The sequence below is a fragment of the Filicampus tigris genome, chromosome 1 (genome assembly GCF_054856515.1).
Source record: "Filicampus tigris isolate MCC_2025a chromosome 1, RoL_Ftig_1.0, whole genome shotgun sequence".
Lineage (NCBI taxonomy): Eukaryota > Metazoa > Chordata > Actinopteri > Syngnathiformes > Syngnathidae > Filicampus > Filicampus tigris.
In genome coordinates, this window is record NC_141217.1 from 29,237,563 (window position 1) to 29,309,651 (window position 72,089).

The 72,089-nt window shown below is 40.8% G+C and overlaps 2 protein-coding genes across 5 annotated transcripts in view; both read left to right on the plus strand.

Annotated features, from left to right (window-relative positions):
• Nucleotides 1–524: 524 nt before the first annotated feature.
• On the plus strand, nucleotides 525–56,654 carry samd10b (sterile alpha motif domain containing 10b). Its single transcript, XM_086030888.1, has 5 exons — nucleotides 525–763; nucleotides 27,860–28,044; nucleotides 38,885–39,053; nucleotides 49,341–49,481; nucleotides 55,160–56,654. The coding sequence occupies exons 1-5, from the start codon at nucleotides 751–753 to the stop codon at nucleotides 55,180–55,182; spliced, it is 531 nt and encodes a 176-aa protein (XP_085887014.1). The 5' UTR covers nucleotides 525–750; the 3' UTR covers nucleotides 55,183–56,654.
• A 3,829-nt stretch (nucleotides 56,655–60,483) lies between these two features.
• znf512b (zinc finger protein 512B) overlaps nucleotides 60,484–72,089 on the plus strand; it is a 30,415-nt gene continuing 18,809 nt past the window's right edge. The window contains exons 1-2 of one of the 4 annotated variants that reach the window (XM_086030698.1): nucleotides 60,484–61,821; nucleotides 64,862–64,996. In XM_086030698.1, coding sequence (XP_085886824.1) covers nucleotides 64,864–64,996 — 133 coding nt within the window. In that variant the 5' untranslated portion in view covers nucleotides 60,484–61,821; nucleotides 64,862–64,863. The remainder of the gene's footprint in view (nucleotides 61,822–64,861; nucleotides 64,997–72,089) is intronic. The other 3 variants (XM_086030682.1, XM_086030674.1, XM_086030690.1) reach the window with 3 other exon arrangements.

A 72,089-nucleotide genomic window follows, 5' to 3' on the forward strand; every position in this document is an offset into this window, starting at 1 on the left:
TACACACATACACAACTTGTTTTGAAAATGTTATATATTGCACACCTGTAGTTGTTTCACAGTACTGAGTGATGATGTGATATTGCATTTTATCAAGAAGAAAGTTTAAGATTGCTAAAATGTTTCACTTTCTTGTCAGATCTGTGATGCTAACATCCCAATGTCTGTTAGTGACCACCGGCTATGAGAAGATTTGCTTTGGTAGGCCATGTAAAATGATGTGGTGGGTCAGATCTCGCCGCCATTCTTTGAGTTTTGACACCTGCGCTACAAGTTGTTTCAAACTCTTGTTCAAAGTGACCCACTGAAAAAAATAAAATAAAAATACAGGCACGTGACCAACGGTCTTTCGCGCTGCCAAGTTCCGCTGTATTAAAACAGAGAAGAATTATTTCGTATTAGACATCATTTTAAAATATGGCAACTCAGCAGCCTCCCACATTTAGCAGTAATACTGAGTGATGGAGAGAGAAAGAGCAGCACAGTGTACGGTCGTGACCTTTCAATCTCCGGGCGGTCAGGTGCAGAGAGGGGGCGGAGCTTCCGCGCTCGCCGCTTCATGAGTGCAAGCTGACGGCGTCTGTGACAACAAATGGTCACAGGAAGCGAGAGTGTCGTCCGGCTGTCCGATAGAGTTCTTCTCCTCCTCCTCATTTAACGGCCACACGCTCCGAACATTCCGTCGCACCGACAGCAGAATGGCAGAACCCTGGTGACAGCACCACGGACAGACCCACGCTGAGACCGAGCATGGCTGTGGACGGTAGGCGCGTTTTGTCTTGACGTAACCGGGTCAGCGGCGACACGGTTGGCAGGGTTTCAGTGTTTAGTCGAAAAAAATGGAAAGAGCCTGGCTTTAACCAAAAATTAGTGAGAGGCTCATATACTTGCCTGTGTTAATTAGTACACTTTTTTTTCTTGAAATACAACAACTATCCACTTGCAACTGTGTGGCATAATCACTTAATCACCAAGCGAGTTTGTCGATGTTTTCCACATTTTGCCTGAACATTGTTGTTTGTTTTTACATGGTTTTGGTGACGATTTGTAAGGCAGAATTTAAACAAAGTATTAACAGAATTCTGCACCTCCCTCACCTTAATGGGTGGCAGTAGGGTAGAGGTATTAGAGTATTAGAGGGATGCAATATGAGCTAGCTTTTATCCTCCATTCTTTTATTTGGCTATAAATAGAGATAATACAGTGTAAACACACGTGTACTTTTGTATGGATGAGCTCATAGCAGGGAGGGCTTTCTTTTGTGTATTTTTTTTGTTTTCTTTTATGTATGTAGTTTAATGTGAAGTATTAATTTGAATTCACTCGAAATTGGAAAAAAGTAGTGTGATTTTTTTTTTTTTTCCTTTTTTTCGCCATTGAATATTTCAGAAAGCAAGTCACTGATGGTTTTGTGTTGTATTCGCCTGACTGGGGTGCAGGCAGTGTGAGTTCAGATCCTACACAGACAGTGAATGTCTGTCTTGTAGAGGCAGACACTCATTCAGTGTGATATAAGTGATTGGTGACCAGTCCAGGTTGTTGTCTGCCTCCCGCCCAAAATCAGCTGGGATAGGCTCCATTTTTCCACAACTCTGAACAGAATAAGCAGTATAGATAATGGATGAATGGGTATTTCAGAAAGCCTTGACTCCTGGACTCCTAAATTTAGCCACATGATGTCCTGTTTTGGTATTAAGATGACCCCCTACAAGCTAACCAAAAACCAAAAAGGTGTAGGACCCCTTCGAACACTACTCATGTATTGTCGACAGTAATGGTATGAAGCCAATACCATTGTCTACTCTATACCGCACTGTAAAAAATGTTTGTAAAATTAACATTAATATGCTGTAAAATCATAACATCAAAAATCTGTAATATGCTTAACAATGAATCAGTATGTATTTTAAGGCAATACATTGTAAAAAAAAGAACAGATATTAATTGTTAATTTCACAGTTAATATATGTGGAAAGGATCATATTTCCTTGTAGAATTGATATATTCCTGTATTTTCAACATTGAAATATTGTTATACTTGAACCAATGCAACACAGTTAAAAATACAATATTGCTTGGTTAAAAGAACGGAAATAAATTGTTTACCAAATGTGTATATCTCATGCACTGATTTGCCTTTCTTGGCTGGCAGCCAATCAGAGTGATTGTCACTGACACAACTTTACAGACTGACATTGGTAGTTTATTCATCCATCCATCCATTATCCTCACAAGGGTCACGGGGCATGCTGGAGCCTATCCCAGCTGTCTTCGGGCAGTAGGCGGGGGACACCCCAAATTGGTTGCCAGCCAATCGCAGGGCACACAGAGACAAACATCCGCACTCACAATCACACCTCGGGGCAATTTAGAGAGTCCATTCAACTTACCATGCATGTTTTTTGAATGTGGGAGGAAACCGGAGTACTGGAAAACCCACACAAACTCCACACAGGAAGGCCGGAGCCGGGATCGAACCCACGACCTCTGAACTGTGAGGCGGACGTGCTAACCAGTTGACCGCCGTGGCTTATTCATTCAATTCATATCTAAAAAACACCATGACACAAAAATATATGAATTTTCCACAATTCTAAACACTACTTTTTAATTTAGGTTTGTTCCCACTTCCACCATGAATGTGCTGAGCAAAATTCTGGACACGTATACATTCTACTTTATGAAACCATGACTGAGGACCGCACAACAAACAATGACCTCCCTGCCATGTTTACATAACCTTTTTGTTGTAAAGGCAAAGCAACGCTGTTGTCATCCTCTGAAGAAGATTTAAGGAGGAAGCAGCATTTTACGTCATTAGTAATTGGAAAGGCTTAAGCGACATCCCCGTTAATCTAAAGTCAACGTTGTGAGTTAACGCCGTTATACCTAAATGCTGTAAATGCCGACATGGTTAAGAGGGTTATATTATGTAATACCTTTCATCTGATGTTATTCAGTGAAATTGAATGGGATTTAATCTAAAGCAAGCAACTGCTGTATGTACATTAAAGGAAGAAAATGGTTTAATAACGGCATAGTTGTGCTTTGACTGAATATTGATGGTGAATTTACAATTTTAGCATATATTTTTTGTAAATGATTACAGTTTTAAACAGTAAAATTTACAGGTTGTTTTGTAATGTGTTTTACACTCTGCTGTATTGTTTACAATATTATTCTGGCAACCAAAGCTGCTGTTTTTTTCCTGTAAAAACAACAGTGTTTTTCTTACAGTGCAGTGTTTGAACGCCTTATTGAAGCAAGGCACATATTCTAAATTCCACGGCGCACCACCAAACTAAAATGTCACAAACAGGATGCACAGTAAACTGAAATAAATTATGATGTGGTGCTACTGGAAGAGCATTTAAGTGTTCTGCCTCACTGTGGGGATACACTGATACTTACTCTTGATACTGATATGTCTTTATAGTATTCATACTCATAAAATGCACAGATACTACACACTGAGTGGAGATGGTTTCAGGTAAACACAAATGGCAACGCTTTTCGCCAAGGGATTCTCAGGAAGTAGTCTTTTTGCTCACTTTATTTTGTGCTTAGTCCTCCTTTATTGTAGTATACCCTACTGTTCAGACTGAAAAACTACATGAGTGAAATACCTTGCTACATGCTACATTTAAAGGGACACACGAGTGGGCTGAACATTGGCACTTATATGTGTGTATGTAATAATGACAGCGCTAAAATTCACTCCCCTAAAAGAATCTGTAATGATTTAAAGGGGAAGTCAACCCAAACATAAAACAATATGTTCTGACTAATTGGAACACGGCATTTTGATAAATATTGCGTTTGTGGAATAAGAGTTAATCCACCCGTTTTTAGACATCTCTGGGGACGGCCATTTTGTCACTTCTGATGACCGAAAATGACATCACAACTGCCCAGGGTTCAGGTAACGACCAATCAGCTGAGCCGTGATTGTTTGTTCAAGTAGACACGCTTGCGCCAAACATTATTGCATACTGCGTTTGCGAATGGCTGCAGCACCACAAGCGTGGTAGCGATTAAAAAAAAAAATAAAATAAAATAAAAATAATCGAAAATCGTGAACTGAAAATCGAATCGGGGCTTGAGTGAATTGTTACATCCCTACAACTTAACCAATTTTTCACTCTTGGCCAAGCTCACAGTGGCAGCCATTTCCACATTGAATTTGGAGTCAATTTGTTTTAAGCCTTGGTGGAGGCACAGTATGTGTTTCCTGAGTGCTGTTGTTTGTGATGTTGTCATGCTTGTGCTTGGCTAGCTATCTAGCTGGTGTTTGCTTCAGGCGAGCCAACAGGAGTGAGGCCGAATCAGAGCCCCCCTCAGCTCGGGAACATTAATATTTGTGAGCATGATTGTTTTTCAGTGTGTCTCTTATCAGATGAAGGTTCATTAGTACTACAGATAGCACAGATATTCAAGTATGCTCACTTAGTCAAACACGGTTATTTTTTAATTAATCCATAGTTTACTTTCGCATCATTAATTGAGTGCTCTGGGCATTGATGAAACCATCACAGCGTGTTCTTCTATTTAACTCATTCACTGCCATTGATTAATTTACTTGTCTTTTCACTGTCCAGCCTTTCAATCCCAGGAACTCATTTATATTTTGTTCAATTTTTTTCAAATGTTAGGGTAAAAGAGGGTCTGAAAATGTATGGCAGTGAATGCGATAAAGATGAATGGGGGTTGTCCAAAAAGAATGAAGAAGCTTATTTACTAGTGGCCGTCGACAAGCATCCATACTCATGTGTAGTCTCTTTAGTTGATGCATTGAATAACAACATTGTTCACAGTTTTGACACACTGTGTATATTTAAAACTAGGTCCCTTCATTTTCATATTGATACACAATGGATATTTTGCACCAAGTTTCCGCTCCTATTATGTGTTGATTTTCATTTGTGGATGCACATTCTTCATTAGATGGGGCTTATACAATATACAGCATAGGGATGAATTCACAGTTTACATGCACTTTACTTATCAATTAATGAGAGACATTGCTGCCTGCTGCACATCCAGTCCCTTTTGGTTGATTCATAGTTATACACCAGAGATGGTGTCATTCATCATGCCTTTTTTTTTTTAATTGCTCAGGATAACTGGCATGCATTGCCAATACAGTATGTACAATGCCAGCGGATGCATGGTGGTCAATGCCTAGTTTGTGCACTGTACCGAGTCTTTTGTTTCAGAGGAGAGCTCCATCCCTCATTTCCAGCAGGATTATACATGTGTGAATGTGTAGTTGTGTTGTTGTTGTTGTGTCTTCACTTACAATACGTGGGTTTAGCCAAGCTCAGCATATAGACTTTTCAAGATCTGTTGGCTTGATTCCATACATATGCAGAAGACATATGTAAGCACGCACATGCACACATACACCCATCAACCTGACAGGCTAGCATGGAGCCAAGCACACAGCTGGATCTCAAGCACAAAAGCAAACCATCTATTTATCTCCAGTACCGTTTATACCGCCAACCAAGCCTCCGCGTTAATGAGACTAAAACTAGGGCTGGGCGATGACTGAAAAGAAATATACAGAAATATACAGTAAGTGTTTCATATTGGCGGCACGGTGGTCGACTGGTTAGCACGTCCGCCTCACAGTTCAGCGGTCGTGGGTTCGATCCCGGCTCCGGCCTCCCTGTGTGGAGTTTGCATGTTCTCCCCGTGCCTGCGTGGGTTTTCTCCGGGCACTCCGGTTTCCTCCCACATTCCAAAAACATGCATGGTAAGTTGATTGGATACTCTAAATTGCCCCTAGGTGTGATTGTGAGTGCGGATGTTTGTCTCTGTGTGCCCTGCGATTGGCTGGCAACCAGTTCAGGGTGTCCCCCGCCTACTGCCCAAAGACAGCTGGGATAGGCTCCAGCACGCCCCGCGACCCTTGTAAGGAGAAGCGGTACAGATAATGGATGGATGGATGTTTCATATTGGTCGTTATCGATATATATTGATTTCCCCCCCCTTTTTTTAACTATTGAAAATAATGACCTGGAGAAAAAAACCATTTTATTTTAACGTAATACTTAACCTTTAATAAGACGTTGATGTAACTCTGAAAAAGTGAAATAAACTGGTGACTATAAAGTTTAAATAAACTGTTTTAATCATAATGTGCCTAGTAGGGCTGGACGATATGTCTAAAAAACTGTCACAATCTAAGTATTTCATATCAGTCAATATTGATAATTATTGATTTTGTCTTAAACCTATTTTAGATAAAACAGTTAACTGTTTTTGCGTACATATTTATGAATCACAATGTGCAGTTTCTCCTCCATCAGTGCATTGTACATACTTATATGCATTAGGTGCTACCCCAAAGCAGTATTGTTGATATCCATACATTAGCCTTCATTTAATGTTCATGCAATGGAAGTGAACTACGCTCGCTCGCTCGACGCGAGTACGGCGCACAGCCGCCGAGCCCGCAGGCATACTCCGTTGGCTTAGCTACTTCTTAGTTGGTCGCTTCTTCTTCGGTGGTTTAACTACTTCTTCGTGTTTGGAGGTGGATGCATGCTGCCTACATCACGCACCATGCCATAATTGGGTTTGTTTTCAAATTTTTCTCTCTCGAACATTTTATTGAAGGCATTTTCTAATGATATCGATCACGTGCCAATTGCGATACATATTGATAGTGAATTATCCGTGCAGCCCTAACTTAAACATATACTGTCTAAAACAGGGGTGTCGAACTCCGCTGTCCTGCCTGTTTTCCATCGCTCACTGCTGCAACACACCTGTTTCAAATGATCAGCTCATCGTCAAGTTCTGCAGGAGCCTGATCCTGATCCCGATCGTTTGAAGGTGTGTTGGACGAGGAAACCTCTAAGACATGCTAGAGGGCGGCCCCTGAGGACTGGAGTTTGACACCCCTGGTCTAAAAGAAGTGGACATTATCTTGTCACCATGACAACACCTGTTGATTAATGCACTGCAGTTTGTGATGCTTCAACTTTGGCATTTTGAACTTTGTCAGCCTTGTCTTATGGTAGTACATGCCGGTTCTGTGTTATTATGGACCATCTGTGACCTTTAAGCGTAATAGGTTTAATGCATTTATGATACGTTTTTTCAACATTATATTAGATAGATGACATGTTTAACCTTCAGAAACTTGTATTGGTAGTGCTCAAGCACTTAAAAAAAGCGATTACTGTTTTTTTCCCAGACTTGGCTTGTGAGAGTGGTGCGCCCTGTTAAACTCCTATCTCACTGAGGGGCGAACATTTTCGACTGTTGACGAAGGTAAAAAATAAATAAATAAATAAATAAAATAAATATATATACATATAAAAACAGACTTATGCACAAAAATCTGGATTCATTGGAACTATTTTTTCTTCATTAGAGGGCAAACCTACAATTGAATACACAGGGTGGAATGCGGTATTAGGGTCAGGCAATAAATTATACATATGTATATATATATATATATGTATATATATGTGTGTAGATATATGTATATATATATATATGTATATGTATATATGTATGATTTTTGCTGATTCTTGTTGTTTTTAACACATTATAACATAATACAAAGATAATGACATTCAAACATTGTGTCATACAGCCTTTTGTTCATTCAGCTTGCGTAATATCGTGCCTCCCCCAGTGAGACTTTCTCTATATGCCACAGCTCTTGGATCTGCATGTCATGCGGTTGTGTGCATTGCAGCCCGTGTGTGTTTGTGTGAACATGCAAATGAAGCAGAAGGGCAGCTAGCACCCCCAGTGGGTGGGAAAATGGGGGTAGGCGTTGTTGTGGGGCTGTTAGTTTAATAGACAAACACACCTTCTCGGTGCGCGTTACGCCTGCTGGGAACAACGTCCATTTGGCCAATCCAGCGCTGATGGCAAACCACCTTTTGGCCTCTGTCGTCAATCGTAGTATGGTGAAAATCTGTCAAGAACCCCACTTGCGGCATCTCGTGTGTGCTTTTTAAAGAGAATGCAAGCTAACAGAGCTAGGCATTTTACTAGAAATTTGCGTTCTCTTCATCGCCTACCTCCTACAGCCGGGTACCCTTCTGCCATCCGTCTACCCGCCTTTCTGTCCGGCCGGGAAAAAATAGTAATCGCCTATAAGCCGGTCTGCCTATGATTTTAAACGGGCTTCCATTACCGTTTCTGACTACTAACTTAGACAAACTACCACTTGAGCACGTTGTAAGCAGTAGTGGTGCAAGCAGTATTGGATCATCTTTGTTCCATGATGCGTATGGATCATGCACCATGATTCGAGCCATGTACGATCTGCGGAATTTGCACATTCACATTAAGGCAATATGATTAGTCCGCCATTGCTATAATAACAGCAGAGGAAGTTGAAATCCCTCATGTATCACTTGAGTCATATGTATGGGAGCATTTTGGCAACAATTTACTGCTGTTTCTCCATCAAAAAAGTCATCTTATCTGTTGTGTAATGGAAGGAATACATTTATCAGGAGTGTCTCTGACCTGTGGCAAGACAGATGAATGAATGAGTTGGTGGATAAACATCTACATGCTTCGGCCTTTCACGGAGTGATGAGGTGGAGGAGAGCAGCGTTCAATAAAAATCAGCAGCAGATTAGCACAAGTGAACACGCTGGATTTTGGATTCCGTTGGTCACGCTTCAACTGTCTCATCCAGTCTGACCTCACCGCTAACCTTGGCATCCTCCAATATTTCCTCAAGTGACAGGGCCTCACCGCTCGTATCCAGTGCCAGCTTCTGCGGGTCCAACAATTCACACCCGATCCCCCCGGCCCCTTCCCTCAAAATTAGAGTGCTCGTAGGTCCGTATCCAATTTCTCGCATTTAATTAGGGAGACAAGAGAAAAGGTCTGAATAGGTGTCGGTACAATGGTAAAATGAATATGATGGTAAAAAGAGGTGCCATATTTTTGAAGGGATTACTAATTGGGTAACAATACATGTGAGGTTTATAATCTTGATGAACCACACTATTGATACTGACTTTACCTTCAGCAACTACAGTGGTGATTTGAGATGAATTTAATTGGTTCTGTGAGCACCCTCAGAACTCAAAACGCTCACATCCCTAATTATTTTCAATACTTCCACTTCATCATTGAAATGAATTGAAATGCCATTAATCCGTTTCGGCCACCCCATATTAGAAAAGTTGCACTCTATAATGTACTTTATAAAAAATAATACCATAAAAACATAATGAAATAGAATGTAAATAAGCTTTTTTCCCCACGTTTTGCTTCAATTTACTGGAAATTGTACTGCTGCTTTTTGTGTGCGCGCCTTGGCCACTTAGTGGCAGTATAATAGAGACATGTAAAAACGTCCAGGGTCTCCTGTCATATTTTATGCTTCATAACGTGCCACAAATTTTCAGTGGGAGACAGGTTTGGACTGCAGGCAGGCCAGTCTAGTACCTGCATTCTTTTACTACGAAGCCACGCTGTTGTAACACGTGCACAATGTGGTTTGGCATCGTCTTGGCGAAATAAGCAGGGGTGTCCATGAAAAAGCCGTTGCTTGGATGGCACCCTATGTTTCTTCAAAACCACTATGTACCTCTCAGCATTAACCCATTAAGGCCTAAAGCGCCTGGCTCGACATCTCCCCAAAACCTAAGGGCGACTATAGAATCACCCTCTTCAACCTGAGGTTCTCCCAGAAGTTAAACACCTACAAAATAATTGATATTTCATCCCCTGTAGGAGATAGAAACATAATACCCCCCCAAAATTGAGAGCTTAGACATGTGGCTTTCACACAGGCCTGAGTTTATTATTATTCACTGTTTCAATTGAAGATATAAAAATAAAGTGTCATTGCAAGACACGCACTATTTTTGATAAAAAAAATAACTTGATGTCCTTGTACGGTTCTTCATTTTCTCTGGTGGTTAATCATAATGCACGCACAATGTATCGCCATGCTTTTCGTCCACCGAATGAAAGGAGCACAAGTACAGTGTTGAGGTTGTCTTTTCAAATTAAGATTCTCAGACGGATTCTTTGTACCTCATCCCCGGGTATTATCACAACACAATTCTTTACTTGTCCGGGGTGCAGTTCAAAACATTGCCCTTATAGTCACAGATTGAACTTCTTATGGTTGTCTGTACAACCATCAGCGCAACGAGTTCCCAAGCTGTGCAAGACATTTTGAAATGCTACGGGGCCTTATGATCGTTTAGAAAAAGGGGGTGAAAAAGAAAACATTCTAATAAACGGCTCCGTGAAACGAAAGCTGCTGTAACAAATGGCTCCCTGCTACTTCCAGTGTCTTACAAGAAGTCACGCACATAATTGTCTATACATCAGAGCCCTCAGGAATAATGTGGTTAAAAACATGCCTAGTAAGTATTTAAATAGGGTATTTCTATATCATGGATTTCACTTGTTGCAGTGGTGGTCTGGAAAGTAACCAGAGAATGGAGGAGGAGGTAAAGAGAATCAGATTGGCAACCTCCATCCATTTGTGAAGTTTTCATTCAGCCTCCAGGAACCACAAAATACTGTAGCTTAGTTTAAGAATTGACAAACAAACGCCACACATTTTGACTCGGTTTTCCTCATCACCATCACCATCTGTCCTGAGAACATCAAAGCACCAAACACAATATGTCAGAAGACTTTCTTCCTTGGCGAAATGACTTTGAGCTGACAAGTTTCAAGGAGAGCAGTGGGCATCGGCAGCTCCCCCCCCATTTGCAATCTTTCCATTTGAGTCTGCTAAACAAACAGTCTAATTAAGTGTTGCCTTGTGTGATAGGGCGGGCCTGGAGCTTCCCGCTCTTTGTTAATAGGTTGGCCTTCTCCTCCTACTAAGTGCTTGGGGTCACTGCAGTCTGTGCTGCAGATTGCCCATTAAACCAAATGGCTATTGGCTTCAGCTTCAGTTCTCATGACTCAGGGAGCACAAGTCACATTCATGCACTTGAAAAGCAATCTCAATTGCCTCCCACAAGCTTTACAGCATGATATGCGGTGCCTGTGATGGGTGCGTGAGGCAGTTTAGGCAAGGCAATGCAAGGCAGTTTTATTTATATAACACATTTTATACACAAGGCAACTCACCTACACCTACAAGCATTTACAAACTTCAGCAGTATGTTTTGATCAATTGTATCAACTGCTGCACTGAGATCCAATAAGACTAGCACCGACACCTTCCCTGCATCAGTGTTCAATCTTATGTCGTTTAGTACTTTGATAAGAGCTGTTTCTGTACTATGGTGGGGTTTACAACTATCATTCTCTCTGCTCCTCTTGTGGATGCCTACCGCTAAACTTTTTCAAGTTGTCCTGTCTCTATGCTACAGGCTGTCAGTTGCCTTTCTCACCTTAGGCTACCCAGCAGCCTGCTGAGCGTGGCAGTGATGAATGGCCAAAATGCTGCTTTGACTGTCCCAGCGCCACTCAAATTGGCCGTCAATTATGTCAACAGACTACGAAGTGTCTGCATGTCAGCTTTGCATATGAGGTCGGAAGAGCGTTTGAATGTAGATCAAATGTGACTTCCTGTAACCTCCAGAGCAAACTGCTCACACACACACACAAAGACACACACACACACACACACACACACACATCTTGTCGCTGCATTTTTTTTGACATCTCAATTTTAAGAACAGGGCCACATGAAATTCCTGAAGCTATTTTGGGCTTATCTTCTTCTGCTTTGTTTTACTGAGATTTCAGGGCGTAAACAATATTTCACAATGATAATATTCCTTTCCCCCAATGGTTATTGTCACTTACAAGCTTTTTTATAAGCACTGTAGTTAGAAGAGCGCAATGTTGGTGTGTGGGAATCAAAAATTATGAAAAATGAACACTTTTAGAGACCTAGCATTATACTGCTATGTGTGCAAATGTTTGTCCATTTTACAGTATAATAAAACCTTAGTCCCTCCTTTGATTTCAATTGTCTTTATTTTGCATTGTTTTAAAGCCTTTACATGGTCTATGAGTGGAATGTCCGTGACTCAATGTACCCTGCGTACTCTGTGAACAATAATGCTCTTTTGCTTGTCTGCACCCTTTTGACCTGATTTTGTAGAAAGCCATTGCGATATGTGGCTGCTGTCCTTTATCCTTAGATTAGTAGGGATTTGTTCCATAAAAGTGGGAGATAAAGGCATGTGTCTAAGTGCTGCAATGGGATGAAAAGCAAGAAAAATCCTTACTTATGAAATCAGAGAAGTAAAGTCACCGGAGGGCCTTGTGAGACTTTTCATATTCGCGTTAAAAATAAGCAACAGATTTTATTTTAAAATCAATCACTCGTCATCAGTTTCTCTCTTTTCCTTCATTCTGTCTCAGATTAATTGTATTTTGTTATGTTTAGTAGATGTTGTTAGACATAGCCCGAAATGACAGCTGTTAACGCGACTGCATGACCAAAATGTTGTTGCGGGAGGTTGCCGAGGTCACAGCGCTGTCAGTCAGAGTTACAGGGAGCGACTGTCAACTCAGCGTTGCGGTCTCGCCCTACATTTCAGGTCACTGGTGCGCTGCAAGAGAATACATACGCACCCATGCATACGCATACTCACACACATACGCAAAGTATAACTCTATTTTATAAACACATTCACACTGCAGGCCTGCCTGTGGCAAAGAGAATGATTTTCAGTTTGGAAAAAGTGACACAAATTACATTTCGTGTCTATAGATTCATTAGAGGATTATCTTTTCAAAATGCATGCACGTACAGCAGATGGGTTCAATATTAAATTTGTCAAAGAGTTTAGGTGGTTCTATTAAAAAAAAATAAGTCAAAAGGGAAGAGGTGTAATTAATTTGGCTCAAAGATAAGTATTTTAAAGCACAACATAGAACTAACACATCATTAAAACATAAAATGAAAAAGTCTCGGGTGAAATACAACACTAATTTGCGGTGTTGAAATGTTTGAGCTGGGTCATATTGAATTTGTGATGAAGATGAGAGCTGACACTTTCCTGAAATTCGGAATACAAGCAAAGGGCGCACCTGACTGTGCCTTGTCTAATGGCAACCGTATGGGCAATAATAAAGTGACAAAAGCACACTTTCAGCGAGGGCTACACGATATTGGAAAAACATGCGATATGCAGTATGGATGTCGACTATAGCAATATCGATATTATTGCGATATTTAACATGTACCTGAAGAAATGACATTTTTTGTTATCTAATGAAAGGAGTACGTTTTTGTGCGGCAAAATAAGGAAACTCAATGTGTTCTTAGCAAATAAATTGTAATTCCCCTAGATAATGTTCAACTATTGGGTGGCCATGCACATTTAAGTCTGCGTTTGTTTTTCCGTAAGAAAATTATTGTATGTCTTTGCATAGGCCATTATCGCAATCTCAAGAGTTTTCCGATATATTTTGCAGCCCTACTTTCAGCGTATTAATTTAAAAGCAACTTTTTTATTAGCCTCCAAATCACTGGTATTGTGATTCATGGTAGGAATCAAACTGAATATTGACAAGTCGATTTTATTACTCTGCGTCGTTTAAAGCTTGAGGTTGACCAAACATGTTTATTAAACAGCTTTTCAGATTTTCAACATGTTAAAGATTTTTTTCTTTTTTATCTTAGACAATAGGAGAGCAGTGTTCAGGGAGATTCCAGGCACAGCAGCATGTCTTAGAAAGTTCAATAAAAACTTCAACAAATAACCTAAAGTAAATGAATGAAATGTTAATGTTTACTTTGTTTAAAGATCAAACAAAAGTTCCCAGGCTCAGCAGCATCCCTTTCAAAGTTAACTGAAAATTTAAATACATAATTTCCTGAGGTTTACCCAATTTTAAGATGATCTCATTGGCTAGCAAATTTAAAAAAAATGGACGATGCGTCAAAATGCCAAATATCGGCGCCGATAATCGGCCGGGCTGATGATACAGTCAATCCTTAGTGTCTATACCAGTTATTGTTGAAATATGTCCTGATGGGAAACCGGCCCATGTTACAAAAAAGGTTGGGGGCTGCTGTACTGTGCTGAAAAATATCAATGACATCATCGATTAATCAACGTTGACTTAACTATCATCACATTACAGTCAACTACACAAAAATATTTTGTCATTTAACTCGAGCTGGCACCACTGCAATCCGTTGACTGGTCAAAAGAAAAAAAATATCACTTCCATTTGATAACAGGATTGAAACAGAAGAACAACAAAAAATTCCAAACCATTTTACTGTATCTTTCATTTTTTAATAATGTCCCTTGTTTGAATGGTACAGTTGTTTTAGTATGCCTGACAGCATTTCCTGGTGTGCATTAGACTTTAGGTTACGATTACCCTACGTAGTTTATTTATCTTGTGGGTAATAGGCTCTTCTGCCTATTACCCCACAAGATGAACATATCATCTTCTGTCAATACCAAGCACTGTAAGATGGTGTCACTTAGGCAGTTTACTATTCCAAACTGTACTGATTAGTGGAAATTACACAGAAGTTACACTGTGTAGTACCGGTGTGAACACACTCCACACTCACTTGACTGCAATGTAAATAGAAAATCCATCCGAAAAAAATGCATAAATCACCTATAAAGTAATTTCATTTTTATTTTTCAATATCCACTTTTAATGAAGTGGATGTTTGCCAGGTGATTTCATTGAAATGTACTGCACCCAAATTCACACGCAGACTTAATTAGACGATACCTGATCTGAAGATGTCTCCCTCGTGTCTATGTGAGTGTGCCTGTGTTTGTGTGCCTGTGCGTGGGGAACAGGCGTTCCCTCTGGATCGTTTGGCCTTGAAAAAGAAGCTCCTTTCAGCACTTTACATGTATTGATGTGTGTATTTGTCAGTGCGTGTGCAGAAACACTACAAACGAGGTTGAATTGCTTTATCTATTTCTTCTTAAACTGTCCTTTTTTTTTTCAAGCAGCTGTCTCTTTTTCAACCTGACAGTGCAGCCTCAGGATGTGAGTGGATGAGGGAGTGCTCTTCTCTCTGATAGAACTGGCTGGATGAGGAGGCAAAACAGGTGTACAGCTGACAACATGGCAATTAAGTCAAGAGAGACCGAACCACTTAAGTAAATCTCCCACTACCCTTCATCAACATTCAAATCGTCATGCATTTTCAGTCTGTCATGTTGTGGTGCTATAATCCCTCACCACAAAGCTGTTTTGGTCACTTCAGAAGAAGAACTGGTCAAAAGAAGAATCATAGTGAAGTATGTATCACTTGAATATGAAGTGGACACAATAAACATAACATTGGCTCAAGGAAGGAAAAGCATTTTTTAAAATTTAGAAGCTTAATGTTTTTTGGAGGAAAAAAAGCTCAGCTCAGTCCTAAACCGTATACCAGTACGTAAGAACACTGGAAGTGAATCCCAAAGCAAATACATACAACAAATCATTTTTTTCAGCATTTACACAAAACTGAGCTAGGCAAGAATGAGCGATAAAATTATACTAGTACTTGCAAGCAAAAGGTCTGACAAAAATAAGCACTGGCGGAAGTAGTGAGGAGCAAGCATGAAAGTAACAAAATGCAAAGAACAATAACGCAGCATCTTCCTCTGTCATCTATTTCCATTTCGTGCTGGTGACAATCGCCAGCAGGATTGGATTACTTGATGTTATTGATATTTTGTCAATAAAAAAAATAAAAAAAAGGGAGGGGAAAAATGTAGAGTGGCAACAAAACAGGATAGTGACAGTGCAGTGTTTTTTTTGTAAATGTCCCAATGTGATTTTTTTTTATTTTTTTTATAGCAGTGGCCATGCTGCATTTCTCCATTCAACTGTGTCAGCAGTATTGCCTCACATTTGCTGTGTGGCCCAGTGCGCCAATATCTGCATCTCTTCCTCTTTCTTCTTTCGGTCTGTCTGTTGCCTCCCCTCTGGGAAAGATTAGAGCCACTTGCATCAAATCACTCAGGAGCAGCACAGCAAACTCAATCCAACTTCAAAAGCTTCAAATTATATTCTGCACCCTTATTGGAGAACAAACACTATTGCCACCAAAACTGCTGTTTCCTATCATCCGTGTGACTTATATGAATGAAATGATGAACTCAGTTTGCTAGTTTCACTGGGCCAGTCTAGCTCAACTTCACACGAATTGGCACATTTTTCATTTCTCCCTGCAGTGATCCTTCAGCTCGCTTTTGTTGGGCAACGGTAAAGTAACAAGTAATAAATAATGAAGATTTTGTTAATACAAAGTGAAACCCAACATATGGCATTTACAGGCTAAATATGAATTAAGGTTCTGGTTGTATCATAACACACCTTAAAATGTTGACATTTTGTGTTGCGCGAGCTACGGTCAATCTGGATCTGTGAAGTTTGCACTTGGATAACGCCTTTCAACACACGCACACACACACACACACATTGATAGCTGTGCCGCTGCCATTGTGATAATCTTAAAAAATATATAACATTATGATATAATAATAATGCATTGAATGAATTGATTCCCACAATGATTCAAGAAGGATTGATGCACACAATTACATAAGGCTTACACAGGTACGAAAATTAAGGTGTGCTAGATTTTACGCTCGAGCGCAATTGCGCCGTCTACAAAAATAGAGCCCAGTGTGTCAACTACGTTGCAATCATAAAATCATGAGAGGTTTATAGACTGCATTTCCAGCATAATGAATCATTAAAGTACACGTTCAGATGATTAACATTTGTTCTTGTTTTAAAAATTAAAATGAAACTCAAAATAATACTAAGCTATTTCAATTGTCATCTTTTTATATTCCTTTTACGTGTCTGTGTGGATGTTTGTGAGACGCTGAGCAGTTCATCAACAAATGCCATTTATTCACGTCTTTGTTTGCCAACTCCTTGATGATCAATAGCCATTGTGTTTGTGCGCTGTTACATTTGGCATTATTGAGTGGGTGTTATTTTAGCCACACTACATCACTCAGACATTTTTTTCTCACTTGTCACCGAGGTGTGTGACACATAGGCATCAATGGCGTGGCGTGCTTGTGTGATAGGCATTGGCTAAGGACACTCAATATATTATCGATCGGTGCACCCCACTGCATGCCACTCACTAAGCTGGCCACAGCATCAGTGCTCCCAATTGATTTATAGACCACATGTGACAAATCCCTTGGAAGAGAAGTCCATGAAAGTGGAATGTTTGAAAGCAGTCACTTCTTTCTGAAGTTTAAGCTGCGCGCATGACGATCAACTGCTTTGGGCTCTAAGACTCTAACACTAAATCGCTTGACCGTTTAAATGATTGGTTTCTCAATGGTGACCGGGCTGAGTGTGTTGGATACCTGGCGGGCTCTAGCTGAAGGTATTTGTACTCTTAACTACTAACTTGTTGTATTTTGGTAAAATAGTTCATATCTTGAAGACTTATTGATCAGCACGTGTGGTGAATAATGGTGTACTCCCCAAATGCTGTCTATAACTTTCCTAAATGTTGAAATACAGATTTTAATTTACACAGAGAATACATTTGGGGTCGCTAATGGTGTGGCGGTACACTCGCCTGACTTGTGTGCAGGCAATGTGGGTTCACTTCCCACTCAGTGACGGTGTAAATGATTGTCTATATATGTGCCCTTTTCCTACAAAATGTAATGCTATCTCATTGTTGTTATTTGAAAGGTGGAAAATAATAACCTCTTTTTAATTGGCATTGATAATGACTGCAATCTGTCACAATAACAAATGAAAAGAGATTATCCTTGTTGTCAATGGTGCACGTCAGAACTATTCAACCAACTGCACTGATTATAAGTTAGCCTGACCTTTACAATGTCCTTGTTAACAGTTCTGCTCTGTCTGATTCAACCTTATAATGTAATTTTCCTCATTACATGCACCACCATGGCTAATTTGTAAGGATTTGACAAATGAGAAGATTTAACATGGCTTGTGGGTCATACATGCATAGTGGTCGCATATAGAAACGGGTCATTTGATTAGCTCGAAATCAGGTTGATCAAATCTCAAAATTGAATCGGACAAATTGAGAGCCATAGGTTATACATTACTTTATGCAAGTTCACTTAAGGCAGAATTGACCTTGAGTGCATGGACAAGAACATGGTGGTTTAGAATAATTGAATTACATCATGTGAGTGGAATAGTTTATGGCATTAATAACCTACAGTACGCTTTTTTCAGATTTGAGTCAGGCTTGAATAAAAATCTGATCTAAATCAGTAATCAGGGATCTAAATCGGTAATCAGCCAATGTCACTGCAGTCTAAGATGGACAGATTTCATGCCAGACATCATCAACATGTATCGATTAGCGCAAGGACACACAGGGCTGCAGCTAATGAATATTTTTACAATCCAGTTTTTGACTGATCGTCCCATGGGTGAATCGAGTAATTGGATGAAAACTGATGGGGCATTAATAAACAAAACAACGTGCATGTGTGGTCCACTTGGGGTCCATCCTCACTTTCAACTGTAGTACTGTATCGTCAACTTTGAGCGTGGATGACTTTAAAAGGTGGGGTCTGACCAGGTGAGTGACATGGGTGTCGAGAGATGAAGGTGTAAAGTTGATTGACTGATAGTCTGCATGTTGATTACACGGCTTGAGTTATGGCCATGGACAGCTCGTGAATTCATGTGCTTATTACGTGTTTGTTTTCTTCCGATTTGTTTGATAAAGTGCTTGAAAGTAAACTGGGGGTTGTGTCTATGCTTGACCACAAGTGGGGGCATTAGAATATGCTCTAACTAGCGATGGTAGACTATAATTTAGTAAACATCGATTCATTACCTTGAGTTGGTGATTGTAGACATGCCGCTGTGGAGCGCAGCGCACTTTATCTTCATTGTTACGTCTGAAATGATCCCAAACTTTGGACATTGTCTTTTTATAGATGCTCTTTCCTCCTGGCTTGGCACCAGAGCGGCAAGTTATTTCTACGCAGAGTGGTGCGCGCAACTGCAGTGACATTAGTGCCTGTGGAATAATGAACATAATGAAGCTTTGAGGCAGAGATTTTGCTTCAGCATTTCTTTGCAATTGAATTATTTGAGTTATTTGGTTCATTGTGTCAGCTCTGTTGCAGAATTAACTCAAACCACTCCAAAGGTAATTAGATTGTTTACTATTTAGTGGCACAAGTGGGTTTGTCGCAAATTCAGAATAACAGAGAATGTAATGGTAGATACTGTAATATTTGACTGGAAGGTTGGACGTACACTGTTACACTTCCCGTTCGATCCCCAGCTCAGCCGGGCAACTTCTGGCATTCTGAGGCTGAATTCTCTCAGGGTGTCGATGTCTCTAAGAATCATAACAGAAAAGCCAAATCCACCTGAGTTCTGAACCTCGCAGTGTATTGTGAGCCACAAATGCCTGCAGTGTGAATACAGAATCCCTCTTTCGTCCACACACTTGCTTGTGGGGTCCAAGCAACAAACTTCATTCAGGCCCTGTGGTCCAAACCAACGCAGAAGAGAATTATACAGATGTATGGCTGTCTGAGTCTCCATGCTGTCAATGTGAGTCATATTCACATATGCATGAGCCTGCCAGCTTTGACTAACACGCGCATTCATACACAGATTTAGTTGGCATTTCCTCGCCTCTGTCCTGATGAGAGTTGGTGTGTTGTTATCTTCTATCAGCCTGCATTGTGGATGCCCATACATGCCTGGCCAAGTGACAGTGATAGCTTGTGAAAAGTAAACCACAGACCCAGCCTCCGCAACATTGTCTCGTGTCAGAGTGGATAATGGACTGCAATGCTTCATGGGTAAAAGCCTGGGTTCTGGGTTTTATATTTATCCCGAAGCACGTTCTCAAAATTGAGTAATTTCACGGCTCATTCCTGGGCTCGGCACCAGGTATTGAAGAGTGCAGGCATCACAAATAACCCTTTGCTTCACCTACAACGTATTAGAGCACAAACAAATGCTAATCATTTGCAGATGTACTGCACCATCAACTTGTTGGGAGTTGACAGAATTTCTCTGCTGGTACTGTACTTTATGAATCAGCTTTAACGTTTTCTGTAGGCATGAAATCACCCCGTGATGAAGTTTTACCCACTTTCGGGTCACAGTGCAATGACGATAACAGTGATTGCTACAAAACTCGGGCAGTGAATAGAAATTAGATTTTTGAGTTGAATAAGAGGTGCTTGGTTGGGGATGAAGACGATGCTAACATGAAATATACCATTGCACTCTTCTACCGATGCCTGCAATAATATGCATTATCCAACTCTATCCTTTAAGCTGACACCAAGGTTATGCAGAAATCCAACAAAATCCGGACCGACAAAGGTAAACGTTCCCTTTTGGAGTCAAATGAGTAATGTTAATCGAGTGTGGGATTTGGCTCGGAACGACCTTCCACAACACTGTGATAAATTGCTTAATTACCTTTTGTGAAGAAATACCTTTGAGATTTAGCTGCCGCTCCATACAGTAGATGCTGTGCTGCCATGAAGAGTTGATATGAGGTTACACTTCAGTGGGCGACGGTGCTTTGACCTCTCTACCGTCTGTCTGCACGCACATCCAGACATACACACACACACACACAAATACCTGTCTATGACTTTGCACTTGAATTTTAGGGCTCTTTACCTTTAACTTGGCCTCTCAACTGCGTTTCTCGCTATGTTGTCCTGTTTTTGCAGGGCTTTCAAAAAATACATCCATAGACAAAGACTTGATATTATGCTTAATCAGTTAATTTAACATGGATTCAGCTAGTGCCCCTTTGGACTGCCCCACACCGGGTTAAACAGATTGAAGTGGACCTTTATGAATGTATTACAGTTGGCAATTCTTCACCACACACCAAGCGATTGACCACCTCACATTTATCAAAGCGCTGCAATGGAAAAACTGTATCAGGTTTTAAAACTCCACATACAACTTATTGTACTATATTATTTTTATTGAACAATACGAGCCACGATTGTTAAGGAAGAAGCGCAAGGCCACGAAGAGGAGGAAACAAGCGTAAATAAGGACAGAAGGGTTAGGTTTAGGGTTAGGTTGGTTCACAAATGTTCTTCCGGTTGGACAAGTATTGTAAAAAGTCTTACCAGATGCACGGAAGCCGTTACAGCTCCCAACAGTTGTTGTTTATTCTTTTACACAGAACAGGCTTCCACATGATTCTTCCTGCCTCCTTTGGCCCATCAACCATTTTTTATTCTACGACATCTCCCTTCTGGAAATGGTTAAGGGCTTGTTGTCAAGGGCAGGTGGAGATAATTCAACATCAGTTAGTGACAAATAGGACAAAGTTTGTTTGGCAGTTGTCCAAGCTAATCAAGTACTGAGTGTTGAGACAGAAAGGTGACGGATGACTCATGATGCTGCCCAGTGAAGATGCTAATCACCTCTGAGACATGACTGGCTGCTACTTACTTCCATTGTAGTCCTAGTCAAGCAACAGGACCAGGTGCAGGATTTGGCCCTGGTCCACTGTGCCCGCTGTGTTTCTTGAAGTTTCTTGCAGCTCAATGTTTCCAACCACTTTTCTTCCAAACTTTAGGGATTTTTGTTCTACATCAAAGCAAGAGACTCCATGATTTGAGAGGTTTGAAGTAGTCAAGATCAAATGTCAGATCAGTATGTCCATTTTACTTGGCAGTGCTTGTCACGCTGCATGTTCTAACCAACTTTTGTTAGTTTTTGCTCAATATAAGAGCAAAAGGCATATAGATTGTGATTGAAATCAATCTGAAATGCTTTTGGCAGAGGAGGGAGTGGGTCACCTATGTGAAAGTCACAAGTAAGTCTCATGTCGTAACTTTCAAGTCTCAAGCAAGTCCCAAGTCAATGTGGAAAAAATAAATTGAGCAAGTCCAGTTGAGTTGCCACCAAATTTAAAGCAGGTCTAGTTATTACCTGGCTCAATAAAGCCGTAAGTCAAGTCATAAAATCTTATTCAGTCACAACATATATTGGAGTGATAATGAAATATTTGTTTTCACTTATACACCTGTACACATCATACTACAAAAACGACATCTCTAAAAATAAAAAATTCTCTCTCTAAAAACATAAACATTTCCATCTCTAAAAATAAAACAGCTTAACATAAAATGAATCTTTACATAAATGATATAGAAGCATGCATATTATTTCTTCATACGTTTATCCATACTAACGTAGAGAGCAAAAACCTGTTCCTCAAAAAATCCATAAAACGTCTTAAAAAGTGGTGTGGGAATTCGATCTAAAAGGCAGTTTCTTAGATTTACCTGGGAGAAAACCCGACCAAGTCTCCTTGCATCAATCAGGGCAAAACTTTCAGGTTTAGTAAAACTTAACATTTTGATGAGCTAAAAGACTGGATCGATTACATAGATGGGAAAAATGGGCTTCTAACTATGCTTAGTCCGACTATTTTATTGTCTATCGTTTATCGCCTACTAAATGGGCGTCACTCATAGGTGGATAGGCGCACCGGGCTGTCACATAGGCGGAATGCCCAGCTCTGGTATTTTGTATGAATGAATGTGAGGTTGGTTGTTGCTGGGGGGTTTTGCGTGCTCTTTTGTGTATTTTGCATGTATAAATGTGAGGGCGGTTTTTACTGTTTTTTTTTTTTACATACCTGTCTGCACTGGAGAAGGAGATGCAAGAACATTCGTCATCCCGTCGGTCGCAGACTTGCTCATACGCGGGCTCTTCTCGAGTTTAGTTTGGCAAAGAGCTTTGCACTGGCTCGCTACATTAGCGTCTTCATTGTTATCATTAGCAGTAGCTTTAATCGCGACTGGTTGCTTTGCATTTATGTGGTAGGCTTGAACTGCTTCTTTGTTCAACTGTCACTGCTCCTCCGTTTTCACGTCTTCTCTCTGCTCCTGAACTTGCCCTCCCACATATAATAGGAGTTTATCAGGTTATGACAAACGCACTGACAGCCAATCAGTGTCCACTTGAGGGTGTGACACTGACCATTGTTTTTTGCACCCCAAACAACTCAAGCACAAGCCCCACACATCAAAACAAATCTCATCATCAGACAGAGACAGTAAAGTTAGACTTAAAAATTAGATTGTGATTAAAAAAAAAAAACGCTTTAACTGTGACTGTAAATAATTCATCACAATTAATGCACTATTTTGACACCCCTAGGCCAAATACATCCATCCATCCATTATCTGAACCACTTATCCGCATTGCTAGTTGCAATTTATTTTGCACGGCACCATTTAGGTGACTGTCCCGTTTTTCAGAATGTCGCCAGTTTGTCTTGAAACGATTAACCTAACTCCAGCATATCCCTGCGCTGGTTCACAACAGCAGGAGGCAGACTGTCGCTGGATTCGGTGGTCTGCGTCGAACGCTCCACGGTGGCAGATGGACTGGAAGAGGAATTTCCCAGTTCCCCCGTCTCGATGCCCGTGTCAATGGAATGCGTGGCAGGCGACCCCCCATAATGTTCTCACACAGTTCAAAATAGAGAAGCACCATGTGTCCTTGCCCACTCCGACGGCCAATGTCCACCGCCTGTCTGTATTTTCGGTGGATGTTTTTTACTTTTGCAGTCACCTGGGCTCTGGTAATCGCATCAGTGTCATGTGGAAAGTCCTTGTCCTTCCGATGCCTCGGATACTGGGCCTGAAATGCAGTTGTAAAATTGTTGTATTTTGACTGACAAGACTCCCAGTCAATGCCTTCTTGGAGATTTTTGGCTTTTAGGTCAAGTATGACCTGAAGCATATGTTCCACTTTGGCATCAGTCCAGACAAATATTTCCTCATGTGATGTTACTGAATTGAAATCACCCGCCATAACTATTATTATTGCTGCTGCTCATCTTCTTCTACTACTTTTCCACTTCTTTTTTTTTTTCCTCCTCTTCTATGGTCGGGCTTCTTCTTCTCTGTTTTCTGGTGACTACCCATGGCTGTGCTACAGCGCCACTTCCGACTTGGCATATGTATTACAGCCTAAAAGCGTCTTTAACGTCTTTCCTTTGGATGCACACATTTCTTGAAGCGGTTCTGAGTTTCCAGGATTACTTTAGGGAACGAAGCCAGGTCAGTTTCCGTGTGAACATACCCTGAGTAAGCCAATTTGTGAGTAAATTGAGACCACAATCAATGTAAAATGGGGGCTTTGGCTCAAAGGTTGGGACATATTGGTGTATTGTAAACTGCATGCATAACTACTGATTAATTGATTGAGCATATTTTAACAATCAGATTTTTTTTCTGATTACTCAGTGGGCAGTTGGAAGGTATAGATTTTTCTTTAAGTTGTCTGTAACCGCTTCTATGAGGTTAAGTCAAAAAAGTCTATGATAGCTTGTGCTTTATCTTCTTTTTATGACTTCTGGAGCTTACAAGGTCAGGTGAAAGGGCAGTGAGTGAGACATCAGTCGAACCGAGATGAAATGATGCTTCACTTCTTCATCTTAAAAAGTGTGATGTTTCTGTGGGATAAATGAACACTCTGTCTTTAACACTCAGTGAAATGAACTTGTTTCATTGTTTATTTATGCATCTCTCTATGAGGTTGTCACCTCAATATTGTCTATTGTCAGATCACATAAATGTGAAAATTATAACCATCATCTCACATTCTTTCTTGTCTGTCTAGCTTTGGCTCTTTCTGTAATCTCTTTCTCTTCGATTGGCAGGTCTTTAGGCTTGCAAGGCGCCTTAGCTCCCCACGTTCCCTCTCCTGTCTCCTTCGTCGCAGTCTGGCGGTAATTACACCGGTTTGTCCCGACGACCCAAAAGACCTGCCAGCTACAAAAAGACAGAGAGAAATTCAGCAGGGAAACAAGGAAAAAGTAGATAAAGTTCCAAAAGCAGTAGTATATAGATAATAGCTAGAATGAGGCAATCACATCAGTAATTCCTGCAGGCTGTTACTCTTGTTTTCATCTCCGCTTTATTCATTTTTGCCGCCATCATGGAAACGGAAGCTCTGTCTTCTTGCGTCTGCTGACTGAAGAAACATCTGAGTTGTGATAACACAGGTCTGGTATCAATGGTGTGTAGAGAAATACTCCGAAAAGACAGGTGCTCCTTTGTCGTTCGATGGAATGGCTGATTTACCCATTTTTCTTTCATATATCTTTTTGACAACTTGCATCTAGGTTGTCATCCTTTTTTGCAAAGATGAATGAAGAGATGAATGGATCGTAGGGAACAAAATTACTTGCGTAAAACAATATAAAACAAAGGAAAATGTCCTTGTATAGCAGGGCAGATCTGTTCAAGTGTATACAGTGTGATTCTGTTTCTGAATGTGATCCTCGAGGCGTTTGAGGAGTGAATGAAAGGAGCTTCTGTTAGGGCTTGACCGATAATTCAATATCAATATGTATCGCGATTGATACGTGATCGATATCAATAGAAAATGCCTTCAATAAAACGTTAGCTAGGAAAAAAAAGAGAAAAAAAAATCGATCTGCCTCCAAACACAAAGTTAAATCAGAAGAAGAAGCCGCTAGACCGACGAAGAAGCAGCTAACCCAAAGGAGCATGTGTGCGGTCCTGGCAGCCGTGTGCCATACTCGCGCCGAGCGAGCTAGCGGCGTAACTTATTTCAAATAAATGACCAGTCAACTCAGTAAAACTTTTACAATAAAATGATATTATGCATGATAGCTAAATTAAACACTTCCGGATGGAAACGTGGTGTACAAGTAAAGTAGTTCCCTGTCTTTGATATGCTAGCGCCAGTTAGCCATATCGGACCCTGGCATCGCACTCAAGGTAAAATATAAATGAACTATGGCAATAATGAGTCCGCTAAAAAGTAGTCCCAAGACGGTTGGTCAATGCTAATGTATGCACTGTAAGAGAGTATTAGTTCACTTACATTGTATGAACATTGAATGAAGGCTAATGTAGGTGTATCAACAATACTGCTTTGGGGTAGCACTTAATGCAAATACGCATTTAGAATGCACTGGTGGAGGAGAAACTGCACATTATGCTACATACCGATGTACTTAAAAACAGTTAACTCAAAAACTGTTTTTTTGTTGTTGTTTTTTTTAAATAGCTGTCATGTGTCAGCCTATCCCAGCTGACTATGGGCGAAAAGCCGACTACACCCTGAACTGGTCGCCAGCCAGTCGCAGGGCACAGACACAGATACATTCACTGAGTGGGAACCGATCCCACGCTGCCCGCACACAACTGAGGCAAGTGTACCTCGACACCATCCGCAACTTTTTAAAATAGGTTTAAAACAAGATCAATAATTATCAATATTGACTGATGTGAAATTGTGGCGGTTTTTTAGACATATCGCCCAGCCCTACTAAGCACATTAAGTTTAAAACCAAGTTTATTTCATCTTTAAATTCACCATTATTTCACTCTTTCATAGTTACGTTGACCTCCTATTAAAGGTTAAGCATTATATTAAAATAAAATAACCTACATTTGTTTTTCTACGGGTCATTATTTTCAATAGATAAAAAAAAAGAAAAAAAAAATCAATATATATATAGATATCGACCAATATGAAACACTTATATGCTGATATACTTTTCAGTCATATCGCCCGGCCCTACAAAATAAATACATTCATTCTGTGAGTGTGAGTTGCAATTTATTTATTTAGCATTCATTTATCAAGGTAAGGAATTCAAGAATTCATCCCTGCTGAAGCTGCTGCCTCCGCGACCCGACTTCGGATAAGCGGGAGATAATGGATGGATGGAATTCAAGAGCAGATTGTAATTTACAATGCCGACCTTGCCGCAGACAGTAGAGTTAAACAAATCGCAATAAACGGACCGCAAATTTTTAGTAAAATGCCCACCTCTGGTGACAAAGCGAATGGCATTACATGGTGTCCACATTGTGGAGGAGGCTTTCAAAGTGCTTCTGTATAGTAGCCCTACATCTCCGTTATCTAAGATTGTGTCATTTTAGTGAGATGCAGTTTTACTCGAGTGTATTAATGAGGATTTCTTCCAGTAGAGAAATCCTACTCTGGTATTAAAGGGACACTTGGGTGAGCTTAACATTGACACTTATATAATACCGTAATTTTTTTTTTTTTTTTTTCAGCAAAGAAGCAGTGTGTGCTCGTCCCAGCATAAATCTATGTAGCTCTGCTCACTTCCACATTTCCTCATTCTCATATAAATCGGCCACGGAGAGGTTAATCCTTTTGATATGTTAAAGTGGTCATTAGTAAGGATGTCCACATAAATTTTGGTGCCAATTGATCACCGTTTTTGGACGTTATAAGCAATGAAAGTACAATGATTTCCAATGGAGAGTTTGTAATCGGTTCCTCCAGTGACTCCGACCGAACAAGGATAGAACGGAAGGGGGCGCGGCCATTATCCTCATTAACAAGAAGCGTTATTCATGGAGTAACTTATTTCCTAATTTCTCCCAAATTTATTGATAAAATAGAAAATGACAACTCTTTTCATTTATATAAAAAATATATAAAATGAACTTGTTAGTGAAAACGTGGCCATCCCCACCGTCCCTTTAACCAGAGATGGTTGGGATTTGAAAGATTTCACTTGAACAAACTGGGTGCGGCCGGAGAACCACTGGAATGGTGTTTGTGTGTAATGCCAATGTTTTGGAGCCTGTTCAGGAGGATAGTGTATGCAGAAATCTTCCTTCAAACCAGAAAATTGTCCACAATGTATGTCAAATTAAATAACTGTGATTCAAGAGGAATTTTGTGGCGTAGCTAAGCACTGATTGCTTGATGTGTCGCCCACATTCTCAGCCTTCAATCTTCAAAGTATAATCAAGAGTGAATCCAGCCCTTTATGCTTCAGGAGATAATCACTTCTCATTTTGCTGCCCTTGTTGCTCATTTGGAAAATAGGTATTCATGAAGGTCATTGTAGAGTGACCATGTATCGTTTCCCTCTACTTATGTCTCCTCTCAGCGGCGTCCAGCTTCAGCTTTTGCCGCGCTTCCCTGGAGCACACGCTGTCAGCTGAAGAGCTGAGCTACCAGCTGCCACGTCGCTCCGGAGGCAGCAACCTGACCTGGCATGATGGCCGTGGCCAGAAGACAGCACACACACGCACTGTCAAACTGCTGCAGCAACCCGGCACAGAGGGTATCCAGGTACGAAGGCGGGGAGATGATTTGTTTTGGGAGCTTTGACTAACTAGAATCAATACCATTTTGTAACTCATTCAAAATATTGAAAAAGGTAAAGCTGTCTTTTGAAATGTATCTGGCTTGGTCTGAGTGTGCGTATGTTCACGAGTAACAAGAAAGACAACGTTTCAGAGAAGATTAGGGGGCACAGCCACTCTTTTGTAAATAATTGATTTAAAGGTTCAACTCACTACTTTTGTCCATACTTATTTCCTGCTGATGATGTTTGATGTTACATCAAACGCATGCAGCGGATCCATTCAGACCTAAGCTTTATGTTTTTAGAGTCCCAAGTGACAACATATAATCTCTCTTTCCTGCTGGGGGTGCAAGTAGAAATTTCCGTTTGCAAAGGCTGGTTGCAATGTTGTTTCTTCCTGGCTGGAGGCAGAAATACTGCTCCAGTACACTTCCTGCGCTTCGCACCACACACTATAAAAGAAGGAGAAATCAAAAACACTCTCTATTGTCATGTTTTATCCATCCACCCATCCCTTTTTTAGCCCTTATCCTGCTCAGGGTCATAGATGGGCTCCATCCTATACCAAATGACTTTGGGCGAGAAGCGATGCACCCACTGGAATGATCACCAGTGATCACCGGGGCATGCGCTACCTCCTACCAAATTGCTCAAAATGACTGATCCAGTGTTTGTCTTTCTATACACTTCAAAATTTATGTGCAAAAACACTATTTAAGAGATTATAATTCACAAACAAATATCACTCAGACTGCCTTTACTCTTTTGAGTACTAACAAGTAGGCTTCCGTATCTATCCTTAAATGGGAAGTCAACCTTAACATATTTTTTTCAAGTATATGTTCTATGTCGACGGTGGTCGACTGGTTAGCACGTCCGCCTCACAGTTCAGAGGTCGTGGGTTCGATCCCGGCTCCGGCCTCCCTGTGTGGAGTTTGCATGTTCTCCCCGTGCCTGCGTGGGTTTTCTCCGGGTACTCCGGTTTCCTCCCACATTCCAAAAACATGCATGTTAAGTTTATTGGATACTCTAAATTGCCCCTAGGTGTGATTGTGAGTGCGGATGTTTGTCTCTGTGTGCCCTGCGATTGGCTGGCAATCAGTTCAGGGTGTCCCCCGCCTACTGCCCAAAGACAGCTGGGATAGGCTCCAGCTCACCCCGCGACCCTTGTGAGGATAAGCGGTACAGATAATGGATGGATGGATGTTATGCAAGCCCACTAGTTGAAACAAAGCATTATGATAAATATTGCGTTTGTGGAATAAGAGTTACGTTTTTAGCCATTTTGTCTCTTCTGTCGACTGAAAAAGTCATCACAACTGCTCGGGGCTCAGGTAACGACAAATCACGGCTGACCTGTTTTCTGGAGCTGAGCCATGATTGGTCGTTACCTGAGCCCTGAGCAGTTGAGATGTCATTTTCATTTGACACAAGTCACAGAATGGCCGCCCCCTGAGATGGTTAAAAAGGGGTGAATTTTGCTGGTTAACTCGTATTCCACAAACGCAATATTAATATTATGTTATATTGTTTCAACTAGTGGGCCTGAATCCAACATATTCTTGAAAATAATACGTTTGAGTTGACGTCATCTTTAGAATTATATTGGATTACCCAACACACACAAAGTCCTTGTCTGAATGGGTTTTTAGTTATGGAAATTGTTTCTCTTGTGCAAACCATCAGGATTAACCCCTAACTCACTGATAGCTCATAAATGGTGCGTCCATAGTAGCTGTGTGAGAACTTTATATGAAGCTGTTCCAACATAGTGGTTGGATTCCATATGTCCAGCGTCTGTTAGTGTCACACACGCAGTAGAGGACGTTCGTTCCTCGGGGTTAAGTGATGTATTGAATTTCATAAGTGGCAGAAGTGTTAACTGTTTCTCTGCTCTCACCTGAGAGAAACCTGTTATGTAAGAGAGGAGAGCCTCACTACTTGCGATGTAACAATGCTCAGTTATACAGACCTTGTTCTCTCTAATAGTCCTACAATTATTTGGTTTATGCTATCATCCTCAAGATGTGATTTATTAAATCCTCAGCGGCAACGATCAGAAGTCACTGGCGATGCGGTCGGAATCTGCTTGATGACTCGAGGTATAACATAAGCACTGCTGCCTGAGCACCACTAACGTCCACACGTCTCTTGTGCGGAATTGATTCCCATCGGCGCAGTCCAAGGAGGGACAAAACAAAGTATAAAAAGAAAAAAATTAAAGCATCCCACCCCGTTTGCCCCAAACAGTCGACATTACACAGCCGACTCCTTTTCTGGGTCCAGCTGCTCACATGAAATAGAGCCCGTGGCCTAAATGAAGTATTCCCACCGGCCTTAAGAAAACTTGCAAGTGGGGAGGCTGTGAGATGTAACATTCTCTGCAAGTTTGTTTAATAATTCATAAGAGTGCCCCCTCAGCTTTAACTAGAAAAGGTTTAATAAAAGACGAGTGGGAAGCTGTTTCCATATGATTACACGGCAGACAGATAATTAAACCTCTATACCATGAGGCTTATCGTTTCCTCGTGGCGACACAGCACCTCATACATTATTAAAAATAGCTCTCTCTTTCACTCTGAAGTGTGTATGTTTGTGTATTCACACTTTGTACACTCGTTGCCTGTGCCTGCATTTTGGAGAGTCTTTTGGCATGCACATACGGTGTGCAGACTTGTGCTTGCGTCCACGTCTGGCGGGAGTGATGATTAGATTATTCTCCATTACACTGTTTATTCACACATCAGCCCTAATGAGGGAGCAGTTATCTGAAGCAAACTCATTCTTGGATTTAAGGTGAAACCTTGGGATTCCTCCCACTCCGTTTAACAGTGTTAATAGAACAAATCTATATACATGTACACTGTGCAAACTCCTACACAAACAAAAGACATCAATGACAGTCAATACATGTGTACTCCGTGTGGGAGGAGTGTCATGGCCAAAAAGCTTAGGGGCCGAGTTCAAGTTGTTTTACCAGAGTGTAGATGGGAAGAGAAATGGATAGGGGTTATTTTAATGGAAGAGTTAGTTAGAGTTAGATTGTCCTGAAATTGCAAAGCGTCAGATGGAGTGATGAAGCTGAAACCTGAAATTGAGGGTGTTATGTTTAATATAATTAGTGGTGATGCCCCACAGGTAGGGTGTTAACTTGAAGAGAAAGGGAAATTCTCAAAGGAGCTGGACATAGTAGTTTTGAGCATCCGAAGCCGGGAGGGATTCTGGATTGGTGCAGATTGTAATGGCCAAGATTGTGAAGGAAATGGGTGATGAAGGAGTGATGGGTAAATTTGGTATCCAGAATATCCGGAATATGGAAGGGCAGATGGTGGTGGACTTTGCCAAAAGGATGGAAATTGTTGTAGTGAACTTTTTTTTCCAGAAGAGGCCAAAACATAGAGTCACCTACAAGAGCGGGGATAGAAGCACGCAGTTGGATTACATCTTGGGCAGACGACGTCATCTGAAGAACGTTTCCGGCTGTAAAGTAGTGGTTGGGGAGAGTGTAGGCTAGACAGCATAGGATGGTGGTGTCAAAGATAACTCTGTTGGGGATGAGAAAGACGAAGAAGGAAAAGACAGAGCAGAGAACTCTGTGGTGGAAGTTGCGAAAGGAAGAGTGTTGTGCTGCCTTACAAGAAGAGGTGAGACAGGCTATCGGTGCAGGCGGAAGGAGCGTCCGGAAGACTGGACCGCTAATGCCACGGTGATCCGATAGATGGGCAGGTGAGTACTTGGAATGTATCCTGATAGGATAGGAAAGGGAAAAAGGACTTGGTGGTGGAACCAGAATGTGCAGGAAAACATACAAGGAAAGAGCTTAGCTAAGAATAAGTGGGACACTGAGAAGACTCAGGAAAGGAGACAAGAAAGAAAGTGATGAGACAGAGCAAAGGCAGTGGCGGCAAACGCCAGAAAAGAGGCATATGATGATGTGTATGCCAGGTTGGACAGTAAAGAAGGTGAGGAACCTCTTTACCGGTTTGCCATACAAAGAGATTGAGATCTAAAGGATATGCAGCATGTTTGGGTGATTAAGGACAGTGGCCCACTTTGTCATTGTCATAAATTATTGACTAGGTCAGTGGTTCCCGACCTTTTTGGCTCGTGTACCCCCAAACCTTTGTCAACCTATGAGTATCCCCTCACTCATAAGTCTTGATGATACCCTGAAAATAAGACATAAGTGATTATTAAATGAAAATCATTTTACTTTGTTTTCTTAATTTGAACATCTAATACTTTGGCATTGTCTTCTTTTTAACTCAAATGAAACATAATAAGTAATTATATGTTGCCTTCAAAATAAGTAATATAAATTGGAAATATGAATACAAAAACGAATAAATCTGCCCTTGATAAACAACTCTTACAACATTTACCCCAAAAAGATGGAAGCTCTTTTAAATATGTCCCCTTAAACAGGCTGTTCTGCCTTTCAGGTGAGTTTTGGTTCATTTGTTCATTTGTTCTGAGTCTTATTTTGGAAAGAATGCTTTTATTTTGGCGCAAGCAATGTAAAGCAGGAAGTGTCGGGGGCTTGGATGATATATGCACAAAAAGTCGTTACACAGTTGAGGAAAAAAGAAAAAGATTGCTTTGAATTCATACGGGCAGTTTTCACTCTGCCAAACACTGATGTAAAGATTTTATATTAAAAGCTACAAACAACTATCAGGACATCTTTCATCATATCTCAAGAGTTTTGCTCACTGTTTTACTCAGACTAAGCCCATGTGTCTTAACGAGGACAGTATACAGACATCCATCCATCCATCCATTATCGATACCGCTTATCCTCACAAGGGTCGCGGGGCATGCTGGAGCCTATCCCAGCTGTCTTCGGGCAGTAGGCGGGGTACACCCTGAATTGGTTGCCAGCCAATCGCAGGGCACACAGAGACAAACAACCGCACTCACAATCACACCTAGGGGCTATTTAGAGAGTCCAATCAACCTACCAAGCATGTTTTTGGAATGTGGGAGGAAACCGGAGTACCCGGAGAAAACCCACGCTGGCACAGGGAGAACATGCAAACTCCACACAGGGAGGCCGGAGCCGGGATTGAACCCATGACCTCTGAATTGTGAGACGGACGTGTTAACCAGTCGCCCACCGTGCCGCCCACACAGACATTTAAACTTTAAATATCAGGAATGAAACCCTGAACATGAAGAATATTTAGACCCACTATAGCAGTTGAACTTTGCTTTCATCAGTCATTTGAGCCATGAGACACTTTAAACACGGCTGTTGTGATTTTGGCATGGCTGTGCCACAGTTTTTTAAATGTGTCCCTGATAGTGTAGTGGTACACACGCCTGAGTTGTGTGCGGGCAGCGTGGGATCAATTCCCGCTCAGTGACAGTGTCTATGTGTGCCCTGCGACTGGCTGGCGACCAGTTCGGGGTGTAGTCTGCCTTCGCCCATTGACGGCTGGGATAGGCTCCAGCAACTCCCCGCAACCCTGTATAGGATAAGCGGTTTGGAAGATGACATGACAATTATTAAATGTTTCCACGTACCCCCTGCAATATGCTCACGTCCCCCTTTGAGGTACACGTACCCCTAATTGGGAAACACTGGTGTAGGTTATGAAGTGGTATTTTAAACTGTATATCTTGGAGATTTTATTTATTTTCAGAACTTTAACGATGCATCTTTTACTGTATAAACCAGGTGTTTAAAAGAAACAATGAATTCAACCAGTTTTCGAAAATGGTTGTGTATTTTTTTTTTTGTATAATCCTGGGGGAGACTCAAAGACATGAAACAAAAAAGAGACTGAACAAAAGCAGCTGCTCTGCTAAATTTACTTTGTGGTTTTTTTTTTCACATAGTGGCAGGAGACTGAAAATAGAAAAAAAAAACCTCCATTAGTCGTCATTGTCCAAATGCCACTTGAGTGATGTGTTCTATGTACACGGAATGTCTTTGTTAGACTCATGCTTAATAGATATTTTGTGAAAATCCCATCTGGTCTTTTTCCCCCTCTACGTCTCTCTTACCAGACATTCTTATTTGTGTCCCCAGAGTGACCAAACAGCACATACACAAAAACATTTATTTTTTGAAAGTATGCTTGACAAGGGGCGGCACGGTGGTCGACTGGTTAGCACGTCCGCCTCACAGTTCAGAGGTCGTGGGTTCGATCCCGGCTCTGGCCTCCCTGTGTGGAGTTTGCATGTTCTGCCCGTGCTTGCGTGGGTTTTCTCCGGGCACTCCGGTTTCCTCCCACATTCCAAAAACATGCATGGTAAGTTGATTGGACACTCCAAATTGGCCCTAGGTGTGATTGTGAGTGCGGATGTTTGTCTCTGTGTGCCCTGCGATTGGCTGGCAACCAGTTCAGGGTGTCCCCCGCCTACTGCCCAAAGACAGCTGGGATAGGCTCCAGCACGCCCCGCGACCCTTGTGAGGAGAAGCGGTACAGATAATGGATGGATGGATGGATGCTTGACAAGACTGAGCTCGTTGAACATCTAAATCAGCCAGAGACAGAGAGGGTTTTGGTGTCAACAGCGGATGAAAATGAAGGATGGAAAGTGTGTGCGATATGCATGATCGTGTATCAAATTGTCTGTCACAGTGAGATTGAAGAGACAAAAGCCAGAACTGAACAGCGATCAACCGTCAGCTGAATCAGAGCAGGAACAGACAATTATTGTTGTTGTTCACACAAAATGTAGACATACTCAGAGTTGGGCATTTTATTAAAAATTGAGCATCCGTTATTTGTCACCCGTCTGCAGCATGAGTACCCTTCCGTAGTCCGTCATTCGCCTTTTTGTCCGGGAGGAAAAAAATAGTACCCGTCTATAGGCCGTTCTGCCTCTAATTTTAAACGGCCGCCCGTCGCCGAGTCTGACTAAACTTTCACTCGCACCCTCCGACGATACTTGAACAGAAATCGTGACTCACTGCGCTTTGGTAGCCTTTTCACAGCTTGGTCCCACTCAAATCTGTCGCGCTCGCCCCGGCCATCGAAGCCCCGCCGCAAAAAATAAACTAATGACAGACTGCAGACGGATGGCAGACTAAATAAGGGGGTTTTCGTCTATGCTTAATCCATCTATTTTAAAATTGTTCCCGTCAAACCTTCAGCAAAACGGGTGTCCGTCAGTGACGCGTTCCGTCATATAGACGTAATACCCAGCTCTGGACATACTTACTATATGTATATACAAGGTGACCCAAAAAACGGGCCCCAACTTTCAATAGACATCATTTCTTTTTTTTTTTCTTTTTTTTTTTTTTTTACGGAATCAAATGCAACTTGAGGTATAACTAGTTTATTGTGTTTAGAACATTACATTCAATCATTGTACTCATTGGCCTTTTCTTCTTCAGAAATTCATTTAAAATTTCCAAATCTTCTTTTGGTCACCCTGTATGTAAAGACTAATACTAAAACTAATAAAAACGTTAATGAAACATTTTTGAGAATAAAACTAATAAGTGATTAAAGCTAACAAAGCCACTCTAAAAACTAATTAAAACCAAGTTAATTTAAAAACAAAAGTGAAGACTAAATAAAAACCAACTATCAATAAAAATCCCAAACTGTTATAACCTTGGAGCAGAGTTCATATGTTGTTAAAACAGACAGAATAGAATACATATATTTCATAAGTGAAAATAACTATTTTTCTGATATTTTCCATCAAAATAATGAAACTTGAACACAAATTTGACAGAGCACGTCAACATGTTGAAGCTTGCATTCACTGGAGGCTACAATTGGTTTTATGCTGTAAAGTATTCAGCATAAAATCTTACTGTCTTGATGGACAACAGGAAGACAATAAGTGCAGTATGTATTACCCATCATCCCATCTCTCATACTTCCGCTCCATATTGAGTTTCGACTTGGCCTTATATTCATCATTCTCATCTCCCCCACTCCCTGCGTATGTAATGAATGAGGGAGCTCCTCCCACTGGACAGAATTAGGTCTTGCGAAGAGTGGGGGTGTCGACAATGTGAGAACGGGATCAAAACAGAATTGGCCAGAGGACATAGACGTTGATCGATGGCCGTAAAGACACGCAAGAGGAGGGAGGGGGGAGTGGGGAGGCGGAATGGAGGGGATGATGAAGAACTATCATTCAATTTGCCTTCTGCCGGCTTCTTTCACTAATGCACGATGCCTTGTAATTATGTTTTTGTAGTCTCTTGCCGTCCTTTTCCTGAAATGTACTTTATTCTTTTATGTATGCCACTTTGCAGTCTCACACATTTACGTAAGCAATTACCGTATTTTCCGGACTATAAACCGCTACTTTTTTCGTAGATTTTGAACCATGCAGTTTATATAAAGGTGTGGCTATTCTGTGGATTTTTCTTCCATGGTTAGGGGAGCTCTAACTGGAATTAGAATCAAAACTAAGGAAAAATCAATGCAAAGAAGAATATGCTACTTTTTCTTTAGCAGTTAATTATGAGACGTTGGAGGGCTCAGCGGGAAGTCAAATGAAGATAAGTACTGGTTATTTTCTCTTGGTTCTTTTCCATTTTAATCAGCAAAATTGCTGCCGTGTTAAAAGGCACTGTTAGGAAAGAATCTGTTCAGGTACATACTTGTACAGTACATTTACAGTTCAAAATCGTGCTGTAGATGCAGTAAATATCAATTTTTTCAACAAAGATAGGTGCGGATTATAGCCCAGTGCGGCTTATATAATGTTTTTTCATTCTTTTTTTTTTTTAAATACAGTGGATGCATCTTATATAAAGGTGCGGCTTATAGTCCAGAATATTCGAAAAATAGAAATTAAAGCCTTCATGTTTGAGCGTTAATGCACAGGTTAGCTTTATTTTAATGTCCTTAGACAAGAATAGTATACAAACCTTTGATCTGGTCGGCTTTCATGACATCCAAACTGAGTTACTTTCTTCCCTAAGGTTCCTTGAAATAAAGCAGAATCTTTAATAAACTGTATGCAATAAAACGGAGCTGCAATGTGCTGTCAAATACTCAATAGTGATTTCAGATGAATTCAATTCAATGAAGATTCCCTCAAAATTAGAGAGAAGAGGCAAGAATGAGCGCACAGTGTATTGTTCTTGTTGCACTGATAATAGCTGATGATTACCAGGCATTTGCAGGCCTCGCTCACTTGAATAATCACTGTGATTAATCTTCATTATGTGGGTTTTAACATTGGGTGATACTACATTTGCATGCTTGCAGCTTCAATGTAGCATCCCAAGGAGAGAATTTTTACCTTCCCTTGTCTGGATTCGTAGGGAATTTCCACACCTTTCCCACCTCATTTCCAGTCAAGGATAAGGTGATGGATGGATGGATGTGCGTACTTATAAATGATCAATTACAGCAGAGCCAAGTGGACCAGGCCCAACTTGATCTTTCTGCATGTCGTTTAAATCCAGTGACGCAGTTCCAATTATCCTGGCTGGTAATATAAAAAGCACTACTATGGGCTGTGCTGAAAACATGTTCTGGCAACTGCTATGGGTCAACATTTTATACTAAGCCACAAGAGTGCATGTACTGTGCGCTTGTTTGCATGACATGTCTGCATGAATAATCCCCATGACATGTAGTTCAGCAGTGGAGGAGAGGTTTTGGCAGCCGTTCTGTGTTTCTCTCTTGTTTTATGCCTGACTCATTCAGGACATTAATCCATGGATTGAATGTCCAAATGAGAACGACCGACATTAGGAATGAGGAGAGTGAGATGTTTTTCCCTGCCGGCAATAACTAACTGTTTATTCGCCAAACAAATTTGACCCCTTGAGAAAGGAAAGAACAGAGACATACTGTATCCAAAGTACCTGCAGTTAAAGTCTCTAAAAATAAAAATGTCATGTGAATATGACACTCCGCAGAGAAGAGTGTTTTGAACAACCCTGCCAACTTTGAGGCAATTAAAAAATTCCCAAGTAAAATAAGGCCTCAAAATGGTGAAAAACCATGCCATGCTAAACCAAACCCCAATGTTAATCTGTTGTTTTATGTACGTGGACGCAGAGATTGACTGGCGACCAGTCCAGGGTCTACCCTGCCTCTCACCCAACGCCAGCTCAGATAGGATCCTGCTCATCCTAATGAGGATAAGCGCTATAAAAAAACTGGATGGATGTTACCAGTAGGGCTGGACCGATTAGCTATTTTATATTAATCTGAAACTCAATTTATCTCAGCTCAACTAAAGGACAAAGTATAAAACAGTTATATGTTCTACCTGTAATTAATATCTTGATTGTTGTAAGCAGTTAAGGGACCAAAATGTATTTTGTTCTTTACATATTTTGTTAAATGAATCATATGATTAATCGGTTATCAGAATTTTATTCTGCCAAATATCGGATTTGAGAATGACCTAAAAATAAACAAAAAACCTCCAGATCCGTAATGCCCATACTCACCACTTTCTAATTTCATATCTGGCCTATGTAACAGGCAGAGCTGGGCATTCCACCTATGTGACGGACCGGTCCATAATATCTGCCTATGATGGACACCCATTTTGTAGGCGATACAAGATAGACAGGAACCTTAAAAAAATAAACGGATTAAGCATAGTCGGAAGCCCATTTTTCCGTCTATGTCATCGTCTATTTTCATGGTAAGGCTTCAATGGCCGCGACGTGGTTTCCGTTTCCCTTTGGCCGCAGCCAAGGCTTCTAATTCCTAAAAAGAGACGTATTTGAATTTTTCTCTTTGTGAAAGCAGAATTCAAAGTGCCCTCGTGGGTTCATCTTGCATCCACAAATGTGCTTAACTGGCTTGCTATTTCTGTATTTCTTCATGCAGATAATACAAAACTGTTCATCCAAAGTCACCTTCTTGTTTTTAGCTGCATCCAGGTGAAGCCTTCACTGTGTATCACACCAGCCCAACGTTGTCCAGTTTGTCCAAACCTGTGGTGCTGTGGACTCAGCAGGACGTCTGCAAGTGGCTTAAGAAACACTGTCCTCACAACTACCTGACCTATGTCGAAGCCTTCTCTCATCACGCCATCACAGGTACTCACCAAAACATGCACTGTAGGGGTGTAATGACACATCTATTTAGTTGACTTATCGACGTGTCTGCCTTACGATACAGCTGTATTGATTGACGCTGTACTTATTTACATCGATGCAGGCCACACGACGCAACATCATTTTTATGTTTAGTTGATTGATTTAATCAGTATAATTAACAAAATAATTTTATAGTCCAAATTCCTAATACTCTCATTTTTTTGTTCGAGTTTCGATGTTATTTTTAATCAACTATTATTAGTTTTTGGCTTGTACATGTCATCTCCGGTCGGCGCAGAGGATTTACGTCAAGCACACAACATGTCTTCATGGCGGCAAGGAAGAGTAGATTTTTAAGATGACGCAATGCGTTCGCTTGTGTGGAACCACTTTGGATTTAGCAAGAAAGGAGGTCATCTTGACAAGACAGTTGCAGTGTAGAGTGCAATGTAACGGGAATTGTTGACGCATCTCAACTGGCATCACACACAGCAAAAAAGCTAAATGAATCGGCAGTGCTGGATTTCCGTTCGTCAGACTAATCGTCACTAACTGCAACCATCAGTGACGGAACATCACTGGCGGATTGTCAGTCCGTCACTGATGGACCGTGAGTCTGTCACCAACGGACCCCATTTTGCTGACGTTTTTTCGGGGGGACTGACTGACGGACTGACTGACAGACTGACCTTCCGTCTTTACATTCCTGCGTCCTTTTTAAAAGAGTTCTCGTCCTCCGTCCGACCATGCACAAAATGTCCGTACGTCCGGGATGGGTATCCCGGCTGCGGGCGGAAGGTGATAAACAAAGCACGAAGGATGAAAAAAATGATACATCACATTACCTTATATTGATGCGTATCCTATCTGTCAAAAAAATGGTTACACCCCTATTGCACCGCATTCGTTGCTGCACTCACAGCTCTTGCCAATTCAAATGCGGGCATGAATAGGAAGGACATAAAAGTTGCTTGGCTGTGACAACCTTCCGCCTTATGTGATGTTCCTTTTTAGCCAAGACTATGTGAATCAGTGCAACGAAGGCCTCTGCATATCTGGCTTTGCAAGTTTTATTTTAAGGTATGTGGTCGTACAGCTTAGTTGGGTTTGTGGATCCACAGCTTAGCTTGCTCAACTGGAAGCACGTTTGCAGCCAAATCTCTCCAAAGGAGATTGAGAAAGCATTCATGTGGAGTCATAAAAGAACTACAGACTATTTTTGGTGAAGAAAGCTACAGGGGGAAAAAAATGTTGGGTCAGTCGTCATTCTGAGTTCAAACAGTACCTCCCACAAGCAGAGACAGTTGAGCTGTGTCAAAAAAAGTTACTTCTAAAACTTCCTTAAATATAAACTAGTGGTGCCTTGAGATGCAAGTGTAATTTGTTCCTTACTCAAGGTCGTTATTCAAAACACATGTATTTCAAATCATCTTTCCCTATTGAAATGAATGAAAATGCCATTGATACATTCCAGCCTCCCAAAAATGTGTTTTTAATGAGAAAAATAGTACTTTATTAATATTAAACTTTCAAAAAACATACAGTAATGACACATTTGACCCATTAAGCCCGGGAGCGCATAACCGCGTTTTTACCGCTAGAGCGCTGAGCTAGAGCACTAGGGAGCGCTGTTGCGTCTTTCTACCTTTCAAACCGCGAGAGCAGATACGTCAGTACGTAAGTAACGGCAGTGATATCTAGACGACGTGCACGACCAGTAGAACCAGTCGTATATAGACGACGTGCACGACCAGTGGAACCAGTCGTATATAGACGACGTGCACGACCAGTGGAACCAGTCGAAAGTGATATGATATGGTTTGTAGACAATTATGATATTGACGTCTTTGTAACAGAATAGAGGATGGTAATTACCACTCGATTTTTTTTTTAAATTAAAATAGTGCTTCTCTTGCACTGACACGTTATTTTTACATCTTCGATTGAAACAGTAAATAATAATAAATTCTTCCTGTGTGAAAGCCACATGTCTAAGCTCTTTAATTCTTTTGGAATTATGTTTCTGTCTGCTACAGGGGCTGAGATAGTAATAATTTTGTAAGTGTTGAATTTCTGGGAGAACTTCAGGCTTTCAAGGGTAATTCCAAAGGCGACCTTAGGTTTTGGGGAGCTGTTGAGAAAGGCGCATAAGGCCTTAATGGGTTAAATATACCCATCCATTCATTTTCCAAACTGCTTATCCAAATGAGGGTTGCAATTAAAAAGAAATTTAAATCAAACCATCTTTGTTATGCTTTCTTCTTTGATTGTGCTGCTCATTCTGGTGTGTGCACCTTGGACACCTGAGGGCAGTATTAGACAGACATCCTGATAACTTCTATTGGAGGCTCTGCTCCTCTCTCAGGTTCTCAGTGCGGCAGTAATATTATCTTAAAAAATGGATAATGAATTCAGAATCAAGTCTGAGAATTCACTTTACAGGGTCCTTAACTCATGGTTCAATGCGTTGTGGTCAATAAGTTGAGCCAAGTCAAGTCGGTACTAAATAGAAATAAAGATAACCTTTATTAGTCACGCAATTGGGAAATTTGTAATGTTGCGAATTAGACACTCTCACAAGCATACTCACTCACTCGCTCTCTTTCACATTGTTTTATTTACGTGTGGCAACAAACACAACATACTATTGTAAATACAGATTCACAGATCTGAACATTTCTAAAGATATTCTCAAACACACCCATAGGGAATGTGATGCATTTATAATGTCCAAGTTCAGTTTGTTTTTTGTTTTTTTTGCTGATGCATATGGCGAGTGTCAGCACATGTTTCTTGCGTATGAATTGTCATACTTGTGCATTCACTGAAGGGTGGCGAATCCGAGCAATGGCTCCAAGATGAATCCCCTGCCTTTATCATCTTTTGTTCAGTGACCCACACGTAATCATGTCTCTCACAGTCTCTCAGTAAGCGCACCATCACAGCGGAACAAGCTGCCCGAGGAGATCAGTGTCGCCATTCAATTTGCACTTGAACATTTGGGACATCATTTTTCATAGTGTGCTTTTTATTTAATCCTTTTATCACAGCTCTGTCCCTTTTTTTTCGGGTAAGCTACAGAAAAAGATGATGTCGTGTTGCAAGTTCTTGTAGAAGAAAGCTAGTATTCAAGTGATCTACAACAGTATATCGGTTGTGATAAGGAAACACCCTGTAACAATGTGTCAGGCAACATTGCTAACACCAGAATGTGTAGTATAATTGCGCTCTATTTTCCAAGAAAATGAATGCCACTACCTACGTTCCAGTGACGTAGCAAATAAATAACATACATAACAGCAAAAATTACACATTTAGCAAAAAAATGCAATAATTTGACTAGTGCTGTCAAATTTTTCGCGTTATCGGGTGGTTATTAAATTCTGTTATTGATCATGTCAAAATATTAAACGCATTTAACGCATACGCAGAATGACTGCACATGCATAATCCCACTCAGAAGTGCAGTGAGCAGCAGAGCGGACGCGTGTCGCCTGCGCGAGTATAAAGAAGTATTTTGAAAGAAGAGGGCAGCGAATGAGTATGAGTAGAGAAGAAGGCTGTCTTGTTTTGTTAAAGTCTAACACACAACGTGCTAAACATAACATAACACTCACCCGTTTTAAGCCAATCACATTCGTGTGCACTTCAGGGACCACTCGGAAAACATAAACTAAAGAATATTACAAGGGCCACATATAAATGTGTACATTACACGCACACACTTTGTTTGCACACATTTGAAATATTTCTGTCACTGTTCTGAGGCCCTTTTGCGTTTTTGTTTTTGTAGTGAATAAAAATACTGTCAACTACAGAAAGAATGTTAATAATTTTAATTCAAATCATTTAATTCAATCTCATGAGGATTTGTTGTTGTAATAAAAAATACATTACAGATGAACAGTATGTTGAATGTATATATTCGTCTTGTGTCTTTTATCTTTCCATTCTAACAACAATTTACAGAAAAATATGGCATATTTTGGGGATAGTTCGAATTGCGATTAATTACGATCAATTATTTTTTAAGATGTGATTAACTTGATAATCGTTTGACAGCCCTAATTTTGACATGATTTCAAAGTGGTCAGGAGCTTTTGGTTTAGGAAAACGCTTCTCAAATTGTCGTATGAGTACCACCTGTGGATTGTCACAAGTCTACTAGTGGTACTTGAAATAATTGCTGTGTTAAATGTTCATGTGCTTAATCTTACATAGGCTATTATAATCAAGTATAGTGCATTTGTTACAGTATGCCCAGTTCAGTTGTATTTAAATTTTATATGCAATACATTTGCATAATTGTAATCTTTTAGAACTGGAACTCAGTTAATTTCATTGACTAAAATTGTTCGTCATTTATTTCGTCGCTGATATTTTTATTCAAACGAAATCGAAACAACTAAAATAGGAGTCATTCATTGAGACTATAACGATCACTACATTAACTTGACAATCTCGTAAATGATTAAAAGAGGGAACGAAAAAAACACATTCACGAAATCCGATCAGAAGAAGGAAACATACCCGGGTAGGAGAAAAGAACCACTCATAATATGGAACAGACGGCACAAAGTGAGAAGAGAACCAATCAGAGGCCAACTTCAGCCGTCGCCCGAATGCAGTCGACAAATGAGACTGATACGATGATGAAGTCAGAGGTATAATAATAATGCTGGTAGAAAGCGACAAAAGTATATTTGGGCCCATTTCACTTTCAACGATGAAGAAAAAAGACGAAGTGTATAATGTGGAACGGTCATTCATGGGAAGAATATGCCAAATTCGAACTGAAGCAACAAACTGTGGAGAACTGAAAATAATTGTGTGCATATAACGCTGTAGTAAATAACAGCAGTTTAACACCATTAGCATTGGACCTGTTGACAATGCTAGCTTCCCAAGTCCTTTTTTTTCCTTTACATTTATTTAGTCGAAAACTAATTTTTAAGTTTTAAGATGGGACAATATTGTCATTTCAACATTTTCCATTGAAACAAAATGTAATAATTGTACAGTTGTGTTAAATGTGTGTCTTGTGTGTCAAACTATAGTTACAAATAGGTGTGTTGTGCGTGAAATGCACGCTGAAGGAAAACATCACTAAATAATTAATTTAGTCGACAAAAATTGCTCTTTACTTTCATTTACTAAAATTAGACCCAAACTAAAATACAATTAGATGACGAATTTATGACTAAAACTAATCAATTTTAGTCAAAAGACTAAAACTAAATTAAAATATCTTGTCAAAATGAACACTGCTGGAACTTTGATTTACTGCTGGCATTTTTTTTTCACATTTTATGTGCAATACATTTACATATATTTTTTACTTTATTTTGCTATCTATTTACGTGCTGCAGTTGGCTGGCAACCAGTTCAGGGTGTACCCCGCCTGCTGCCCAAAGACAGCTGGGATAGTCTCCATATGCACGCGGCCCTCGTGAGGATAAGCGGTTCAGTTAATGGATGGATGGATATTTAAGTGCTCAAAAACATTAAGTATACTTTTTAAGAATTAAACCCGTTGCTTCGTTTTTGATGGTTGTTCATGAACAGGGTTCTAATTGAACTTTATGGATCCTCTGCCAATGAGGCTGGCAACTCTCCAAAGTCATTCAGAATTTCCAATAGCCATTTTTTTCCAGTGAAAATAAGAGCTAATGAGTGCCATTTGATTATTTTATCAACATTGTTGGCACAAAAAATGCACAACAAAACAACACAAAAAAAATACACAGAAAGTGTAACAGTGAATTACATGATTCAGAGCTTGACCTAATTTCTTCAGAGACCTCAACTGAATCTGAGCTACCCTCAGTCCCTTTAGTTTGGTGTTTGGTGCGCACAAACTCAGGCCTGCGTGAGTGCAAACTGCAGCATGCCAGATGTCAATGGCTTTGCTTGGATCAAAGTCTTTGATGTCAGGTGAGCACAACTCGGTTTTAAGGAGGTCAGAGAGGGCCTTACCTTTCAGGCGTGAGCACTATTCACTCTTTACCTGCTTCATAACACTGAAACCTCTCTCGCAGGCAGCTGTAAATTACATTTTACGTTAGACTTGAGCGGCGCTGTTTTTATCTACCTCCCGCACACTATCTCTGCGTTTCTTACACTGGGTGCACTCTCGACTGCAGCGGGAAATACCGGCATTCGTGCAGTCAGCGGGCGTTAAACGTCATTACGTAGCATTACTGCACAGTATTTATTGGAAATGGAACAAAATACGGTGTAGAATATTCCAGATGGCCACCCCGCCCCTGCTGGTGAAGCACTTTCTCTGCCCATACTTTCCGTCTATTGGCATCCAGGGAAATCTGTGGAGCTTCACGCCTTTGTACGCCTTTGCCACCTAGCGTGTGATTCTCGACGGCCACACGTGGCCATTTTTCCAAAAATGATCAAAGATTCTCGACAACAAATTGATATTTGCAACAACGAGCAATACGCTGCAAGATGGCACCTGGAAAATCATGTGACCGCTTACAGCCAATCAGCATCCAGAGCAACGAAAAGTGGAGAGATCTAAAGTTGGCTAGACCGTTTTTATATACGGCCCTACAGCCGACTACTCGCTGTAGGTGACGTGAGCAGTGTTTTTGGAACCGTCTCAATTGTTCTTCTTGTTCTACTTTCTTTTGAAGGTTACTTTTCACTTGGCATTGCCGCCCTTGTTGCTCCATTTCGTTGCAACCCTGCCGCCGGTTTGAATCCAGCGGGGGTCGGACAAGCCGAAGCTAGCGACAAGAGGCTCACCCTGACTCATGCCCATTCAAGTCTCGCCGGGTGTGTGCCGATCACGTTTTTTCTTGCGTCATCGTATCATGCTGTTTATGCCGGCATTGTTGCGGTGATAAAAGCTTTTTGATCCGAAGTGTGTCAACAAAGAAAATATTTCATATTAAAAAAAAAAATCAAAAAAAAAATCAATAGATTCACCAGTCGCGCTTGGTGCAAGTGGATGAAAAATTTATTTCTGATATTTTCTGGGCAAAATGCAACCATTTAGGGGCAGTCTGGAGCCGTACACCCAAAGACAGGTAGAGAAACAGGAACATGACAAGACTATGTGATTGTGATTGTGATTGTGTTTACAGTCCATCACAAAACAACTCAAACCACATTAAGGTGGAATACAGTATTAGCCATTTCTTAATTTGTATTTTAGTCCGTCCTTACGTCCTTGTGACCTCGTAAAACATCATCAGTCACGGCCCAAGTACTGTTCCAATTGAAAGTATGATTAAGCCAAGAACGCACGGAATACCCGGATGTTGTTCTTGTCAGATATCTTAAACCAATGATGCATCGGTTTGATACTTGGGAAGGCTTGGCTCGGAAAATATCCCAGGATGTTGTGGGGGACGTTAACAAGAGCACAGGTGTTCGTGTACTTAGGAAGAACGTTGTAGCGTACATGTTCTTAGGAAGACTATGCTTGCAAGTTCACAAGACCCTATAATGCATTCTACACGGATGTTATTTCCAGAATTATGTTTGTGCTATTGCTGCAGATATGTATAACTTCCATTACGTTTATAGTTGATTGTGTCCCGATAGACAATTATATCAGGTGTGTGCATGTCGCAACAGGATGATAAGAATGAGATAAAGACAGATGGCAAACAATTTCGAGAGAAATTACAATGAGTTGGAAGAAGAAAATAAAAATCAATCTTTCAGTATGTGTGCTCCTCGCCAACGGACAAACTTTGGCCGTTAGAAAACTGCAGCTGGTTTACTTTCAAACTTGGCCTGTAACATGCAAACATGAGTGAGGTCATGCATGATGTGATCGCGACATCTATGATTCCAGCGCCATCATATTGGTCAAACGAGACTTCAGTCTTTTGTTCCTCTCTAAGCTTCGAACAACATGTGCGGCAAGAGGGAATAGACTCTCCACCTCTTGTTTACAAAGTGCCAAGTGAAGGGGGCTATGGTGTATTATTCTGATTAGAGATTTTGTCTGATTATTTATGAAGGTATCATTATTGTTGTTATTTTATGTTTCATGTATGTTTTATGTTTTGTGTACGTGTTGTTTGAATTTATTTGAATTTGAATTTATTTTTGCCTTTCTTTTCTTTGCTGTCTATAGCCAGTTCAGATTTGAAAAAGAGAATCTGTTCTCAATTGCCTTATCTGGATAAAGGTTAAAAAAAATTACTCTGAAGGGCAAGAAGGATGCCATTATATGATTTCTTGCAAATACAGGCTTAGCCTTGATGCTAATGACATGAGCAGTAAAATCTCTCAAATGTGTGCACCACTAGCATTAGGTTAGAGTGAAAGGAAAAAAAAAATCTTGCTATTCACAGTGCCTATCTGGCTGTAAGCCTCTCATTTGCCATTGAAAGTGTTAATATGCAGTTTGTTTTGAAGCCAAATTGAGAGTAGTGATCTCTATTGAGCAGCTTTTGTTTTTTTCTTTCTCCTCTTCTGACAGTGTTCGCCACTCTCCCAATCTGCCTGCAATTAATGAGAGCCGTAGCACGTCTGTGGAGAATTGATTTGAATTCCATTCTACTGCTTTGTCTCATTTATGCACGCATATAGCAAGGGCATTGTGTCTCGAGGACAAACTGGTGCAAGCACACACAAAGGAGGGCTGTGGGGGAGATGGTGTGAGAAGAGCTTGCTTTGGTTTCTGTGGATGCAAGCACAAGGTGTGTGAGAAAAAAATGTGACTGTGCAGAAAATCAATAGGATATTATTTTTATTTTGTTACAGAGTCGGTTTCTTTACTATGTGCTACGAACTAAATTCACCTGCACACACATAGTTGACAGTGAAATTGTTTGGCTGGAAAGTATGCCTATCTGAATCAGTTTGCCTCATATACTACATATCGAATTAACAATATGTTGTGTGTGAGTGTGGTGGGGTGTGGGGCAATAAAGTATAAATATTGTTTCCTCTGAGAGGTACAAACTGTAATGGCGTGAACAGATGCTACTGCATGATGTCCACATTTTATTTACACAAGCACCGCCACAGAATTGATTCAGTTGTGATTTTTTTTTTAGTATTTGAAATACATGTCAACATCAGAGTTTACAAACAATGGAGTGGGTCCAAGCCGGAAACGGAGGTTTGAATAGATTGTGATGTATGAGCATGCGCTAGTCTGCACAGCAGTCATGTAGACTCGTAAGCAAATGGTAAACAAAATAACCTCAAACTATTGTTGAACTGGTTTCAATTTGACTTGCAGATGATTTTTAAAGCCACATAAGAGTTCTGGACCATCGTCATGAAGGGCACGCATAATTCCATCTTTTACTCTGCTTGTCTTTTAAAATATGACTGTCAACTCTCTGTTAAGGCTAGTTCTGTTTTATAAAGTCTAAAATGGGGCAGTGAAGAAAGTACTGGTTGCTAGGTTTTGTTGCTTTTTCATGTGTTTCCCTCTCTGTTGACCTTTCATAGTGACATGCTAATTTGCTAAGGCATGGTTACGATAGATAGATAGATAGATAGATAGATAGATAGGATATTTTAAGAAAAAGGAGATGAGATCTTCATGAGTAATGACTATGATTATATCATTTGGGAGCTGCGACGGGTATGATTGATTTCTCTTTCTGCAGTGAAGGGCATTACCTGCCTGTACTAACATCTGTGTGTGCCTGTTGCTTGAAGCATTTTTTTTTCTCCATGTGCTAATACGAATGTAGGCTACTTGTAAAATGTGCTTGCTGTGGGAAATGGTTTGTTAAATGAGTGTCTCCCCTGTGTTAAATGCCAGCTCTTTAATAAGTCCGACCCAGAACGAATGCTTTCCTCTTTATTTCAGACGTTTTACTGCCACTAATTGGAAATCTGCAGTTTGGATGTGGATTAGGTTGTTGTTGTCCCAGGTGTTACGTTCAAGACCAGTCTCGCGCAATAGACGAAATCCGCAAAGTAGCAACCGCAGATAGTGCATAGAAATGGCCACGTATGCATGTGCGGTGCAGGAATGATTTTGTCCAATTGGGGTCACTATCTGCGAATTTTCCATAAATTCTTGGCACACTGTCGCAATTGGGGTCAAATCCAGATTAAAGTTGGTTTGGCATTAAAGCGTTTGACCCTGCAGGAAAACAAACAAACAAATGGACCAATCTCTGCCAATGCACATGCACTGCTAACAATTGGTTGTCCCGAAAGCTCTCTAATAATGAATACTACAGTATCTTCATATCATGAACAAATTTATTCCAGACTGCTGTAACCCTTTAACTCTTTGCTTTGAGGGGTATTATGTCAAACTCGAATCCCATCTCCTCTTGACAGGACGAGCCTTGCTGCGTTTGAACGGGGAGAAGCTCCAGAGGATGGGAATTGTCCAGGACACCCTAAGACAGGAAGTCCTTCAACAAGTCCTCCAGCTTCAAGTTAGAGAAGAGGTTCGCAACCTTCAGCTCCTCAGTCGGAGTAAGTAACAAAATAATCATGTTTGATGGGGTTGGGGGGGATTAACCAGAGAAGAAACTGTCAGATTTGATTTAGCTTTGGCTAAATTGACAGCCTGGGAGCAGGTGTGCCTGCTGTGACAGACATGGAAATGGACGTCGAAGAGGCAGCGTGGGCTTTCATTGATGGCGGCACTTGATTTGCTGCCCTGCCTCAGAGTCACAGCTTCAGTAAACTTTTTCACTGGTCACTTATCAATAAAACAACCCTGTTGTTCAAAGTTGTCTTGGATCCAGCAGAGGCTTGCTTGCAATACTGTGTTACCTATTGTTGGCCATTGTTTTCTGTTATTTCAGGGCTAATGGTCACATGGCAGCAGAATGCTTTGCACGTTGTGCTCTCACTAGTAAGACAATTCAGCTCACTCGTAGAATGACTGTGTCTTAATAGTAACATTTCACTCTCAATGTCAATACTTCTGGTAGGCATTCTAATTGTTACTAGATGAAACAAGACCAGTGTGGTGTAGGACTCAAGTGCTGCACATCAACCCACCAGAATTTTTGGAAATTACTTTAATGATGACTTAAATATAAACTGTGACAGGTCACTTCAATGTCAGGATACAGAGCAGTTAACTTCGTAGTTGAGATGGTGAGATTTTATGGATTAGGAATTTTTCTTGGGCCAAAATCATGTAATGCTCCGTAATCCACAAGCAGCGGGACGGGGAGCTCACACTTTGTTGTCTTTGTAGCAGAATCCTCAACAGCCATTGGGAAAGGCAAAGAGACATTTATATTAACATTAAAAACTAATAAATGCAGAATGAAACATAATGCTTTGATATACAGCAGCACACAAAATTTGCTTCAACTCTTGTCAGAAAACATGTACCGTGTTCTCAGATTCATGGTGATTTATTAAGTCGCATTTTTTGACAGCAGGATGCTAAGAAAATGAAGGCTATACGAATGAATTCAACTCGTATCTCAAGGCACCACTGTATTTTTTTCGCATTTTTTCCTAATGCTTCTGTTTTTTGTCCACAATAACTACTCATAGCAATAGACTTTGAGATAAGGACATACATAAAGATAATGTGCCATAAATTCAGTCCAACCGAAGCAAAGCTTTTTCCAATTATTCGGCTTCATAATTTTAACAAATACCGGTAAAACAAATCAGCAACACTTGACTAGGTATTTTGGATGAAGGAACAAGAAACACGGAGCAAAACGGTGTTCCTGAGACATTAACATTTTAAATAACTGGTTGTAATTTAGATCAAATTATAGATTCATGTGTTCACTTAAAACTGCTGCTGATACAAATCAGTTCCATTTACTGGTAATAATTGAAAATTAGACTTTGGGAAAAGTGCAATTAAAATTAAAACTGAACTACGGTTGGGCGCACTCATTTGCATGAAGTAGGCAGAGAGTAAACCAACAGACAGTTCAGAAAATTTTCATTAACTGATCTTCAAAGTGCATCAAATTGAGTAAAACTGAGTTTTAAAAAAAAGGGAGAGATTTTGAGTTCATATTGGACAACAGTGGAAACTTAAAACAAAACAAAAAAAGGCAGGTTGACTGAAGACTCTAAATTGCTGATATGTGTAAATGTGAGGGTGGCTGGTTGTTTGTCTACAAGTTTCCTGTGATTGGCTGGCGAACAGTCCAGGGTGTACCCCACCTCTTGCCCAGAGTTAATAAGCTCCCGCTCACCCATGTGCCTAATGAGAATAAGCAATATAGAAATTGAGTTATTATGACCAGTGCTTTAAGTGGAAAAAAAGAAGTACTCCCCTTATTTAACTGTTGCTAGAAAATTAGGCGGTGGGTAAAGGCAGATCATTAAGTTGTTTGATGCAATTATTATTGACATCGCTAACGACAAGTGAATCTGAACCGCTAACATTACTGTTAAAAACAAGATAAATATACATTTTGCCCATTAACCCATTTAGGACTGGCGTGCATAAACATGTTTCTTCCACTAGAGCTGGGAGCGCTGTTGCATCTTTGTACCTCTACAGCCGGGGGAGAGCGTCATCTTCTTTTTTTCCTTAACCAATTCTCGGTCTCTTAGCCCATGAAATTTTTCAGAACATGATATATGATTAAGATATATGTTTGTAGACACTGACGATATCGACGGCTTTGTAACAGAATAGAAGATGGCAATTACCACTCGATTAATAAAAAAAAAAAAAAAAAAAATGTAAAGCGTGCTTCTCTTCTACTGACATTTTATTTTAACATTTTTGTTTGAAACAGTAAATAAACTCAGGCCTGTGCAAAAGCCCCATGTCTAAGATCTCAAATTCTTTTGAGATTACCGTTTATATAAGCCGCACCCGCTCTATTTTTAAAAATATATATATAAAATCCACACCTTTATACAAGCCGCAACTATCTATGTTGAAAAATTTGATATTTACTGCATTTAAAATAATAAAAGTGCACAAAGTAGGACTGTGCATAGATATCAAAGCCTCACTTAGCTTTTATTTTGAAGTTGGCCCTCGGAAGCAATCGTGGCGGCCGACTTGACACCGCCATCAAGATGACTGACTGAGCTGCGTTATTCTTGTGTGCAAAAAAGCATGGTGACAAACTTGATTATTCAATTTGCCCACTAGTTGAAATATGACATTGTGATTAATATTGCGTTTGTGGAATATAAGTAAAGCAGCAAAATGCACCCACTTTTAGTGAAGAAGTGACAAAATAGCTGCCCCCGGGCTAGCTAAAAACTGGTGGATTTCTCATATTCCACAAACGCAATATTAATCAGAATGCCAAATAATGGAGTCATAGCTCCCATCGACTGGAAGACCGAGCCCAAGTTTTTACTTTACTGACTTTTTATTATAATTTTAAACAGCAAAATTGCCAAAACAACAACTCGTGCTGCCGTGCTCGAGGACGCAGGGGCGTCATTCGATGACGTCACACGCACTGTCCCAATTCTGCAATATTTGTACACTTGTAACCTGCATTCTGGAACACTACGTGTACTTCGACTACGTCTACACTTTAATGAGGACTGAAGGGTGCAAGTGTGGGTATTGGGATTGGGCCAATGAGTTAAAAAAACAAAAAGGAGACTCTCTCCGATCATCAATTTTAAAATAAATAAATAAAGTAGGTAGATCATGTACATTTCCAAGGCACACCTGAACGCCTGGATGTGTTCCACTCCAACGTGATGCAAATTTGTCTCCGACTGAGCCTGTGGGATAACGTTTGAATACGTCACACGACAGAACAGAAAAAAAGGAGACAAAGCTGTGATTGGGTTTGAGCTGTATGACAGAAAAATTGACGAGCCAAAATTGATAGATCAGAGGATAATGAAGCAGTGCACAGAGAGAAAACTTTGTTTGACAGTGCATTTATTCACTGGCTGCATTTCTATGCCTTCCATGAAGTTGCTAATCAGCCTGTGACAGGCACACTTGATAGAAGCACCATAATAACGTTTCACAGTCGATTTTGAGTCCTATGCTAATTGAGGCAGCAAACTGGAGTTTAAGATGTTACTCACCACACAACATCTAGAGTTAAGCTAAGAAAATGGATTTTTCTGTATGTGAGATGTGTTTTCATCATGGACTCTGTATAATCGGCGTCAAATGGTTGCTGAAGTTGGAGCAAACGTTGTAAGAGAATGATGTGTCTAGTCTGAACTCATCTTGTGCTTGGTTTTCACATGAAACGGCTGGCAGAGAAGATGAGAAAATCCATAAAACATTAATATGAAGGTGGCATGGAAAATGACAAACCTTTGATTTTTCAGTGAGTACAAGGGCGTATAAAAATGTTAAGTCTGCAGAAGCTAAACGATCAGGGGGGGGAAATATCGCTGTCAAAGCACACTTTTTTTTTTCTCAACAAAACTTTGAGCAAACTTTCAGGTCACGGTTAAGTAAGCCATATACTGCACTGGCAAGCTGAAAATTCATGTGTGTTGAAAATTTAAATCAGAGCATCAAAGTAGAATGCAAATGCATGTAAGCGACCATACATAAACTTGTTCAACCTTCACTGCAGTACATTCACCCCTTTCATGTTTTGCACCGCTTATTTTCAGCATGGTCTCACGCGTATATTTTTAGACTTGACTTTCCACGGTCCATGTACTGGATTTTCAGCTTGGTGGATCGTGTCCGTCTGTGCGGTGAAAGGTAAAGGGGAGTCTTCCAGAGCCCAAAGCCTCTTAATGTAGCTCTCCCAGTGTAGCATGAGCTTTGCAGGGGTCGCTGTAACATCTGGAGAGTTTTGGGAGTGTTGGGCGGATGGGGAGGAAGGTTTGGGGCTGTCTTCAGAATGAAGATCAGCTGGGGGTGTAAAGCCTCATGCTCCTCCTCCTCCTTCTCATCTTGTGCTTGTTGGTTTATCATTATAATAAATTGTCAGTTCCTCCTTCCTTCTCAACACATAAAATTTTCATCAAAGTCTGTCTTTGTATGCAGCCATCTGCCATGCCGCAGCGTCTCACTGGTAATTAGCTAAAGCCAGATGACTGTTATACCCCCCCCCCATGCCGCCTTTGACCCCTTGTATTACAATAACACAAAGAAGATGCTGCCTACCCCTGCAGTTAGTTTGCTTTGGCTTGCCTCCCAGTTGAACTTATGAGCTGCATTTGTGACGCATAAGAAAAAAAAGGCTTCATGTATCATCTCCTCTCCTCAAATTTGGGTTCCTGCACAACGCCCTCTTTTTCCACTTCCTCCTGTGCCACCTATGCTACGAGGACTCCTTTGGGAGCTCATTTAAAATATTATCCATCAGAGAAATGTTTTTGCACATGCCTGCAGTCATATCTCCAGCCACTTCATTCTTCTGTCTATGTGTGCCGTGACTCAGGTTCACTCAAGTGCCACGCTCGCATCTGTCTGCACCCGGGAAACAGGTGGCGCGTCTTTGTCGGCTATCATGAGAGAGGGGCTCACAGCTGAAAATGCAGACAGTTTAGGCAAGGGAAGTGAGACCGCCTAATGATGCTTGATGTCGGGAGTTGGCTGATCATCAAACTGGCTGTTTTCATCTGTAGTTTTGTGAGAGGAAGATAATGCCATTGTGGAGGGAAGTTTGTTGTGGCGTGCTGTCACACAACCTAGTTTTGTGTAGTAGTAAGCAACGAACCACCGATGCAAAGGCTTGGTGTGATAAAAAATACAATAATATTAGTTGTTTCTAGGGATGTAATGATTCACTCAAGCCCCGATTCCATTCGATTTTCAGTCCCGATTTTTCATTCAATTCAATTCAATTCTTTAAATCACTACCATGCTTGTCTCTGTGCGCTAGTGTTGTGCTGCAGCCATCCACAAACGCAATACGCAATGATGTTTGGTGCAAGCGTGTCAAGTAGGGCTGCCACAAACTATTATTTTGCTAGTCGACTAATCACCAACAGTAGTCACGATTAGTCGACTAATCAGATAATATGTATATCGCGGCATAATAGCATCGGGCTCTTATATGACCATCTGTAGCTTACAGCAAGAATTCTTTAAGGTATGTACAAAAGAATACTAGACAATTAAGATGAAAGTACATTCAACTTGTATTAAACTTTGCAGCTTGTACCAACATTCCTTTTTTTTTTTTTTTTTTTTTTTGCTGTAGATGTTTAGTGCATTTTAAAATGGACCTGTCCTTCCCTCTCTCCCCTTCCCACAGCCTCCTTTGGAAACTTCTCTTAACTCCTCGTGTGGTCCATTTGGCAGCCCTTACCTCCAGGAGACATGGAGATGCTTGTGTCTTCACATTTGCGATGGAGAATCAAGCCTAGGAAAAGCCTGTTGACGACACGCCAACTAGTCTGCTGGATTGTCATTCGACGCTGGTTTAGCAGACCTCCAGACGTGAGACAAAGCCTCGTTCAAGCCTGGGATAGCAACTGTAGCATAGCGATAACAAGGTGATCATCTAGGTCTGAAACTGGTTTAGGTCCGAGTAGCAAATCCATCCTTGTTAGGCTGACACATTGAGTTTGGGCTCGTGACTATCACTTTATAAGGCACGCCAGTTCAAAATGAGATCCAGTACAAGTGTTGGATCAAAACGTCTGCTTTTACAAAGTTAATAATAATACTAATTTGACAGTGTCAATTAGAACTGAGCATTATTTTGAACGCAGACATCTTGTTAATAGTAATGGTGGTGTGGTGAAGATTGTAGTTGGTGAGTTCCACTTTTTTTACATGAATTTTAACTTTTGAAGCCAAGGATGCTGAGAAAATGGTTTAAATTATGTGTGTACTATCACTTGTGCACAAACAACAGCGCATTGTCCTCTCAAGATTTGAGATCGCTGGAGGATGACTAACAGCAGATATTATCATCCGACGTTTTATATTGTGATTGAATTAGACTAGATTTACTATGTAGCTAGACACTATATACAGTACATTTGAGGATTGTAAAATAACAAGCAATGTAAGCAAGTGTTTTCTCACAGAAGCTCGGCTTTGTTTCCATGGTACAAATCCCAAGGACATGCAAGTGTAACGTGATGATCTCGTCTACGCTTGATCAAGCAATAATTTAAATGTAATTACACAATGAGGACTGGCTGTTTGGGCTAAGTAAGACATTTTGAAATGCGCTGTCGGTCGCGTGCTGGGAAGAATGTCGTTTATGCTTTGCCTGTTACAGAGGCAGCATTTAACTGTCTAGCGGTGTTGCTCCTGAGCATTACTGTAAGTCATCTCCCTAACAGACAAAAGAAATTGACAAATCCCAATGGTATTTTAAACATATCTATCCCCATGTGACACTGTGATTTTAAAAGCTTCAAAATGGTATAATACTGTGACAGCTACCCAGATACAAGATCCCCAAGTTGACTCAAGTGAGCGCGTTTGACGTCAGTGTTCGACAGACGCAGACGTCTATGTAAGCTGATGAGGATGCTACATTTGCATACATCAAGAGACAAACTTCCAACAAATAACACCACAGACAACTTCCCTCCATCTGGCCCTTCAGAGCCAGATGCACCAAACTGCAAGAGACTGAATGTTAAAAGGGTGATTACCTACTGTTGTACTGTTCAAGTACCTGATGATTGGTGTGTGCTAAGGTATAGGAAAGATGTAAGGAAAATAAAAGATGACTCTTTTATATATATACTGTAATAAACTACTTAAGTTAAAGAACTCTCTCCAACAAATGCTGTTTCTGACTTCACTGTTATTTGAATCATTATATAACATTTTAGCACATTGATTCATTTCAAAGAAATATCATGATCAATCATCAATGATGAAAATTCAGTTGGACTAGCAAGGCCTTCTCTGCTGGTCTAAACACTGTCAGAAGCACCAACCTTCATTTACAACCGACACAAAATTGTATTCATTTGTTTCCATCGGTTTATTATCTTCATTTATCTTCATCTTACAGTACTGTATATGTTAGATTTTTATTTTTTATTTTTTTCAAATTTAGGCTTCTATGTGTTGCTATGTCATCTGCCGTACGCCTTCACAATCATGAGCGATGGCCCCATGGCATACAAAGTAGATAGTATTACCGACGGCCACGGCTGTTGGTTTCAACCAATCGGATTTCAGTTTCACCGCTCATGGCCTTCACGAAGACGTGAAGGGGCGGCATTTTTCCATCCTCTCATAGGTAGATCAGAGCTATTTAGTCTTGCAATTTGCGCAATGGGTGATGGAGGACGGAGAATATCAAACAGTATTAAAAGTCCATTTTCAAAAGGCAGGCTTTCCAAGAAAAACTGGAAATTGACAGGAAAGTCTGACCAACTCATTTACTGGCTTGCTTGTTTAAGCCCGGAAAAGGACGGCTACTACCACAGTATGAGCGTGACAAAGAAAAGGAGGATGAATTTTAAGATTGATAAATCATCAGAGGTATTTTATTGAAACATTTTATGTTCTTGTCATGTTATTAGATAAATATTGATGTTCAGAATTAACCAATTACATTAAATCTCATCTTAGAGCTGTGAAGTTTTCTTCCAGAATTTGCTGGAATGGAATCCATTCAGGCGGCACGGTGGTCGACTGGTTAGCACGTCCGCCTCACAGTTCAGAGCTCGTGGGTTCGATCCCGGCTCCGGCCTCCCTGTGTGGAGCTTGCATGTTCTCCCCGTGCCTGCGTGGGGTTTCTCCGGGTACTCCGGTTTCCTCCCACATTCCAAAAAAACATGCATGGTAAGTTGATTGGATACTCTAAATTGCCCCTAGGTGTGATTGCGAGTGCGGATGTTTGTCTCTGTGTGCCCTGCGATTGGCTGGCAACCAGTTCAGGGTGTCCCCCGCCTACTGCCCAAAGACAGCTGGAATAGGCTCCAGCACGCCCCGCGACCCTTGTGAGGATAAGCGGTACAGATAATGGATGGATGGATGGAATCCATTCATCCCTCCACAAAAGCAATTTTTCCTGTCCCACTGGCTGCAACACAACCCCAAAGCATGATGATCCATCCCCATATTCAACAGCTGACCCCCCTTTTTCTCCAAACATACCTTTGCTTATTGTGGCTTATTGATATTGTATTTTATGATGAGCATGCAGGCAAGGTTTTCCTCTGCAGACTTTTCCATGAAGGTCTGCTTTGTGCGTGTATCGCCACACCGTGGAAGGATGCACCATCACTCCTGAGTGTGCTAAATCTTCCTACAGGTCTTTCAAAGACAAATGTGGATTTTGATTCACCTTTCTGACCAGGCTACAAGGTGATCTCAAAGAATTTCCTCGGTCTTCCAGATCTCATCTTGACCCCCGCAGCTCCTCTCACCTGCCATCTCTTAATTATTCCTCATGACTGTAAACTGCAAGCTGAAAACGCTTTGCCATCTTTATGTAGGTCTCCTTAGCATCAATAACTTTCTTTTTTTCCCCAGTGTTACCTAGCTTCTTAGAGCAACCCAGTGTTGCTGAGTGCTTGCATAAGGTTTGTGGGGTCGATGTATTTAAGAATTTATGAAATTGGCACCACTTGGCACTACCTAATGACAATTGTTGATACGTGTCAGTGCTGTACAGGCTTCAGGACTAGTAAAGGTCTGAGCTTGTAAAAAAAAGAATGTGACACTTTGAACCTCTCAGTGTACCCGGACTTTTTGCACATGCCAAAATTATTATATTTTTTTGTAACAATTCAATGTATAAAATAAAATGTAACTATCCATTCATGTTTCCTGATACTATGTCTTTTCCCCTTACACAAGAGAGACTATAAATATAAATACTTTTTTTTAAATATATAAAATGTGCTTTTTTTAAAGGGTTCCCTGACTTTCGCACACAATTGTAGTAGATGTTGCATGTTTGTAGCCTATGTTAAGTGATACATACTGTGTATTGATGCCTACATCGTTTTAAATTAATCTACTAGTACACTCCCAACATCGAGTTAACTCGTTTTTTGTGTGTATTAGATGCCCAAGGCTCTGACGAAATTAATCACAAAGTTTCGGGCTTGGGAAGCGTTGTAATGACGTGCAATCGCCCGCAGATGTCACCAGTGTCGTTTATCAGACCCATTGCCAGTATGTAGCACAATCTTCATACGTTTTTTGTTAGTTTGGGTTTTTTAAAATGAGAAAAGTACTGTTTATATATCTCCTAAAAGCAAAAATATTGGGGTCAAAGTTGAAATGTATAAGTTTATAGTTTATATATGTCTTCACAAAACCCTTGATTTCTCAATTTTTTCTAGGAACAGGATTTTCAGTGAAACATGTCTATGTTCTACTGCAGATTACTCAAGAAAGACAAATGCTGGAAATAAACATTTTCTTTTCTTATGAAAGAAGAAAGTCTCATTCTTTTGGAGGGTTCCATGTCTATATAGTCATAAAACACAATATTCTGTGGGCCTTCAAAGATGGGTCAAAATCCTCGAAAATGGCTGGCACTGATGAGTTTGACTGCGCTGCGAATAGCTGGCATTGAATGAGTTAAGCTTCAGTCATAGTTGTAAAATTAGAGCCAAGTAAGAAGCATAATATTATTAATAGTGATTTAGTAACATTAATGAATTGTAATGCACTCACTATGGAACTAGTAACAATGAATTGTAATGCACTCACTATGAAACATCGATTGATATGCATAACGTGTAAGCATGATGATTGCATGATTCAAATACACTTTTAAATTTTCAAGAAATGAAATTAAAGACAATTTAAATCTGCTACGTCACAAATAAAATGTTTGGATAAAAAGCGTATTTACCACGCTGTTAGATCGATGTTATGAAGTCTGCGACTTCTTCGTGGCAAAATTTTCAATAAAGCCTACTAGTTTAGTCCGCTGATAGTGTAGTGGTACACACGCCTGAGTTGTGTGCGGGCAGCGTGGGATCGATTCCCGCTCAGTGACAGTGTCTATGTGTGTGCCCTGCGACTGGCTGGCGACCAGTTCGGGGTGTAGTCTGCCTTCGCCCATTGACGGCTGGGATAGGCTCCAGCAACTCCCCGCGACCCTGTATAGGATAAGCGGTTTGGAAGATGACATGCCTACTAGTTTATTTTTTTTACAAGACAACACTGCCCCTTAATGGAAAACTAGTGCATACAAGAAAGAAAAAACGCACCCTAGTAATACAGTTAAAAATGGAATGAAAAATGTCTCCAGGCCTATAATGGACGGACAACTGTTATTAATCAAAGTTAATAAAACGTCCACTTCCATTAAAAATAGTAGTAACCAAAACAAAGACTAGGGGTAGTCAATATTGTTTAGGCATCAGGCGACCTTATGATATGATATCTGTATGTAATATTGATTAATTAATAAAGACATTTATTTCTCGCTTGAGAGCCTCGTGTAAAATTTAGTATCTCCTGCCCTCTCCTGGCTGCACTGCAAACAATGTTGACGTCATGGTCTCAAATGATGCCCATTAGGACATGGGAGTATTAGGTCATGATGACTGGCACCAATCAAAGACAAAAACAAACCTCATTTGCCATTACATCGTGACCCGATTGATTCACTTTCAGTTCGAATGAAAGACGCCCGATGATTGAACGGCTGTTATTATTAGCAGAGTTCAAATGGGAAATGTCAGAAAACAGCTGCAGCGATTGGGAAAATACAGTTGCCTTTTGAGCGTTGGTGTTGTCCAGCTTCTATAACATGAACTGAAATGTTATTTTAGGGGTAACAGTTCATTAAATTGTGCATGTTCAATGTTGCTGAGGCTTATTTTGATTTCACGGGTTATAAGGAAGGCTGTGATTGGCTCAGCGCTCACCACATGAAAAGGTAGCATGCTAAACTCCAAGTGCAATCATTAAAATGACCGTGACGTGGACTAGAGGGATTCGGCGTGCTACATGCTAATGTTGAAAATGCTTTTTGTTTTAATTGCTCAAATAGTTGGCAACGCTTTTGAAGCCCTGGCCGTTTAACGTCAGGCGCGACCGCCGTAACGTCGGAACAGCCTGAGCCGGTGGCACAGCAGCAACTTTACCCCTGCTGGAAGCTCCATGATGAACCTCCTCCATATCGGAAATAACGATGGGAATAACAACTCTGACAACAGTGACGCCAAGTTGCCTTGAGTGTCGTTGCCACTGTCAAAGGTGGCGTGCTTAGCGAAGCGTGTGACCCAGCACACGTTAGTGGAATAGTGTACACGGCCGCGCGAGGAGACATCATATCCGTATTAAAAGCGAAAATAATCCCGAGGTAAGGAGCCGAGGAGTGGCCGAAAAACGAGCGGTCGTCGGCGTTTCCCTTTATTTTCCTCATTTTTGGGTCGCGTTACTCTCGTAAAGTGTCTAGCCGTCGAAATTACCACACATATCATAATTTGGTGGTTCCCTTAAGATCCAGCCAGCCAGCGCAAGGATTTTTTTTCTGCTTCCCTCCTTCGTTATAAAGTCGCCATTTTGCTTCAGTGCCTGTATAAACCATCCGGTATTCCAATATTTTTCCTCAAGGAGCCGAGGATTTACGACTCTTTTCTGGTTATTTTGGGAGGGTTTAACGGCAAGCTTGGAGCGGTGCCTCGGTAAATACATATTAATGCCTCAAAGGAAGGGGGCACGGCCAGGCTAAAGTCTCCTGGATTTTTTTTTTTTTTTTTTTTTTTTTAACCTACACGCAGTTTGTCTTTTTTGACACCCCCCACACCCCCCTCGTTTCCTGCGGGGGCAGGACGACGGCGTCCCCCCCATCGGCAGCGTTGTGACCGGCCCTTGACACACAGCAGGTGGGATTGCGATGCAACAAAATATTGGCGGATAAACGCCCAATACCGTGCCTGTCTCCGGACCCCCTCCTCACCCGTGGGGGGCTAGCTGACCTGGGGCCAGCCGGCCGTGAGTGTGGTTGAGCGGCCAACACATCAGGTAGGTGTGGCTGACCACAGCTCGTGGAAGCAAGAAAAGTGCTACTTTCTATCTCATCGCTCTCGTGAGTCACACTATCATGGCAGCATGCCATGTGCACGGCTAAATTACTTGTTTCCAGTTTGTCAGCAGATTGTGTGAGTGGATTTGAGTAGGAGTGTTGTGTCTAGCCTATATTATATCTACTGCTGCTGTCATTCACTCCCTTTAATCTTTTTTTTTTCCAGAAAACAAAACGATTGTGGTAATTATGTCCTTAACTCCAATATCAACTCCTGTCGTCGTTTTCGCATACATTGCTTCATAACACAAAAGGACATTTATCCATAGCATGACACGCATCAAGGAAGCATAGTGCAGCGTCAGCCCCTGCGCAGGCTGGTCTTTAAGTGACTTGCTCAAAGGCTGACTGACTCCCCATAGGCTGCATTTACACTACATGGTTTAAGTGACACAATTCTGATTTCTATTACAAGTTACAGAAAACTTTAATTTTGGTGCAGATTTTCTGTCAAAATGAAAAAGGCAAACCTGTTTACCAAGTAACATGAAGTGGACACACTTGTTTAACTTCAGTGGACCCAAAACAAGACATTCTCAACATCTTAAAATTTATTTAGTAAAAATATGTTGCTGTTATAACCTGACATATTACAAAATGTCATAGTGTGCCTGTAAGACAAAATTCTAATTAACAATAAATTACAACAACCAAAAGTGTGTGATATTAGAGAGGAAAATCAGACCTTTAACACTCAACTGGCGCCGTTTTCATTAAAAAACAAAATGTGAATTTTGGTGGTTGAACAAACTTAACTTTAACACATTTAAGGCCTTAACACGCCTTAACCATATATCACATTTGACTGGTTCTACTGGTTCAAAGTTATGCTCGAAAAAAGTTATGGGACATCCTGCAAGGGCTCACGACACCGTCGCGCGTAGATTCTGATCAATTTCATTGGCTAAAAGAATTTTTTTAAATGACGTATACGCTCTCCCGGCTCTTAAGGTAGAACGACGCAACAACACTCCCGGTTCTAGTGGTAGAAACGCGGCTATGCACTCACAGCCTTAATGGGTCAATGTAAAGGCCTAGAGACACCAATCCGACGTCGGTAAGCGTTAGAGCGTCTGATTATGCCGTCCGATTGATGTAGCGAACACCGCTGTAACATTGGACCGCGTCAGGAAGCTTCTGGTGGGAATTTCAGCATGTTGAATCGCGGTCGTGAGTCGTGACATTTGGTCACTCTGATTGGCTGTGGCAGTAAGCACCCTTTGCAGCCTTTAATCTTCTTTCAAGTACAAGAGTGATTGTTGACAATGTAAATATTTTATGATACTGTGTCAAGAACGTGAGGGTTTACTTCGCATGGGAGTTCATCAGGAGCGGAAAATATAGCTGAATGCGTGTAAAAACAATTAGATCACTCGTGCCATATGACAAGTAGATGCTTGTACTTATGTTTTTTTTTTTTCATATATAAAATGGAAAGGATCATAACAGACTGACATGACTCGCTTTTGGCATGAAACACAAGGTGCATTTAAAGACAGCAGGACATTTCTCCAGTGCGTTTAACGTTAATAACTACAAACATCTAAACAATGTGGACTTTCTAACATTCTATAAAAGCTGACATACTGTATAAGAAAAGATGGGGCCGAAATGATTTTGATATCTTTGTTACAATTCAGTCAACAATACTGCGTGCGTGTGTATGTGTGTGTGTGTGTGTGTGTGTGTGTGTGTGTGTGTATATATATATATATATATATATATATATATATATATATATATATATATATATTATATATATCTCAGTAGAGTGTAAAAAAAAAAAAAAAACACTTAACGGTAAATGTTTCGTATTCAATTGGTGTAAAGCAGGGGTCGGCAACCTTTCATACTCCAAGAGCCATTTTGACCCGGTGCGCATCGAAAATAAAAGCCCAAACTTTGACCAGATTTGCCGTAAGTCTTAAACTTCATCCATGGGGTTGGTGGGCCGGAAAAACAAAATGAGCACCAAACAACCAGCTCAGGGGCCCATTTGAAATCTTTAGGTGCCCGACTATAAATGACTCTTATTCTAGTATTAAAATTCTGGTTATATTTACACTTATGCCTTTTGCGCTGCTGATAATACATATCTGCATGAAAGGGCATTAAACAGTCACATCTTGGTGGTTTATTAAAGAATCATTTCACCAAAACTGTCATTGTCCACATACAGTACCACCGTACTAAGTAACTGCATAATGTTACTCTGTGATTTTCACCGTATTCTATCCAAGCATCTACAATCAAAATGTATTAACACCAACCTGAGTGACACTAGGTGTAATGGCGGTTCTTTAGCCACTGAATGGCATGGCACGTAAACATAGGCTGAGTGGCCTCACAGAGTGACCCTTCGTGTGCTGTTGTAAATCATTATGGGACTGACAGGAATGTGTGCTCAGAGAATGTATGTGCGATCTCTATCAATCCCACTTAGCATAATTAGCGATTGTCACCCTTCATCCATTAGACTGCCCCCACGTACATGGCAAATGAGGGTTCAGCTCCCAGAGCTTGTTGCGCACATATATCTTGTTATGGATGATGGCAATGTGCATTTAATAACACACTGGGACCTTCTTAAGTACAAAAAAATGCCTGCTTTGCGACTTGACCAAAACATGCGCAGCTGGCTGTCATGAGGAGCTTTGAACCCCTCACCCCTGTCCCTCTTTTTGACTTAGCCTTTATCTAATGGACAGAACAGGGAGTTAGTGGAGTCGTGAGAGTATTGATTTTGAAATCTAACATGGAAGGTCATAGCCTCATTGCCACTACAGATTATGTGTGGGCGTCCAATCAGATAATCATCAGCCCAGCCGCACTAATGGATACCTTGGATATACACTATTGTAGTAGGTGAAGACAGTATCTTCAAATACTATCACTTCTGTTAACACTGGTAATGAAATCAACAGGAATAATTACACTTTTTTGACAATTCTGTGTCTGCCCTTCTCTGTACCGATGTAGGCATGGAAAACCCCAGTGGTACAAGGCTCGGGAAGCTGTCAACGTCAGGGCTGCCAAGGGGCCGAACCGCCAAGCATGGACATCCCCAGGAGCCTGTTCGAACTGTGCCATGCCCTGAAAACAACATCAAACACAGTAAGTGGCAAGCTGTCCCATTTTATTCACCCCAAAACGTTGACAGTTTGTTTAAGATGTGGGAACTGTGGGAGCTTTGTTTGTGTGGGTCATTTGCTGGCAGGATTCCATTTTAACATGTGGTGACAATACTGTTCAACTTGTTTGTATACAACGTGACAGGTCGTATTAGCCCGGTTGTAGACCAAAAAAATGCTTCCTTGTGGTTATTACACCGCAAGTTCCCCATGACGACTTGAAAACACATTGAACTTGAATTCAAATCTTTCACTTCACCTCTTGGTGATTTAGAATTGGCAGTCGGTGTGAAGGGTTGTCTCTCTCCATATGGCAGACTGGTGATTGACTGCTGATCTGTCCATGATGTATCTTGTCGCTTGCCCGAAGTCCGCTGGGATGTGTCGTTTCTCTGCGACCTTACACAAGTTAAACATTCTTTATGATGGATGAAAGTTTACAGGGTTTACACTAGCTGTAATTTAGTGATGACTGTAGCGCACTCTGCACTAGTTTAATCTTTAGATACTTGAGAGGGATGATTACAGTGTTTCAGACATCCAGTTTGTCTGATAACGCATACATCCCCAAAAAATAATCCGTCCTTCCATTATTTTATTATAATTAAAATAAATAAATAAATAAACTGTCTACATAAAACTGACAATGAAACCACAAAGTCTTTAGTGCAAAACGGTATTTTGTCTGTGGTGTCTTTGCAGTTCTGCTGAATGTACAGTGTACGCAAGCATAAAAACTATTCAGTGGTTGGTCATTAGCAGAGCTGGGCATCGGCTAACTGCCACAGAATTCCCGTCTGCATATTTAAACAACCCACGTGGTCGCAGTCGGTCCGAGTCAGCCAAACGACGTCGACAACGGACTTAACCTGTACCACGTCACACACAGGCGCCGCACTCCTGACACGCGGCCGAGTAAGGAAAAAATAAAACAATGTTGTGTACCTTTCGGTCCCACAGACGCAATGACATGTGCCCCATATTCTTTTTAATTTACCCATCGCTACGTGTGCGTGTCTGTTGCTTTTGTTTGATATTTTTTTCTTTGTTTGGCGGCGTGTCTGCTCATGCGGCGCCTGCGTGTGACGTGAAGATTACGTTCTCGACGCCGATTGGCTGTCGCCGACGAGGGACGGACTGGGACCACGCGGGTGGTTTAAATCTGTAGATGGGAACTCGATGACGGTTAGTCGATGCCCTGCTCTGGTCATTAGACAGTCAGGTTTTCTAAACTCAGCCAAATTACCACATAATACTAAATGACAAGTTGGAACTGTGCAATAATTTTGACTGCCAATTAGGACTTGTTAACACATTGTAGATGTTTACATTGTCCTGTACTGTCAACTGTGAAATTATTTTTTATATGTCCGACCTCAACTGGCTGCCAACCACAGATGACTGGCCTCATTGTTTCCATTACCTGTGTTTTGAGCATCAAAACACGGATAAGGGCCTGGAAAATAGATTTCAGACTGCCCTGCAAAGGAGTTTTGCTCCAAGTCATCTGGCTGGAGATGGAGGATTAGAAAAAGAAATACACTAAGACTCCAGAATTGGGCATCAGTCCAATAACCAGTAGAGCTTCAACATTACTCTTTTCAATAGGGTGATGTAGACTTGGAAAACTGGGGCTGTTCTAATGACCCAGTTGTTTTGGCTGCTACAAAATAGTCTTTTAACCCAGGCCCCTCCCCCCCATACACACACACGCACACACAAATACTCCTCCATACATGTGCAGCACTAATACCACTGCACAGGAGGACGGTGCTTCAAATTTTTTTTCGGTTAATAGGCTGCCCTCAAGGATGGATTATGATGCATGTGAGGCAGTGTAAGTGCATTTGTGTGAGTGCGTGCGTGATGATGTGTTTATGGCAGTTGACAGATTTACAAAGCTGCTTTTGCGAGACAAAAACTAAAATACCAGGAACACATCATGCTTAATTCATTTCTTTGACTGCTTTCATTTTATGTACATGTTGTACAATATTGCTGAAATGTTTACTTACACAGGTACAAGTATTAGAATGGCAGAACTGTTCTTTTCAGTGGGTGCTATTTTACATCATTCAACAAGAGATCATTATAATATCAATGTTTGACATGTAAACGCACATGGCTTAGGTCCAGACACCAGTGATGCTGTTATTAAAGGGTTATCACAGGTGGTGGGTCGAACTTCATTTTCTTTTATAGCAGACTAAATAGGCAGTTGTATGGTGCAATTGAGTTTGTCAACGTTCTTTTCAACTCCCCAAAATGAAAAACACCAAAATGGTTAGCGATACATTGACTTACAAGTGATCCCTCCGACTTATGACTTCTTTAAAAACCTTTTTCGCTGCCTAAAGAGAATAATACGCTGTGTAGTCCACCAAAACATGTAACTTACAAAAGTCTGTGTAGTTAATTCTAACCAACAACTGCTCACGACGACCAATCATGGCACAGTGTCAGAAAACGGGTCAACAAAATATAAAGGTCATATCCAGTTAGTTGTTATACTGCAAAAAAACCATGGAAAAACGTAACGACACAGAAGTAATATTTTTTTCATTGTGCGATATCATGAATATACAGGGCCAGTGCCGGTTCTGGCAGTGCCACCATAACATCAGCCCACCACCCAAAAAAAAGCTTCATGTAGGACCCTGGTCGAATCGCAAGGCAGCACGTGCATGAATAGTGAGTAGTAATTAAAGGTCAAGAAACCTGTGTGATAGATATACAGAAATGGAATGTCTAAAATGTGAATTTACTTTTGACATCGTAATTAAAATGGTCTTGTTCGGCGTTAAAACTGCTCTTTAATTGAACATTAACAGTGTTTGGTTTCAGGAAAAGTTAGTTCCAGTTGTATGCTTTCCCTCAAAATGAAAACACAATTTATATTTACTGCACACATGTCTTTTTCTAAGTGGTTATTAGCATATTTATTCTCAGTCCACTGCTCTACAAGGGAGAATTTAGAATTCGAAGTTGGATGACACAATGTTTTAGAAAGTCAAATAGTTCTGCTAGTAATTACAAAACTTTGCGTGATGTTGCCAGGCTAGTTTCCAATGAGCATTTTTGAGGCGTGATTCTCTTGCCATTTTGTGTTCTCAATGATTTGACCACGATTATTGCATGTCGGACAAAGTGGTCCACAAAGTCCATTTGTGATTTTCACAGAAGCTGGTTACTTGTGTGGCGAGGTGGTGCTGCTGCTGCTGCTTTTATTTTATTTCTTCACGGTAGAAATACGCTGCCATATGTGTGTGCGTGCTCTTAAGCGGCAGCCAACTTCAGTGACTGCAGGACATCATTCATGTGCCATCTGCTGACCCTGCGTATTTGAAACAGCATCAGTTTCTCTGCTTTCCTCTGCCTGTGTTTATTGTCCAGTTCTCGTCACAAACAGCGTATCCTTCAAGGTCGAACACAATCCATTCCATGGGGCTAGTTGGCTTCCAAATATTCCCATAGGAAATGATGTGAAGTTAATTTTTTTCACAGGCTTAGGTGCTATTGTTAACATAATGGAGAGGAAACAGGAAGACGTTTTGATGAGATATTGTTATATAAGTACTCTAAATTGGAATTAATAGTTGTATGCATGAGGATGGACTGAATTCTTAAGTTTTGGTTGACCTTGGATGTGTTTTTTTATTTTTCTATCCAGAGACTTTCAGTTGGCTCACTGTTGTGTTTTCAAACAACCTAACCTTTTGTGCCACCTATCATTGTCAATATATGTTCTTTACTCCTCTCTCGCTTTCTTCCAAGCACTTGGCTCAATTTGATGATTTTTATTTCAGTAGAGGAAGATAATTGGGGGAATTCCTATTCCCTTGAAAAATCAAACCAATGAAGACGTAATGTAAACAATGTAAATACCAGAGCTGGACATTTTACAAAACATTCCGTGTCCGTTTATCGCCTTCCGACAGCAGCCGGGATACCCTTCCACCGTCTGTCTATCCGCCTTTTTGTCCTGCCAGGCCAAATAGTAATCGCCTACAGTCCAGACAACCTAGCATTTTAAATGGGCTTCTGTTAGTGTTTCCGTCTACTAACTTTGACCAACTTCCACTCATAAATATTACTAAATATATTTCTGTATTATTATTATTATTATTAGTAGTATTTATTTTTTATCAAAACCTGATGTGCGTGAGAAAAAAACAAGGGTAGATTCAGAATCAGCGCAAAAGAAAAATAATCTAGAAAAGTTTACTTTCTGCTGTTTAAAAAAACAAAAAAACTGTAAAAATCAGTTGACCAGTGTTATTATTAGGGATGTAACAAAAACATAAACAATTAAAATCGTCGACTGTTAATTTTAATAGTGGACGCATCGTTTATTTATACATCTAGTTATTTGCCTTTGTGTTTTCCTCTCGAAAAAGCCTCGGATCCCATGGCCGGCATGCTTCTATTCATCGCCGATGCGCAGTAGTGGTAATCCGGGTCATCCGTGATGGAAACAGAAGCATTATGGGTAATGGCGTCATGGCTCCCGAGTTAGCGCTAGCCCGATTTCATTTCACACATTGGGACAGTCGTTTCGAAAAGCTTTAGTTAGCACACACAGGCTACCGTGCATGTCCTGCTGTGGTACGCTAACATATGGTAGCATCTTCTACGGATTATGGAGGCCTTAGTCAGTGAACATCGAGCAGCAATTGGACGTGCTGCCTGACAGTCGCTGTGACTACGCACCGAGTGTTGCGTTTAGGAATCGGAAATCTCAGCTCTCCAAGTTAACACAACATTATCTATTTTTAACAAACCCTTAATGGCAACACCTAACACTAAAAGACATAACATTGACTCGTGAGAATGTACTAATTAGATTTCTAAAGATTGCTTTTTTTTTTCCATTGCAGGTGCATACCACATTTTGCATGTGTAGATTAAATTGTGCATATTAGAGAAGCAAAACAAAACGTTTTGAATAAAATAAAAACCAATAAAAGTCTTTAGTTTTGATCTATTTACCACAGTGCTTTTCACTAATTTTACTCATTTGATTTCACTCTCCTCTACATTTAAAAAAAGCATTGGTGCCCAAAAAGGTAAAATGTTTACAAGTATTTTTTTTGTAATTATGTGTAGTTTCATAGTGTTAGTGCAGCACTTCTGTTGGTGATTAGTCGACTAGCAATATAATAGTTTGTGGCAGCCCTACTTGACACACTTGCGGCAAACATCATCACATATTGCGTTTGCGAATGGCCGCAGCACCACACTAGCGCACATAGACAACATGGTAGCGATTAAAAAACCCCCAAATAGAATCAAATCGGGCACTGAAAATCGAAATCAAATCGAATCATGGCTTGACTGAATCGTTACAACCTAGTTATTTATTAATTATCGTCTCCCCACAGCTCATAACTCCCAGAATAATAATAATACTACGGAGAAAAAAATGGGTTGGTGAGAATTATTTTTGCAGCAGATTTGCTACACCAGCCATGTGATTGAATTTGGTCAGCCATTTGTCAGAGTCTGAGTGTGTAACAGCCACTATACTGTCAAAGAGAGTATATAGTTTCCATCTCTGCTGGCATTACACTGACCACATACTGAATATGGACAGTAACTCAAACGCAACTGAGTGAACTGTCAGAAAATAAGCATCTGGCAACAGATAGAGCTTCAAGGTTGCTGGAGTATGCAGCTGATGTCGAAGGCTCTTAGAATCGGTGCCAATCTGAAGAGACCATTGAGGCACTGTGAATTAGCAGAGAAAGCGGCAGGAATCTGAAACCCAAGCTCTTAGGTTTGAAGCATGCGTTGTACGTTACATGTGCTATAAACTGAGCCACAGGTGCGCTCACAAAGTGCTGCTCTCATCACAAAAGCTTTTGTCAATCAGCAGGGCTTAACCATTTGAGCAAATGAAGCTGAGCTTGAAAGAATTAAAACAACATGGACTCGACACACATGAGTTGCTTGTTTCCGGCAGTGAGTAGTTGTGCTTCGAATATCTTGATGTTTTGCATTGGAAGGCAGGGTTTAACTTCAGCCATCTGTAGCTAACCAGGCAGTTTTATTTCAAATGTGTAAAATGCACTGTTTTGGTGTTAGGTGGGCGGAGTTTGTCATAGTAGTAGTTCTTTAGACCTCTCAAAAACAAAGCTTTGTTTGTCTGCTGTCAGCCCCCGGCCGCATATTCCCTCATAAGATCAACTTTAACGGAACGTTGTGATACTGGATCTTCGTTCTAACACAGCTATGCTGGTGCCATTTGTATGCGTCTTCGAAACAGCAGTATCGTTCTAATCCGACTGGGCAGCTCTAGACAATGGCTCCTGTGTGAGTGCTCGCAGAGAAAAACAAATCTGCATTCTGTTACGGTTGTGTGAGTGTGTGGCTACATGCGTGCGTGCATGTGTGTTGAAACTGTGTGGGGAGCAATTGCAAGCGTAGCTAGGAGAACTCAGGGGTTATATGAGAGCATCAGACAGCTGCCAGGACCCCTGGGTCCCGGCGCTTCTTTCACTCAAAAATGTACTTCTTTATACCTAAACGCACGGCGGTCTAGTTATTTCCATGTAAACTGAACAATCACCGTTTTTTTTCACTTTGACAAGCAAAGGATCTGTTCTCTCAACCGAAGCCTGCCTTGTAAAAATCGCCGGTGTTGGGCCAAAACCACTTATTTATGTCATATTTTTTTCACAGATTTATACTGTTGGTCAGTCCACACGTGGGTGTTATTTTTTTGTTATTTTTGTTTGCCCTACCAATCTAGAGTTTTGAAAATGGCTTGCGCTCCTACACTACCATATTAGTCAGTTAACTACCACACCAGACTTCTACATGACTGGACTAACAATAGGCCCCTCACAGCTGAAGTCAGAGGGCAGCCATCTTACGTTGCCATTGGTACTGACAACTTCTGTTGTTTTTGTCCTCTGAAAACAATGTTATCAGTGTGTGTTTTACGTCAGTATCCCTGTATGGAGTAATGAGAGCCTCTCAATGAACAAACTTCACTGTTTGCATCGACCATTCAGAGCAGTGGTCCCCAACCACCGGGCCATTTTGAAGCGGGCCGTGGCAGGCCGCACTGATAA

Excerpts from the sequence above, each read along its gene's own strand:
- samd10b (XM_086030888.1), top strand. Across the intron at positions 39,054-49,340 it reads CTCTCATCACGCCATCACAG|GACGAGCCTTGCTGCGTTTG; the intron begins GTACTCACCAAA and ends TCCTCTTGACAG. Across the intron at positions 49,482-55,159 it reads CCTTCAGCTCCTCAGTCGGA|CCTCCTTTGGAAACTTCTCT; the intron begins GTAAGTAACAAA and ends CCCTTCCCACAG.